Consider the following 72089-nt stretch of genomic DNA (forward strand, 5'->3'; position numbering starts at 1 on the left):
TCTTTTAGAACATCTACCAGTTAGTTGCCCTCTATTCTAACTGATTACATCATTCAGCAATAGAACCAGAAGTACAGTTTAGACAGTAACAACATTGCAAAGAAAACAGCTTTGAAAAACTGAAAAACTCTCACTGATGTAATGACCAAACTAGACTCCTGAGGACTCATGAAGAATCATGTTACTCACCACCTAACAGAGGGGTGATAGAATCAAGGAGCACAATGAGACAAACATTTTTGCACATGGCAAATAAGTAGGGTTTTGTTTTTTTTTTTTTTTTTTTTTTTTTTTGCTTTACTGTGCTTATCTGCTACAAGAATTGCAGGAATTTTTTTTTTCTTTATTTGGGAGGTAGTTACAAAGGAGAGGGGAGCTAGCGATAGTGTTGTCAAAAAAAGGAAAGAAAGAAGATCATTGATGCATTTTTAAAATTCACAGAAAGAAACAGACAAGCAAAATAATTGAAAATAATGTGTTGAATTTGTTATATACTTTTTTTCAAAAGGCCAGCTGTACATAATAGAAATTTGCAGCTCCACATGTCATTCTATTTTTCTGTTCTACTTTGTATAAACATTTTTTTGGTGTTCTTTAAATTCAGAATCTTTTTTTAAGAAAAAATTTTAAAAGAGAGAATAAAAGACTATCTTGTTCCAGGGAACTGATATCTTTTCTCAGGCCAAAAATGTAGTGTTCTCAATGAATGAAAGTCTTTTTTGCTCTTTTGAATCATCAAGCATTTATTAAATACCTACTATGTGAATGAATGAATGAAAAAGAAGGCAAAGGAGTCTGAGAAGGAATGGTCACATAGGTAGGAAGGGAAGCAGGATGGATCTGTCATGGAATCCAAAGGAGGAAAGAGTATCCAGGAGGAGGAATGATTGACAGTATGAACATCTACAGAAAAGTAAAGTATCATGAGTACTTAGAAAACACCATGGGATTGAGCATTTAAGAGACTGTTGGTCATCTGAAATCAGCTTTAGTTGGGAAGGCAGATTACAAAGCAGCTGAGGAGTGGGACATAAAGAAGAAGCAACTAGTATAGATGACTTTTCCCAGGAATCTGGCTGTGAAAAGAAGAGATATAGAATGATAGCTTGAGGGGATGTCAAGTGGGAGATCTTGCCATATTTCTAGGGACACAAAAGAAGCATTATAGTGGGAACAAAAGATTGAAAATAGAGAAACAGAGACACAGAAAGACAGCTAATCACCTAAGGGGCAAGCTCCCGTAGGAGAAGGAAATGTTGGGGACCAAGGGCATCAGAAATGGGGTTATCCTTGGTAAGGAGTCTTCCCAGACAAGAGAGGAAGAGACAGTTAAGGGATGTTATAAGGTAAGAAGCAGGAAAGATGAGGAGGTTTACCATAGATACTTTCTCCAAAAGCAACAGTTGGGGCCAAAGTTGAGGGATATGGAAAGGGGTTGGCAAAAGGAGGTAAGGCAGGGGGCTTGAAGAGAGAGCTGAAGGTGTGGTGAGTGCAGATTGAGATAAAGGAAAGAAAAAAGAAAGAAGGAGAAAGGAAGGAAGGAAGGAAGAAAAGAAATTACCCCTCTTTATTATTATTATTAATTAATGTACCCCTCTTTCATTACTGGAGTTTATACATGTTGGTGGTTAAATTGATCACTGTTTCAGTTAAATCCCAATTCAAGTGAATCACATTAAATACATACAAAAGTCATATAGTCAATCCGAATCACAGGTGGCTAATTCTTGCTTTCTGATACAATAGACAAATAGTACAAGTACACAGAAAATGTTCTTTATTATCACATTCCTTTTATGTCTTTTTTAGGGTCTATTCTTCCTCCTCCTCTCCCGTAATTGTGAGTATTCCTCAAAGTTTTCTCTTCAGTATAATCCCTCATTTGGAGAACTTTATTTGCATCGATGAATTCAGTTACCATCTCAATACAGACAAATGCCATATTTAGATCTCTAGTCCTAATCTCCCACCTGAACTCTAGTCCATTTCCAACTATCTGCTGCTTATCTGTACCCTGGATTACTAGGGTTACCTCAAAGTCAACATGCCCAAGACCAAACTCATCATCGCACCGCATTCAACACTCCCCCTCAACCTCACAAAATTCCCTATTTCTGCTGATGGCCCAAATAGTCTCAGGCAATCTTGCTTAAAGTCTTAGAGCCACCTTTGAGTTTTCCTTCTTCCTCACTCCACATATCCATTAACTCATCAAAACCATTATCACAATCTCCATTAGCCTCAGTTCTTTCATATGTAAAGTGGGGATGGTAATGATAATAACTGGTACTGAAATTCCTTTCACTGATGAAAATCAGCAACTTTTTAATTTAGAGTTCAGGGAGTTTATTAGGCCACACAGAGAGGTTGAGTAATTTATCTAGAATCAACACAGCTAGTATGTATCAGAGGGAGACTTTGAACCAATTCTTTCTGACTCCAAAGCTGATTTTATGTACTATACCATGGAGTGCCTCTCTTATAAGGGTAACTAACATCTTAAAATTTTCAAAGGAAAAAATAAAAACAAAACAAAAAAGCTTTCAAAGCACTCTATATACAGTACATCTAAATACATTACTTCACTTAAGCCTCACAATAACCTTGTGAAGAAAGAACTAAAGGTATTATTATTCCCATTTTACAGATGAGGAAAATGAGAAAAGTTAAGTGTTTGTGTACAAAGTCACACTAGTATCAGAAGTAAGATTTGAACCTGTTTCTCTTGACTCCAAATCCAAAATTCTTTTCATGATACCATTTTGCTTCTCTAATAATGATAATACATATCTTACAGGGTTGTCGTGGGGGCACAAATGAGGTAGGCCCACTCTCTCAGTAATCTTATCAGCTTCCATGGATTTAACTACCATCTCCATGCAACTGACTCCCAGATTTATATTTAGTCCCAAGCTCTACTTTAAGCTTCAGTCTCAAATGAACAATTGCCTATTGGACATTTCAAACTATGTATGTTCATTCCTGTGAGCTCCTTGAGAGCAGGAACTTTTTTTTGGGGGGGGGGGGGAGGTTGCTTTTCTTTGTATGCCCTGGTGTTTAGGTACAGAGTCTGCACATAGTAGATACTTAATAAATGGTTAACTGACTGAATATGTGCAAAATTGAATTCATTACCTTTCTCCTTAAACCTTTACCTCATCCAAACTTCCCTATTTCCGTCAAAAGCACTGCCAGCTTTCCAGGCTCTCAGGCTCATAATCAACATCCTTTCACAAACTTTATGTTTCAGGCAAGCTGGACTACTTTTCATTCCCTTTGTCTTCTGTAAGTTCTTCTAACTCATCTAACTCATTGCAACTCTTCATGCCTGGAAGAGACTCCTCCCATGCTACCTCAACTTCATCTGTGTCAGTTGAAATCCTTCCCTTCCTTTAAGGTTTAGGTCAGGTGTCACCTCCTTCCTGAAGCCTTCTTGGATCCCTCAAGTTACATAAGTCTAGCCTGATAACTCCTTAAGGAAAATGGAGTGGCCAGTCTTATGGCTTTTCTACTGTTCCTCTTAACGCGTTATTCACAGTTTCTTTTGGAGAAAGATGCACCGGATTCCAAAGAGATCTATCTATGCTTCCCTGCAAACTATATTTAGACTACCCTTGTGGCATACATAATCTTCACGGTTATGTAAGCAATTTCTCTCTTCTCAAATCTCAGACTATTTCTGTACCACCACACTACATCTTACTGTTACTTCTGTATTTATTTTGTTCCCTCTACTCTTCTAATAAATGCTTGTTGATTAAAAGGGAAAAAAAATAATGTAAGCCCATTGAGAGTTGGGTTTCTTAGATTCTTTGTATTGATATCTCCAAAGCTTAGCACAGTGTTTGGCATATAATTACTCTGATTTTGGTGAAGACTAGGAGATATCAAAATGACTTCCCAATCAGGAAGATTAATCCAGGGGCTTAATCCATGGTCATGTGGTTTGCATTTTTGTCTGAGATCTTATATGGCAATATAATGTATCTAGGACTATCCCCGAAGAAATAATGTTTATGCGAGACAAAAATAATTGCTTTATTATTACCAGAAGCACACACAAGCTAGAAATTATCCCGAGGATTGGTCCCTGCTTCCAGTACATAAGGATGTGCCATGAAACTAGTTGAGGGGTTCTTTGTGTGTGTGTGTGTGTGTGTGTGTATGTATGTATGTATGTATGTATATGTGTGTGTATACCATTATATTTCAATGTAACTGGTTACTTCTGTAATAAAAATATTACTCTGAGAAGGGGTCCATAGGCTTTACCAGACTAGTAAAGGTTGACATCCAAAAAGGTTAAGAACCCCTGTTCCAGAAGGCGAAAGGAGATAAGCTCAAGAGTTTCGAGAGCCAGAAACACCAATTCTTGATCCGGTTAAATTCTCCACGTGCCCCACTCCTCGCCCCACTCGTCGCCCACAAGGCGCCCGCTTTCGGGGCACCAGCAGCCCAAGCAGGGCAGGAGTCCGCAGGGGGCGGGGCCAGGAGGCAGGTGGGGTGACGTAAGAGTTTGCTGGGTGTCCCCCCATACATTCTAGAAGGAGAAGCCCGAGAGTGTACTACGCTCCCCCCCACCCACCCACCCCGGAGACAAGTGGGGAAACCCACCCCAGGAGAGGGAGCTGTAGCTGAAGACTGCCACCCGTCCCAGCGCCTCCGGCGTGGGAGGGGAGCAGGTGCGTCCTCGCGCCTGGTGGCGGCGGTTGCCAGGGTAACACGCTCCCGGAAGTCCCCTGAGCCTCGGGGAAGGCGAGCCTGACCGGCGGCGGCACCTCTTGCAGTGGCTGCGGTCGCGGCGGAAGATGGCGGAGGGCGGGGCAGCTCGCCCGGGCGAGGACCGGGAAGAGGAGGCTGCGGCGGCCCCGGCCTCGGCCCCGCCGACCCCGGGTGGGCATCGCCAGGAGAAGAGGCCCTCGGGGTCGCGGGCTGGGCCCAGGCCTCCCACCGCCCGCGACTTGCAGGTAGGGAAGGAGAGGAACGCCTGGGGCAGCCTCGGCGGAGCCAGGCCCAGCTGGGGGGCGAGGGGGGGGTGCAGGGGGGGGCTCCGGCCCATCCTCCTCCCCTTCCCCCACGAGCTTCTGCCTTCTCCCCCTTGTGCACGGGGCGGGGGCTCGAGCTCGAGTCTTGCCCTGAAATCCACCCTCGAACCCACTCCCCAACCCCGCGAGCGCCTCCCCGCCCCGGCACTTTGCTCTCTTTACCCTTCTGCTTCCCCCAAGAAGAGGGCAGGGGCTCGGGGCAGTGGTGGGGTTCAAGGAGGGCTGAGCATCGTAGGACCAAGGGAGGGAGGACAGGCCAGGGCTCCCCTAGCTCCCCGAGCCTTCTCCATTGTCACCGCGGAAAGGCACCGTCGCCCTGTTCCTTGGGTCAGGATGCACGAGGGCCAGTGGCACCCTGTGGAAGTGAAAACTTTGGAAATTAGATCCCGGACCTTATTTTCTCATCTCTCCCACCAGATTGCTTTTCCCGTTCCTCCTCCTCCACTGCAGCCTATTTTATCTCCCTATGCAGTTGTTGAAACCGGATTAGCAGCAGTTCTTTTGCAATATTTTGTGGCTCTGATTTCACGGTCTCAGCAGTGTTATACAAATTTTATCCGGAAGAAAACCTTCACGTAAAAGATGTATACATAGAAGCATGGGTACTTTAAAAAATATATATATTGGTTTCTCTACATCCCTGGACTATTTTAAAGAGCTGAAATTTTAATAAATATTTTAGGAGCTTTCCTAGATAGCCTTTTGTTTCTTCCATTTTAATAAGCGATGATTATTGACCGTTTTTCCTTGAGAGGCTGTTGAGTGGTATCCTGGGTCAATCAGTAAACATTTATTAAGTGTCTGTTCAATGGCAGGTAGTGTACTAAGCGCTGGGATTACAAAAAGGCAAAAGGCACTCCTGCCCTCAAGGAACTCACAATGTAATAGGAGAGACAAACAAATATGCACAAACAAGCTATATACAAGAAAAATAGGAAATAATTAGAAGAAGGAAGGCATTAGAATTAAGAAGGTTTGGAAAAGGCTTCCTGTAGATGAGATTTTGGCTGGGGGAAGCCAGTAGGCAGAAAAGTAGTGGATGAAGTAAGTAACTTCAAGAGTAAGTAACTTCTGGTCAGGAATATCTGGGTTCAAAGCCGGCTATTGAAATTAATGAGCTCAGTGACAGTCTTTGAGCCTCTATAGATCCTTTTATCATGCTGATAAATTTAAAGAAATGAAGTGAAAGTGTAAGCATGAGCCTTGCAAACAGTTGAGAGAAACATGGTTGGGCTGGAAAACATCCTTAAAAGAGAGAAACAATTTGATACTATAACAACTTTAGAGTTGTTAAATACAAATGCCCGGCCCAGGAAAGCTCATAGTATAGTAAAATTCAATGCTTTTATCTGCTCTACTAGACAAATTTCAGCAAACACATGGTTATGTTTTCCATCCTTGAAAATCTATCTCAGGAAAGAACATTCAGTCTAGATCAGTAATACATTTTAGAAATAACTGCAGTTCCTAAGCGAAAAAATTCTTCAGTCAATTCATAATATCATTAATATATGTATGTGCATATATATACATATATTCTTTTCAATTCATCCATCCTTTTTCATCCCATGCAATTCTAGTTACATCCTCCCATAAACCTGCTTTAGAATGTCTATCCAACTCACTGAAGACCCACAGTTATTGTTCACTCTATGATTGCCACACTTACTTTGCAAATAATACATTTCATACATTCCCTGGATGATCTCTTTTACACCATTCCTTGTGTAATTCTACATTCTTTTTCTTAATTAAAAATGTTTTATTGATGCATTTAATTTTTTTACACCACAATTACTCCTCAGTAACTCTTACCCCTTCCTCAATCATACCCTTCCTTTTATTAAAAAATTAAGCAAAACTGATTTAGCAACCAGGCCTCATACCATAAAGAGAATGTACCATTCTGGACCTATAGTCCACCAACTCCAAGAGGATATTCCAACATCATTTCTCAGTAAATAATGTTAGTCACTGTATTTGTTCTGAATTATATTGTCTTCATTTACATTATGATCATTCCTTTTACATTATATTCTCCTTACATTATAATCATTTCTTTGCTCCATATCAGTTCTTACAAGTTTTCCCAGGTTTCTCTGAATTCCTTATATTTATCATTCCTCAGAGCTTAGTACTCAATAATACTCAAATACTACAATGTATCCAGGTGTTCTTCCCATTGCCCTTTGGGTCACTCAAAATTTTGATTCTTTGAAACTTATGATGTTCCATTACTTATAGCTGTATAGCATAATATCCAACTAGAGTCCAGATACTAGTTACTTGACTCTAGTCTACTAGAAAATATTCTTGTTAAAAAATTTGTTTTTGTATCGAGAAACAGCTTTTCACTAAAAATACTGTATAATTTCCCAGTGGCATTCTAGTCCTCTTTTATTCTTCCATTATATGGAAGATCGATTAGAGTAGGGAGACACTTGAGTCAGAGAGATATACAGAAGAAGACATTGCAGTGAGGTCCTGAACTAAGGTGGTGGCTGTGTGAATGGCAAGAGAGATAGATGGAAGCTATTTTTTGGGGACAGAAGAGCAAGATTTGTCAGCTGGTTGGATATAGTGGGTGAAAAGGAGAGAGAGAAGTCAAGATTATGAACTTTGGAGATCAGAAGGATGGTAGTACCTTTTCTGAAAATAGAGACATTTGGTAGAAATAGGGGTTGAGGGGTGAGAGAAGATAATAAGTTCTGGTCTTTTTATGGAGTTTGAGACATCTTTGGGACTTCTGGTTTGAAATGTCCAGCAGGCAGTTGGTTATATTGGATATATTGATCTTTGAGTCATCTACATAGGGATGTTAATTGAACTCTTGGGAGCTGATGAGGGTCGCTAATGGAGAGTTTAAAAAAAGAGTGAAAAGAAAAGAAGAGTGGACTAGGGATAATACATGTAAAATGAATCAGTTCGGGGAAGCTAGGTGGTGCAGTGGATAGAGCACCAGCACTGAAGTCAGGAGGACCTGAGTTCAAATCCAGCTTCAAACCAAACACTTGACACTTACTAGCTGCGTGATCCTGGGCAAGTCACTTAACCCCAATTGCCTAAAAATAAAAATTTTAAAAAATTGAATCAGTGAGACACAGATGATAGGCCAACAAAGGATACAGAGAAGGGGCTAGTCGGATTGGTAGGAGAGCCAAGAGAGAGCACTATCATGAAAACCTAGAAAAGAGAGCGTATCCAGGAGAAGGTGGTCATCAATGTCAAACCTTGCAGAGAAATCCGAGAAGGGTGAAGACTGAGAAAAGACCATAGAATGTGAGACTAAAGAGATGGTTGTTAACTTTGGAGAAAATAGTTTTAGTTGAGTGATGAGATCATAAGCCAAATTGCAATAAGTTGAGAAATAAGTTAGAGGAGAGGAAATAGAGACTTATTTAAATAACATATTATTAAATTCTTGTTGCATGATTGTTAAGGTATCAGTTTCATTTTTTTTTTGTAAAGATGTGTAGTAAAGGGAAACCTACCGCTTCCCAAAGCACAACATTCCACTTTTAGGTATCTCTAGTTATTAGAAATCATGCCCTTAATATTGAATCTAAATTTGCCTGCTTGTAATTTCTACCTATTATTCCTACTTTTACCCTCTGGGCCAAAACAAGTTAAGTCTAATCCTTCTTCCTGGGGACAACCATTCATATTGAAGAAGGCTGTCACATCCCTCAAATCTTTTCTTCTTGTAGCTAAATTTCCTCTGTTCCAGTCATCTTATGGTGCAATTCTCTGACTATTTACCAGCCTTTTTACCTCTTAAACATTCTCCAACTGATCCATTTCCTAATTAAAATGTGATTCCCAAGACTGAATATAATACTCCAGATGTGTTCTGACCAGGAAAGAGTGCCAGCAGCATTCATTTGGTAGAGGACATCCTTCACATGGCTACTCAAACAATTTTCCTAATGCTCTAAACTGTAAAACCTTACAATGCAATATGATTCCATTATTCTATAAACATAGTTATGTTGCTCAACTTATTTTTATTTTTGTAACTTGACATTTTGCAATTATATCTCAAATGTATTATGGGAACTTGCTATTTAAAGAATCTTTCTGGTAAATATTTTTCAATGAAAGAAATTTTATTCAATATACTGTTCACTCCCTAATTTATTTTCTGAGTTCCAATTTTGGGGGTATTGTGTTTTGTTAAAGCAGGACACAGCAATGGAATGAAATTTTGCAATTTACCAAGTCTACATCATACTTAATTGCTATAGCCTAGTTAAAAAATTCTCTTTTAAGACTGTGTTTTGCATAAATTATGACTTCATCACTTTTAAATTACCATTATGTTCTTATGACATAAGATGAAAGTGATTTATTCCAGGAATCTGATTCACTGTGGGAAACTACAATAAAGTAACTCTGACTCTGAATTCAAGTGCTTCCTTAAGTGTTTAGTACAGTTTTAGTAATAGTGGACTAGCCTACTAGATTGCCTTCCACCTTCCAACACTGCAGAGGTAAGGGGGTGGGGGCGGGAATTGGGGATCAAGATTTTCTTCCTGATTTAATGTTCTGTTGAATAGATTTTTGGGTTAGAGAGTTGGGATGCTCAGGAAGAGAGGCTTCCATAGCCTTAGAAGCTTTGAACCATGCTGTGATATGCATATATGTATATATAAGTATGTGTTTGTATACATATGTATCATTTGTTGTTGTTATCATTTTACTTGTGTCTGACTGTTTGTGACCCCATTTGGAATTTTCTTGGCCAAGATACTGGAGTGGTTTGCCATTTCCTCTACCAGCTCACTTTACAGATGAGGAAACTGGGGCAAACAGGGTTAAGTGAGTTGTCCAGAATCATACAGCTAGGAAGTGTCTGAGTCCAGATTTGAACTTGGGAAGATGCGTTTTCCTGACTCCAGGCCCAGCACTCTATCCTCTTGCTAAGGACAATCCCTCTACGTATATGTTTAAATCCATCCCCTCCCAAACTCTCCAGCAAGCTACATCCTCAATCGTCGCCACCCCCCTTCCCAAATATTCAACCTATCCTTATCGACTCATTTCTTTCCTATTGCCTTCAAACATTCTCAAGTCTCCCGATCCTTAAAAAACCTTTACTAGATCCCTCCATCTCCTAAAACTATGTCTCTTCCACCTTTTTCAGGTAAACTACTTTAAAAAGTTGCCTGTGTTTGCTACCTCTACTTCCTCTCCTGTCATTCACTCCTCTGCAATCTGGCTTTCAACTGAAATGATTCCCTTCAAATGAGCAGAGATCTCTTACTTATCTAATCTGATAGTCTTTTCTTAGTCCTGATCCTTCTCGACCTACCTGTCAAATTTGGCCATTTTCTCCTGCTTGTTTTTCCTCTCTGGGTTTTCGTGACACTATTCTCTCCTAGTTTGCCTCCCTTTCTAACTGCTCCTTCTTAGTTTCCTTTGTTGCCTTATTGTCCACACCACACCTCCTAATTGTGGATGTTCTTTGAGGTTCTCTCTTGGGCCTTCTCTCTCTGTTCTCAGAAATGGCATAAGATTCTGTGAGTTTAAATATCATCTTTATGCAGATGATTCTCATCCATATACCCAGCCCTAGTCTCTCCTCTTAAGCTTCAGTCCCATATTTTTGTTGTCATTGAGTCGTTTCAGTCATTTGGGGTTTCTCCTTGGCAAAGATTCTTGGAGTTGTTTGACATTTACTTCTCTAACTCATTTTACAAATGAGGAAACAGAGACAAATAGGGTTAAGTGACTTGCCCAGGGTCACACAACTAGCAAATGTCTGAGGCTGAATTTGCATTCAGGTCCTCCTGACTATGTGGTGAACACTCTATCTACTGCACCAGCTAACTGCCAATATTACCATTTCCTGTTGGACATTTAAAATTGGATATGCTAGAGACTCTCAAACTCATTTAAAACTGAGTTCATCCTCTTTCCCCCCAAAACTCTCTTACAAACTTCCTAATTTGTCAAAGGCACTACTATCTTTCCATAAATCAGATTGAATATCTCAGCATTTTCTTCAACTCTTCCCTCTCTCTTACCCATTTGGAATCTTTCTTGCTAACTAACCAGCTGTGTGAATTTGGGCAAGTCACCTCACTGGGCCTCAGTTTCTTCCCCTGTTAAGTAAGGAAGTTTGAGTAGATGATCTCTAAGGCTTCTCCCAGTACCAGAGTTCTATTTTCAATTTCTTTTTTGTATTTGTGTGTAAATATAATATATGTATATATAAATACACTTTAATTTATATATAAATACTTATTGTATGTATGTATATATATACATGTATATACACATATACCGAAACATATAAAACCTTTTTGAATTTCAATTTCAAAAACAAATTTATCTATACTTCCATTTGTAAATATTTGGATCTATTCACTCCACAAATATTTGTTAAGCAGTGACTTTGTGTACATACTCTGCCAGATTCTAGGGCTGCAATGATTAAAAAAAATGACATAGTACCTCCGTGCAAAGAGTTTATTTTATGCTTGGTTGGAATGTACATAGATAAGTATTTCACACGGTGTAGGGAATGGTAGGGGCAAAGGAGAGATAGAGACGAGGTGCTCTAGAAAAATTTGAAGAGGTAAGGAACGCTTTTACCTGGGAGAATAAGGAAAGGCTTATGGAGGTGGTAGCACCAAAGCTCAAGGGAGAAATATTTTGAAAGGTATGAGGGAGTGCATTCATGAGTGCATGAAGTAGGAGATGGTATGTCAGGTTGGCGAACAGTTAGTAGTCTAGTCCAAATAGAACAGAATAGAACACTTTTTTCCTTTACTAGCATAGTAGCCTGTGTGGTCTCTCTGTCTCAAGTCTCTGTCCCCACTTCAGTTCATCTTTCATATAGCACAGGACTGACCATGGCACTTTTTTACTTAATAAACTCAAATGGCCCCCTTAGGATGAAATGTAAACTCCTCAGTTTGGTTTTAAAGCCTTTTGTGACCCAGTCCCAACCCACATTTGTAGTTGTCTTATACATATTACTCCCCTTCCCATCCTGTACTATCCAGCCAAACTGGCCTATTGTTTCACAGGATACTCCATTTCCCACCTCCATGCCTTTGCCCTAGCTATCCTCCATTTTTAGAATTCACTTTATCCTTATCTCTGACTTTTTAAGAGTCCTTACAAGTTTCCTTCCAGGCTCAGCTCAAGCATCCTCAAATTATCTCATATTTATTTTGTATATATTTATAGGTACATATTGGTTCCTCCAGTAGAATGTGAGCTCCTTGAGGACAGGTATAGTTTTATTTTTTGCTCTTTATCCTCAGTGCCTGGCTCATGATAAATGCTTAATAAATGCTAGTTGACTGATTGAGGTAGAATAAGATGAAATAGGACTAGTAAGTTAAGTGATAGCTAGATTGGGGAGGTTTTTAAATGTCTGCTGGGCTAAGAGGTTTCTGTTTTATCCTGTTATCGCAGAGGAGCTTTGGAAGATTTTTTTGAGCATAGCAGTACATTGTCAGATTTATACCATAGGAAGTTTCTTATTTTGGCAGCTTTGTAAAAGAAAGGGGAGAAATTCAAGGAAGAGAGATCAGTTAGGAGGCTGCTGCAGCATTTTAGGCATAAAGTGGTTGTCTGAACTAGGCTGTGCTTTTGTGGTGAGATGGTTTTATGTCATTTATAACTACATGTGTTGTTATTAAATTCTTAATTATTTTCTTAAACTTAAATATGAGTGATATAGTATGATAACTAAATAAAGTATAAGGAATTTGAACAGTTTAGTGTTATCTATACTTCAATAATTTAATAGCTTAGTTAAATAATTTTATGAAATTTAAGAAAAAAATAAAAATCTAGAAAAAAATTTACAAAGGCATTCAAGAGAATAAAAAGTTCTTTAATTAAAAGCAATATCATTCTCACTTTTAGTGTTTGGAAACATTAAACAGAAAAGTGAATATAATAAAATTTTTATAATTTTTCTCTCATAGTGTATTCCTAAATTAACCCATTTGGTAATAATTCTATTTATATATTAAAGAAAAAGGTCCCTCTCCTCCCTTATAAGTAGAGTCAAATGTTCCTGTTCTGATTGAAAAGGAACCTTTACCATTTCCTTAGTAATACATATTTTGTGTGTGTGTGTTTGGCTTTTTACTTGACCAGAAAAGTTTATTTCTAGTGTTACATATTTTTACAAGCCTTTTCTATCTTGTAGTTGGCCTTAGCAGAATTATATGAAGATGAAGTTAAGTGCAGATCATCATTTCAATCTGACAAACCCAAAGCTAAAATATTTAAAAGCCCAAGAACACCACCTCAAAGGTAAGTGTTAAATTCTGTTATATTGTATTATTAATCTTGAGTTTATAATACGTTTAGAGATTTAGACTAGAAAAAATAACTTCAAGTCATTTTTCATGAAATTATGATAAACATGAGTCATCCTAGTACCTTAAATTTTTACGTATATTTTAACATTATTTCCAGTAGGCAACATATTGCTGCATTGTTTTTTTGTCCATTCAGTAATCCCTTTCAGTCAGTCATTCAACATTTATTGAGCATCTTCTGTGTGAAAACCTGACTCCTTTGTCTTCCTTCTTATTCCAGATGCCATTCTTGGTCTGGGATTGTCCTCCCTCATTATTCTGATTTTGTTTTCTTTCACTTGATATCTATAGCTCAAATTAACTTATTCTACTTAAGTTTAATTCAGTAGTTAACCAAAAATATTACCGTTGTTTCTAATTCCCCTGTGGTAATTTAATTGAGAGAACCATTTCTTTACACATTTGCAAAGTGTACCTGTCAATTAAAGTACTTATTACCCAAACTGCATGAACAATCAAGTGCCACAAGGAGATAGATAGTCCCCAAAGGCTCAGGAATAGCAGTTTCCCCAGTCTCCTGTCCCTGCTTCCAGACTGGTCTTTGCAGCGTTAATCAAGGTTGTAATTCTGTGGAGAAGGGACCTATCATCCCCAACAACAACCACCAATGACTGACTACCCCTGACAAGGCAGACAAACCAGGCTAGCAGAAGCAGCAAAGTACCCTAGGGCAGAAACGGGAGGTACCAAGTGCCAGGTGAATCAAACCACCTGGACTCCTACATCCTCTCAGAATGTGATGAAGATAACCTAGGATCCCAAGCCCAAGAGCCTCATAAATATCAATGCTCATCTTGAGACCACCAGCCCTTCTTCCCACTTGACCTTTGCAGATGTGATTAGAGGGAGCCATTCTCTTGGGAAAAGGTCTCAACATCTCTCCTAGCACCAGCATGTTTCTAGTCAACTGCCACAAACAAGTAAGTAAGCCCAAGATCCCTGAAGTCATCTCTACTTCTAGCCTAACCCGTGCATACTGTGAGTTCTCTCAATTTGCAATCTAACCTTTATTGTAAGTATTTTGTGGAAATTTTCTTATCTTATTTCCTGAAATACCTTCTTTTCATTGCAGCATGGTGCTATGGAGTGAATGTTAGTTTTGGAATAAGGAGGGGCCTGGTCTCAAGCCACTTAACCTCTCTGAGCCTTAGGTTCTTAATCTCTACAGTGAGGATAATATCTGGAGTATCTTCCTCTTTCAAAGGGTTATTGTAATGAGAGATCATATGAAAATACATAGGTCCTAGAGGAGAGATCCTGCACTTCTGGTAAGGTGCTGAGGAAAGGCTGTCCCAACTAGACTTGAGTTTGGCTTGGTCCTAGTCCTGGTCTTATGAATTGTAAATAGGTCATCCAGCCTCACAAAGATGCAGACAATAGAACAAGGTGGCTGTGAGCCAGTGAGCACTCACACTGTGCTTGAGACCCACCCTCTTCACCTACACTCCAGAATTTTATCTCTTCATTTTTGTCCTATTTGTGAACAAGAATAAAGTAATTTGGAGCAAGGTATCTTACCTTTCAGAGAAGCTCTGAAAATATTATCCCACCATAATTTCAGAAGCTATATGAGCTGTTCTGTTACCTTTTCAGTGCTGAAGAAGAGGCAGAGCTATAATAACTGTAGAAATAGCTTTTATTTTCAATGCTGCTCCTTCAAGGTCATCAGTTCCTTCATGGAAGTTGTGGCCCCTGAAGCAGAAAAAGACTATTTATATGTTGCTCATGTAACCAATCCAGATCCCTGAGCAAATGAGAAGAGAGGTCTCTCCTTAAATCTCAGAGCAAAATAGTTCCATCTTTTACCTATCTAGGACTGTCTGCTAGAATAGTAAGAGAAGCATGATTGAATTAGGAGTAAAATTAGGCAGCAGTGAGTGAGGAAAAATCTTGTCTTTATTCCCTTTAAATATGGGTTAAATTTAACACTAGGAACTGTGGAAGTAAGTAGAACTCCAAAGCTAGAAGAGAACCTTATTTGGGCATCAGCCTAGATAGCCTTGGTCAACCTTGGTCATAGGGACAGGAATACCCAAGTACTTGACCCCAGATGGGTTTTCCAGGAGAACTTGAGTAAGAATGGTTAGATGGTAGTTATAGTCCCCTGCCCAGGCCACTTACATGGGACTGTCAAGTTTGTCAAGTTCTAAGAATGGAGAATATATAAGAAGAGTTAGAAAAATAAACCCATTAACTCTGTATGAGTTGGAAATAAATGCGTAAATGAAGCCTCTAATCACTGGAGTCCTGTACTCAATTCTCAGTGTCACACCTTTGAACTGTAAGAGGGTAAAGAGAGCCTAGTCTGTCACACTCTGGCTCTAAACTGTGAAAAGGCAGCTCAGGAAACTACCTTTCATTTTTCTGACCCATTAGAATTCCTCTCTGGCTGCCACATAGACACAGAGTTGTTCCTTCTACCTTTAAATTGACTGTGGATCCCTTATTTTAGTTACATGATTCCTTGGTTATAGCATAGATGAGCTCATAGAAGGTCTATGGACGCTTCTTTGACTATCTGTGGCCTTCTTTGCCTTGTCAGTGGTAGTTAGTCATTGGTGGTTGTTGGGGATGATAGGTCCCTTCTCCACAAAGTTACAGCCTTGATTAACACTGCAAGGACCAGTCTGGAAGCAGGGACAAGATACTGGGAAAACTTCTGTTCCTGAGCCTTTGGGGACTATCCATCTCTTTGTGGCATTTAATTGTTCATGTAGTATGGGTAATAAGTGCTTTAATTGACAGGTACACTTTGCAAATGTGGAAAGAAATGGTTCTCTCAATTAAATTATCACAGGGGAATTAAAAACAACAGTAATATTTTCTGGTTAACTACTGAATTAAACTTAAGTAGAATAAGTTAATTTGAACTATACATATCAAGTAAAAGAAAACAAAATCAGAATAATGAGGGAGGACAATCCCACCATGCCAGTGGACAGTCGAATTACAGAGAAGATCATCTCTTGACTGGAGGGATCAGAGAAGACTTCTTGGAGGAAATGACATTTAATCTAAGTTTTAAATAGTGAGAGAATATTCCAAAGAACAGAACAGCATGCGCAAAAGGATGGAAGTCAGAAAGTGTGGGTGTCAGGATGAGTAACCATCCATTTTGGTTGGAGCATAGAATTCATTATACAGAATATGGTTTTGTACAAATGAAAATTATTTCACATAATAGAGCAAATAACAAAATGAACATGTTTGAGAAAAAAGTTGGGACTACTTTGGGAATCCATTGGAAGAGAAGGCTCAGGAGTTATGCAAATTCTTCTGCTCCATGACGAATCTGAAGAAGTTCCGGGGAATTGCTTTTGGTACCCTAAAAGCCGGGCCTAAAATAAGCCTATCCAATGGAAATTATCTTGATTTCTGTAGTCTTCCAATAGGAGAAATATAATAAAGATGCCATTTGAATGTAAGATACAGTAAGTCCTGAATAGTTCAAGTAATTTTTAACTTTTACATTCTCTACTTTTTGAAGAACGACACAAATGACCAAAAAAAGATAGTATCATGGATTCAGTTAAAAATAACAACTTCCAAACTATAGCATAGAGTCAGTATACATTCAGCTTAGTCTGTTATTCCTTTCATGTTGCAATGGGAATTGATTTTTTAGAATATAGTTGCCATGCCCAAGCCTTTGGTTTTATTTAACTCCATCTTTGACCTCTGATGACATTAGGGTTCTGAGGGGCTTCTCATATCATCTCCCTCTATTAGAGTGTAAACACTTTAAAAGAAAAAAAGAAAAAGAAATCGACCCCCAAAGCTTTTATAGTTAGTATGGCTTAAATATTCCAAATAATTATGGTTAGGCCACTGTTTTTATGTATTCACTTGACCGATTCTGTATTTTGACAATTCCTTTTGAATAATGCTTTAGTTTCAAATTTTTAATATTTTGTAATTGTGTCTACATGGAACTAGTGAGTCAAGTGCCTTGGCAATGTGTTCTCTATATGTATGTCTCGCTTTGTGCCCACTATTCCCACAGATACTAAACATGTTTTGGGGAGAATATATCCCACTCTTCCAGGGTTTGGGGGGGCGGAAATGTTTTATCACTACTCCTCTTAGTGTGGTATCTTAGTAAATACTTTGCTAAGAGTATATTGGGTCCACTGGCTGATTGTTAATGGTAATGGCTCATAGACTATAATTTTAGGAGTTTACATTGAACCTGAGGTTAGTAGCACTTCTTTGGGGACCAGTCTAGCAATGTTAGTTTGAGTTGGAAGAGCATACCAGAGAGGATTGCTGTCTCCAGAAAGGCAGATGGTGGAGATAACCTGAGACTTTCCAAGGCAGAGTATGAACAATAGCAGTACATGGGTTGGGGGTGGGGGTTGGGGACTTCAATATTGGAGCACAGTATACATAGGTTAATAGGTCCACTGTAGGATCAAGACTGAAAAAGATAAGTGAGACTACAGCAGCAGTTTTAGACTGGGGGAAACACGGAGGAATGGAAGGACTAGAGATCATTATGAGGACAAAGAATGACTTTAAAAGGAGTCAACCAGAGGGAGAGATGGAAGGGCAGGCAATTATCATCAGAGAGGGACATTTTAGAGTTCAGGATCTTTGAGATAACATAGTAATAGGTGACATTTATGGGTGACAGTTACCCTGAAGACGACACACCAGCTTTGGGTGACTGAGGTGGAATGAAGACCTGTTATGAATGTTCAAAAATCAAAGGGTTGAGACATCAATATTGAAATACCCAAGTGGAAAAGCAGGCAGAACAACGATCTGAACTCTTTGATAAGAGTGAGAGCATGAGTCTGAAAGGATAAGAAGTTGTAAATATTTCATACCTATTCAATAGAATATTGGCCTTTTTTCTTTTTTGACTTAATGTCTTTTTCTAGTTCCTCAGACAAGGTATAATCTTGAGTTAAATTTAATCTTTAAATTTTGCCTTGGTATTAAGCTCTCGGTTTGTTTCTCATAATCTGAATTTTTGCTTTGGCTTACATATTTTTACAAGTCTTCATATGCACAGTGTCACGTACCTAAGCTTTGGCTCCAAACATCTGAATAAAAGAAAAAAGAAACACCTATACTACTAAAGAATTGCATAATTTTTCCTTTTCTGATGGTGTTTTCCATCCCATGTCAGTTTGTGCCCTCTGCCAGCTCTCTACCCATTTAGTAAACTCGGAAAAAGAATTCATTGTTCTTGTTATTTTCCTCACAGGTTTTAATAAACATTGTTGTACATTGCAAGGTTCCAAGAAAATCAATGAAATGACTCTTATTTTACAGAGTGATCAGTTATAGGTTAACATTTGTTAATATAATGGAAAATTAGTTATTTTCATTAAAAAGTAATTTAGTTCTATGTTAATACTTTCTAATCATGGACAATATTTAAAGGTTATACTCAGGTGAACATGAGTACAGTGGGCTACATATATCAGGACCTTCAAAGACAACTGGAAAAATTGTGAATGAACTTTTCAAAGAGGCAAAGGAACATGGAGCAGTACCTCTGAATGAAACCACAAGAGCTTCAGGTGATGGTAACAAATCTAAAGTAAGTGACAAATATCATGTTTTTAATTAGACCTTAACTGAAATCTAGAAGGTTACAAGGTTTGCATTTTTATTACTTGTTCCACTTTTGTAATCTTTGTGCATTATAATGCAGGGTCTTTATACATGTTTATTCTTTTTTTTATAAATGTGTATTTCATTTTTTTATTCTTATAGATATTTAAAATAATTGATTTTGTTCAGATTGTCTACAGTGGTTTCATAATTATTAAGATTGGGACATCATGGGTATTTTGAAGAAGGATACTTATATATCTTTATGCTTGTATAATTTATGTGCTCCAAATGAAGCTTAAGTTTTAGTTTTCAGTTCACTACTAACAATCACATTGGAATACTCTCCTAAGAATTTTAAATAACTTCTTGTCAGTGTTGAAGAATAGCTAATGGAACTTTAGGTGGTCTCAAGAAGAGAATATTTAAAATTAATCAGTAACCATCTTCAAGAATATGAATTATGAATATAATGTAGATGAATTCATTATACATGCCATGTTTTTAACTCGTAAACTAAATTACCTTAAATTAGAAAAGCTCCAGATACAGCTGAGCCGTCACATTCAAATAAAAGTGTTTTTAAAGATGAGTTCAATGCCTGTTCCCCAGTATAACATATAAAACCACATGTAAAATTGGAGCTTTCCTGTGGTATCTCTTTAAAATTTGATTGAGGTATTTATTCATTATAAAACCATTACTTTTAAAGTTTTTTGTGATGAATTTAATTTGATGTACTACACACTTAGTAAATAAATGTAAGTGTTTACCCCATTCCCTTTTCTATGCTTAAGATTGTTTAAACTGAATCATCAGCCTTCAAGTCTCTTGGTTTTTCTCCCACAGAGAAATTAACTTATTGCCTTATCACATTAGTTCATTATACCACAATGCCTCTGGTCTAATATTAAACCTCCTTTTTAATTAGATAAATAAGCCTGATTACAAATGATCTAGTTCTTAAATGGTTGTGTTAATTAACATTGAAACTAAATAAAATTTTAGCTTACATATAAATTTAATTTTTTAGTCATTTTTGGGTGGTGGATATCGATTGGGTGACTCCTCTCGAAAGAAATCAGAATATGTCTATGGAGAAAATCAACTACAAGATGTAAGTGAAATATTTGAAATTTGCAATTTTCAAAAAACAACTTCTTGTTACCAGTATTTTATGGTTTATGGAATATCATGATTTTACTTTAGATCGAAGATTTTTTTGTTTAGTTGGGGGTTTTGGTTTGTTTTATATATTTAAGAATGTTTATAGGATTTTTGAATTTTTCACAGGATTTTAGAATCATAGATTTAGAGCTGGAAGCGATATTAATGGGCCTCTAATCACTAGATCATTTCATTCCCCCATCATTTTACAGATGAGAAAACTTAGGCCAAGGAGGATGTGACTTGCTCAAAGTCACACTGGGAATAAGTGGAAAAGTTAGAATTTGGAACGTAGGCCTTTTACTGCAAACCTAGTACAACTTTACACTACACTGTACTCTTCCTATAAAACGTCATTTTGAATCCTTACCACCAACTCAGTCTTGCTCTTTTTAAAATTGTTCAAAGTAAAATTTATAACTAAAAATAACTTATAAGCTATATACTGTCCAAGTCTGTGTTATTTACGTTGATTGAGTCCATTTGTAAAGATGAAGGCTTCAATAAGCACTTAATAAACTTAGGCTACTTGTTGATATTGAGGTCCTTCAGTTTTTTAAGTCATTCAACAGTCTTTTTTTTTTTTTTTTTGGTGAGGCAACTGGGGTTAAGTATCTTGCCTAGGGTCACACAGGTAGTAAGTGTCAAGTATCTGAGGCTGGATTTGAACTCTGGTCCTCTTGACTCCAGGACCAGTGCTCTGTTCACTGCACCACCTAGCTGCCCATCATTCAGCAGTCTTGGTGCTAGCTATTGTTGGAACTTTAATCTTACCTTGATATGCTTTATCTCTGTAGAAAAATCTGTCAGGATCCTAAATGAAACTCAGAGAACATTTACTGCAAAAATATTTCAAATAGTCCAAAGGAAGGAGAAAAAAACCTAATATTTTTAAGTTTATAAATAAATCAACAAAAATGTTTAGGAAACACCACTTATAAATGGCTTATAATGTTGCAAATGGCAAAATCTCAGCTATTCAAATCAATTACTACCATTTTTTTAAAAAATAATAGCCAGTATTCATATAGCACTTTTAAAGTTTGTAAAGGGGTGTGTGTGTGTGTGTGTGTGTGTGTGTGTGTGTGTGTGTGTGTGTGTGTGTGTGTGTGTGTGTAGTTTGATCCTCACAACAACTCTGTGAAATAAATCCTGGAGTTATGATCTTCATTTAACAGCTGGGGAAATGAATTGAGAAAGAGTAAATGAGTTGCATATAGCTAAGTCAGTCTTAGGACTTGAACTCAGAACTTCCTGATATCAAGACCAGTGCTCTATGAGTTGTGTTCCAAGGTCTTTGAAGTCACTTCGAATGCTGAATCTGTTAATGCTCAAACATATTTTTAAATTACTCAATTTCTTGTTTGTAGCAACAGGCTGGTTGATTACATTTATTAATTATAAGGACTATTATAGCAGATTGTTAAATTGCCTTACGGTTTTTTCAGCAGTTTGCATCTTCCTACAGTGAAGCTAGTAGGAAATAATATATTATGTATTAAAAGCTGTTCATCCCAGTAAGCTGTGAGAAGAGATCCTATTGTCACTCTCTTTTATGCAAATTCCACTGTTTATCAAAATGGTTTTGAAATTTGATGGCAGGAATTGCAAGTCTAACAAAACTCAAATGCCACAGGGAGGATATCTTGTAAAAGAGCACATTAGAGGATCCTTGATTAGTTCTTAAGCTGATGTAGGCTCAGAATTAAGCTGGGCTTGAGATGCTTGGACATAACAGATGATGCTTTTAAGATACAGTGCTTTCCTATTAACAGTAAGTTATCACTGACTAAATGAATTGCAACCCTTTAAGGAATTTTAAGAACCTTTATGATTCCTAAAGAAAACAATCACATTTTAATGTTCCAGTTAGAGAAGAATGTTAAGTGCAATTTAGGAATGATATTAAGTTTAAATTTGTATGTTGTGTAATTTAAAATTACACTTCAACTATTAAGGTAAATAAATGAACTATGGTGCTAGGAAGCAAAAGGAAAAAAATGTAAAAATTAGAATGAAGAGAATCAGGGGAGAGGGGGAGGAACTTGAGTTTACAGTCTTAATGATGTCAATGTCATGCCATTTCATGGGAATGCAGCAGTTCTTAGAGTTGTTTTTAATTGCCTGTAATCACTGGCGTAGGAGGTTTCTCCAACTAGAACTCCTGTACCATTGAAGTCTTGTCCCCCAAAATAATTCCTATTCTATGCCTTATATCCCCAGTAACCCTCAGGGGCTTCATATTAGAGTAGTGGGAACTAAATTCCATAATGTGACTGATTGATGGTTGTAGAAACTACTCTTTGCAGTCCCCTTTCCAATATCATTCAGGGATTTTGAAAGGTGGTAGTGTGAGCAAGATGAAATATAATTTACATAACTAATACTGCAAAAGAAGATATTATTCTTTTACTACCTAGTTCAGAGAATTGTGAGAGAATAATTTATAAATTATTAAAAAATGCATGTATGTATATACATCATCTGCTTCATTATTATAAATTGATAAGCCAGCTCTGAGTAATAAAAAGTTGAATGTTTACTCTTGATTGCTTAATTGCGTTAAGTAATTGACTTGAAACCAGGTCATGAAAAATATTTGAAGGAACTGAGCACATTTAGCCTAGTGAGTCAAGACTTCAGTGTATCCTAATGTCTGCTTCAAATATTATAGTCAGCAAGGTGGTTCATAGAATGCTAGACTTGAAGTAAGAAGACCTGACTGTGAATCCTGCCTTAGGTCATATACAAACTGTGTGACCCTGGGTAAGTCATCTAACCTTTTGTGCCTCAGTTTCTTCATCTGTAAATGAGATAGTAGTAACACCTACCTTTTAGGATTGTTGTGAGGACCAAATGAGATGGCATATGTAAAGCACTTTGTAAAACCTTACAATGCTCTATAAGTGCTAACTATTATTATTAAAAAGGACTACCCAGAAAAAGGATTAAACATTTTATGTAACTGCAGAGGATAAGACTAAGGCTAATAGGTAAAAATCACAAAGAGGCAGAAATAAGAAAGAACTCAGTAATAGTGAAGGCTCTCCAGAAATGGAGTTGGCTTTCACGTGAAGTTATGAACTTCCCATTATTGTGTCCTAGATACAGACCTGGAAAGGACCTCAGAGGCCATCAAGTGTAGTACCTTTACTTTACAAACGATGAGGATGTGGCCTAGGGAGGTTAGTGATTTGTCTAAGGTAACAATAAATTTCACAAATCTTACATGTGCTTACAATTGTAATACTCTCCCCTCCATTACTCCCCCAGTTCCCACTCTGAAGCTGGAACCTAAGAGGATGCCTACTACCCTCAGGTTCTAGGCATAACTTTATAGGGTTTTACTTCTCACCCTCAATCCCTTGGACCCCCACTGGTTTGTTTCCCATTAACAAATAATTAGTAAGCTTAATTAGCTTTTAGGAAAAGTATTTACTAAAATGACATAGTAAGAACACTTGGTACAGAAATTTTCCCCTCAAATCTGGGTCTTACTCTTCCCCAAATATGCACTACATCCATGGAAAGAGTGGATTCAGACTTAGAGTACAGTGGTGGTAAGGCACACAAGTAGGAAATACACGTGACAGATGAGTAAATCACAACTCCTGGTACTGTCGGTAGACCTTTCTTCTTTCATAGAATCCTCACACAACTCTCCTTGAGTGTAGATCTCTGACTGGCAGACTACTCATCTGGGCCCCAAGGAAGAATTTCTTTCTTGGGTCCATATCCAGTAATTTTCTCTGCTGTGAGGGGTAATGTTCCCTTGTGACAGTTGCATTCCTTAGGTAACTTCTTTCTGCACCCATCTGACTTCATTATGTCCCGCTACACCCAATTCAGACATTTCCCTTGTCATCAGCTACTGCCAATGCTGCAATATCACAACTGTCACACCAAATCCTACCAGGACATTCAGACCTTTTCAGAACTTTTAAGGTTGCCTGGACACGTCTAACTTGAGATGTTTGTTCACCAAAATTCAAAAAAGAATGAATACTAAGAGAGGTAGTAACATGCTTGTGGTTGCCATGGTCAAATAAAGGAATGAGGCTAACTATCCCTCCCCTTACCTAATTCTTGGAAAGTAGCTCACTTATAGCCATGAAGGAAAAAATGCTACAGAGAAGCGAGTTGCTTCTGTTGCATATCTGTCGAGTTCTGGCTCAGCAATTAGGGAATTCTTTGACATCTCCCATTGCAAATTCCTGAATCATCTGCTCTTCCAGCTCAGCAGCCAATTATGGGACTCTTCATCGTCTCACAGTTTAAATCTTTCAGTCACAAATGACCAAAATCATGCCCCCAAAGTTTCATGTGGTAACCTGGACCGAAGCGGAGAATTTCTATACGTGCTGTGTGGGCCAGGCTATCCATATTAAATGTTTCATCTTTCTGGTATATCTGCTAGAGGGCCCTCTTCTAAAAGTAGAATGATTATTTGCCTTAATGATTATTTCATCCTTCAAAAAGCTGAAGAACAAACATCAATCTCTCTTGGATCTCTTTCACCACCAGGGAAGAGCTGGTTGCTCAGATAGAAATTATAAGACCCTTGAGGGGAAACTGACCACTTCATCTTATAGTTTGTGATAGAAAAGGAAAGGAAACCTGGAAATGGCCTGATAGGCACCCTTTATTTTGGAGAGCATATTTTAAAGATTCCAAAGAAAGGATAGGTACAATTCTATGATCTAATGTGCTACAAGGGAATTCAGCCTAGGAGGGATAGGGAACTCTGAAGAATGAAATCCTCTAGACTGAAAAAGAAACAATTCTAATGAGGAAGAAATGGAGGAATTGTCCAAAGAGACCAGTGTGGTTGCATAGGGAATGCCCTATTCAAACTAGATCTTAAATAATTCAAATCTCTGATGATACTCACTTGGAAGTCCCCTCCAATGAAGCAGATTGTTGCCCACATATGCCTTTCTATCTTGTGCAAGTCTTGTCTTGTTCTCATATATATTTGTCATTGCCCACCAGTATTCAAGCAACCTTCCTTACAGTCTGCTGATGGTATGAGGATAGCAGTAAAGCACTCCTGCTGACCATCTACCATCCCTTGCTCTTGTTTATATAACCAGACCATCTTCTCTTCCTCTCAGTTCTTTGACGATGTCTTTTACTCCTGCTTGCCTCGGGTTCTTCATTGGTTATATGTGGTGGCCTCTTCATATCCACCATGAGCCTCTCCATTGCCCTTGGTGTAGTATTAATTTTCTAATTCCTTGGAGAACATCATATTCTATGTCTTGCTCCTATATAGCAGCACTGAGTAGAATGTAGATGTTAAAAAGATGGGCCTTTGCTTACATGGGAACTTTGGGGTCAATAAAAGAACTTTGTAAATTTTCTGATTGCCATCCAAGGTGCTCTCCTCCTGTTTAACTCTGAACCAAACTCATTGTGCATCTGTATTGTCTGTTCCAGATACAAGCTCTACAGGTTGTTTGTCCAAATATGTTTTATAACCTGGGTAATAGACATTCTTCATCAGCTTGGTTTTACCTATGTGCATAGTCAAGACGAATTCTCTTGAGTGATTATAGATCTCTTCCAGGAGGCTCTGCAATGTTTTGGGGCTTGATGCAATCAGCACAGTGTCAGTCTGCAGACAGGAGCATATGGAGGATCTCACCATCCCTAAGGAATCCCTCTTTCATCCGGACTCTGCACTAAATCTCTTCCTTCACAGTAGTGAATACTTTTGGTGAGCATACATCTCCCTGTTTTATGCCTCGCCTGATGTTTATTGTCAAATGGCCATTGAAGAGGGTTATTTCTTTTGTTTTATCTTCCAGAGAGTCTTGAATGATTTTGATGAATGGAGGGGAAACAATATGTTATTTAAAAAAAACCTGTAAGGAAGCATTTTATTCTGCTGATTCACATGTTTTGAATCAGCATAATCAATATTGAGTAAGCACAGGGATCTAAGTGTGGTCTGTTATTGAATATCACTTCCATAAGCCTGCTTGTTCCCTATTAATACCCTCATCAAGGATACCCTCAATTGTATATAGATGACTCTCATAAGGATTTTCTTTAGATAGGAAAGTAGGGATATACTTGAATAGTTATTGATATTCTCTTAGTTGCCTTTTTTAGTATGGATAAATTCTAAGATTTTTTCCATCCTTTTAATTTTTCTCCTCTTTCAGATGCCCAGTATATAGGACCTTCATTGCCCTCGCAATTACATCACCTTCAGCATGGATCTCCTCTCTATACATTTGATATATTCCAGTGACTTGCCCCATCTCTATAGTGCTATTTCTATTTCCTTTGAAAGTATATCTGGGACTGCAGTATTGAAGTCCAAATGTGGTAGTTTCATTATCCTTGATGATGAAAACTATTAAATGATTTCTAAAAACCTTTTCCATTTTTCTTCTGTTCATAGTTTTCCTTCTGTTTTCATTCCTTTAATGCACCTGAGATAATTTTGATTAATCGGATATCTTGCCAAGCCTTCTTTAAACTGGTTTTTACCTTACACTGCATCTCTTTGCTTTATGAGATGATTCTTCTGATAATTGTCCATAATCCTCTGTGAGATTTTACAAATTAATTTTTATTCTTACTTAGTGTTGCCTTAGAGATGATTGACAGCCATCTTTATTTGGCAAATAAAACAGGTGTTGCTGACTAATGTGCTTTCTGGCCTCTTTTTGGTCTCTTTTTTGTGGTAATTTCTTTGCAGAACTAATTGCATTTCATCCTTAGCAACTGATGTGTTAGGTAAGCTGCAGTTATTTTCATGGTGGTCTTTTTGCCAGTCTTTATCATTTGTGTTACAATACATGAATGACAAAACTTCTCATGTGGTAATGTTTCTTGTTACCTTGGGGCATATGGTAAAATCCACTCCATCAACTACTTTCTTTGCATCTTCAGAAAGTATAGCAATGAGCCATCTTTCCATTTTGCCACACCTTCCTCTTTTTTTCTATTCTCATTTATAACAAGAATGTCTAGATTCTTTTGATTGGATTTTTTCAGTAATGTGTTCTCATTAATCATTGGACAAGCATCTCACATTTAGAATACCAAAAGGCAAATTAAAATTTGTTGACATACTGAAAACTGATTTTTAGTACCCTCTAACACCTTTCACCTCTCTGCCACCATTACTGAAGATGTAGAAGCAGGGTTATAGAAAACTAAAAGACACTTTTTTCTTTGTTTCATTAGTTGCTAGGCCAAACAGATTCATTACTAGTTGGCCAGCCTACTGCTATTGTGTCTTTCCTTAGTTAGCTGGGCTGATACTTGGAAAACAGATTCATCCTGTTGCCAGACTTATATGCTAAGCCATTCCAGCATAATAGAGTTCACCAGAGTTTATGCTCTGCTTGCCTAGCCCTAGAGAACTCATAATTGCCTCCATATCAGTGTAAAACTTTGTGTAGGTAGATTTTTAAATGTTCATGTACAAAAGCTAGAATGAAAAAAACAACAAACAGGTTCATTTGACAAAAAATAAATCTATACTATGTGCCAGGCCCTATCTCAGACACTTGGGATATAAATGCCAAAAATAAAATAATCGCTGTACTCAAGGAATATACATTCTAATGGGAGAGAACAAGTACATATGTAGGTATATATAGAATAAATATAAGCAGAATAAATATAAATAAATGTGGTAGTTAAGAAGTGAGGGCACTAGTAGTTGGGGGAATCAGGAAGGGCTTTATGTAGAAGATGGTACATGAGCATAAGTGCATGGCATAATACTGTAATAATAGTGTCAGGAATGCTAAAGGTCAGAATGAGCTGGGACTGGTGGAGAAAACGAAGAGCAACAGAAAAAGGTTGTTGGTGTTATATTCTCTTTGAGGGGCTGAAGTGTGTTTTGGTTTGGGCATGGTTTTTTAAAATAATTTTTGGAGAAAAGAAAATCAAAGGGCTAGGAACACTCAAGTTGAATGGAATGATTATAACTAGGGATTTTGAAGCAGAGGCTAAATGACTCAGTCCTATTGTATTGTATACGGAATTCTTTTTCAGGTTTGTATTTTACTAGGTAGACATTGAGGTCCCTTCCAACTTTGATATACTGGAAAATTATGAATTGGAAAGTATGTGTATATTTCAGCACAGATTAGAATAAAGCATAGTACCAAAAAAAAGTATCACTCATTTGACACAGTGCACTTTTATAAAACCCACCCTTATTAGATATCTCATCCAAGTTATTGATTGTAAGACTAAAGTTGATTTTAATATTTTAAGTAAGTTATATAGTTTATTAGTTTATTATATAGTTTTACCTCTAAAGACATTGTCAGGACTCCATGACCCACGAGTAATTTTGGCAAGTTATATCCATTCTGTTATTCAGATATATAATCTGCCAAGCAAAAGAACGGTTTCTGATATGTTTTGTCTTTTGGCTCTGATATAAATAATAGTGTGTCCTGTCTTAGATTAAATAAATGACTCAGTGTGTTGTTAGATAAGTTAATATTTGAAATATGGATAGTTATTTGTCCAAAAGATATCATTTTTACATGTTTAATTATTTGTTTTTGCTCAATAGGTTCAAATTTTGCTCAAACTTTGGAGCAATGGCTTCAGTTTAGATGATGGAGAATTAAGATCTTATACTGATCCAACAAACGCCCAGTTTCTAGAATCTGTTAAAAGAGGGTAAGATATATATTGGTGGTAATCTATCTTTTATGCAGTATTGAAAAATGGGGACTTTTTTTTTTAATTAGACCATTATGATTCAGTATGAAAACTTAAGAGTTTTCACGGAGTGGCTACTAAAATGTCAAGCATTTGATATACTAGGAAAAGTCATTATGTGTTTCTCCCTAATTAAGTGGTTACTTCCTGAACACGTAGCTTATTTTACTCTTTAATTTATCCACTATAAAGCTGTCAATGTTTCAAATACTTATGTACTATAGGAGCTCTGTCAGAGTTACTGGAAATACATTTGGGAAGTAAGAGGGAGAATCATTGCCATTTCCTGAAAATTCACAACGAATTGTTTCATAAGAAGTGGTTTGTTTCTAAGGGAGAGACTTTTATTTCTTTTATGCCAAATCTGTTTGATATTGATGATTTAATACTATTCACTAAATGGATTAGAATGTAGCTTCCCACCCACTAAGCCACTCTCCTGCTTACTGTTGACAGGGTGACTCTCAGTGCATGTATGCCTGAAATTCAGCAACTTATGTTAGAAATCTATTAAGTGGCATTTACTACTGGCAGAAGATTTCAAAAGGTTAGTGCAAGAAGAGGATAAACTCTAGATATTTTCAGTTTTTTTTAAAAATATAAACAATCAAATTATACTCAGATACTCTGTAGTTAGGAACTTCATAAGGGGGTTATTTTGAAGCCCTGATCAAATATTAATTGATAACAATATAATTTGTGTTGTACCCTTTTTTTTCATTGAATTTTATTTTATTTTTGGTTTCAAATTCTCTTCCTCTTCCCCACAACCTCTTCCATCCATTGAGAAGGCAAGAAATATAAAACCCATTGCAAATACAAAGCTGTGCAAAACAAATTTCCACATTAGCCATTCCCCTCTCCCCCCAAAAAAGAGAGAGGGGAAATTATGCTTCAGTTTGTAGTGCATCATTTGTCAGTATGGAAATGAATAGCATTTTTCAGTGAGTCCTTTGGAATTGTGGTGGGTCATTGTGTTAATAAGAATTAGTAAGTCTTTCACAGTTAATTATATTTATGAAATTGCTGTTACTGTGTAGATTTGGTTCTGCTCACTCTACTCTGTATCAGTTCATTAAAGTCTTCACATATTTTTCTGAACCTATGACCTTCATCATTTTTACAGCACAATTGCATTCTATCACATTATATACCATAGCTTGGTCAACCATTCCCCAATTGATGGGCATCCCCTCAGTTTCCAGTTTTTTGCCACCACAAAAAGAACTGCTATGATTATTTTTGTACAAATGGATCCTTTTGTTCATTTTTTCATCCCCTGGGGTAGCAGTATTGCTGGTTTTTCATTGAACAATTTCATAGCTTTTTGGGCATGATTCTAAATTGCTTTCTGAATAGTTGGATTGGTTCACAGCTCCACCCACAAAGCATTAATGTACCTATTTTCCTATATGCCCTCCAGCATTTGTAATTTTCCTTTTCTGTCATTTTTGCCATCTGAGGGGTGTGAGGTGGTACCTCAAAGTTGTTTTAATTTGCATTTCCCTAATTTTTAGTGATTTAGAGTAGTTTTTCGTGACTATTGATAGATTTTATTTCTCCTTCTGAAAACCACCTATTCATATCCTTTGACGACCACTTACCAGTTGGAGAATGGCTCTTATTCTTATAAATTTGACTCAGTTTCCCTGTGAAATGAAACCTTTATCAGAGTAACTTGTGAAAGATTTTTCCCAGTTTCCAGCTTTTCTTCTAATGTAGGTACATTTTTTTTTATTTTATGTAATGAAAATTACCCATTTTACCTTCTTTGAAACTCTTTTGGTTATGTTGCACCCTATTAAACACTTCATATGTGTGAGCCGTATTTGCTGTGCCTTTTACAAAGCTATGGAAGTATAAAATTGTATTTATCTCTAGGAAAAGTATCATCAGAACTAGACACTTTTCTAAAGGCTAAAATGGTTTAAAATATTCTCCTGAAGCAGGAAAGAATTTCTGTTATCATGTCCCTAGGATGCCACTAGAATATCAAAGGGGATGAATCTTTGTTATCAAAGAGGATAAGAGCCTAGAAGAGAATTTTAACCAAATTTTTTTTACCTTGAAGAGCGAGAATAGTGAGAGACTAAAGAAATCCGTGACAGAGTTTAGGTAATGCCAGGTCAAAAAAACTTAACCCCTTTTCTACAGTATAGTATAGTCACCTGCCTTCAGTTGTGGGATGAAGATGGAAATTTCCCATGGTTTTCAGTGCAACATTTTAAGCCCCTGAGAAATGACAGAAATTCCTTCAGCTATATTTCCAAAGGAACTTGCCAGGTTTCATAGTATGAGTGATTGAGCTAGAATACTTTCTTTCCTTTCTTCATTACAGAAGAAGCCTCAAGACTTCCATCTAAAAAGTTATACGCCTCAATTGTTGACTAGTTAGTAATTGTCAGGTTTTTCACTTTCTGTCACCCTCCATATTAATTTCGTTCACAAGTCTTGTTGATTGTATTCCTCACAATCTTTTTCATTCATTACCTTTTCTGCACACATCAAACACATCCTGGTCTAGGCTGTCATCACTTCTTCCCCAAACTATTGCAATATTCTCCTAATTTACCTCTGTGCTCTCCACTCTGCAATCCATCCTCCAAACAGTTGACAAATTGATACTCTTAAATTGCATGTTTAATCATGCCACTTCCCTGCTCAAGAGTTTCAGTGGTTTCCCGAGTTTTTAGACTAAAATACATTCTTCTTTTTGGCATTAAATGGCCTTTACAAATTGGCTCCAGCCATTCTTCCCTTTCTTTTTTAAAAAAAACATTTCTTTTTAATTACTTGTAAATTAACATTCGTTTTTTATAGTTTTGAGTTCCAAATTTTCTCTTTTCCTGCCTCCTCTCACCCCTCATCGAAAAGGCAAGCAATTTGATATAGGTTATACATGTGCAGTCATACAACATGTATTTCCATATTAGTCATCTTGTGAAAGAAAGCAAAGACCAAAAAAACTTCAAGAAAAATAAAGTTTAAAAAAAAGTATGCTTCAATCTGCATTCAAACTCCATCAATTCTTTCTCTGGAGGTAGATAACATTCTTCTTCATAAGACCTTCAGAAGTGTTTTAGAGAATAGCTGTCATTCATAGTTGATCATCATACAAATTTCACTTTTACTGTGTGCACTGTTCTCTTGGTTCTGCTCACTTCATTTTGCATCAGTTCATGTAAAGTCTTTCCAGGTTTTTGTGAAAGCTTCCTGCTCGTCATTTCTTATGGCAAAATAAAATTCCATCACAATCATATACAGCTTGTTCAGCCATTCCCCAGGTGATGGGCATCCTCTCAATTTTCAATTCTTTGCCACCACAGAAAGTGCTGCTATAAATATTTTTGTACAAATAGGTGCTTTTCCTTTTTTAAAAAAAAAAAACTCTTTGGGAAAAAGACCTAGTAGTGGTATTGCTGAGTCAAAGGGTATGCAAAATTTTATAGCACTTTGGGTATAGTTACCATTTATCAATTGGGGAATGACTTGTTTTCTTAAAAATTTGACTCTCTTCTCTATATATCTGAGAACTGAAACTTCTATCAGAAGAACTTGCTATAACATTTTTTACAGTTATGATTATTCACTCTGTATTTCTTTCTATTCTGTTTTCATCCTGTTTATTCTCTCTCCTTTCACCCAGTCCCTCCGCAGAAGTGCTTTGATTCTGACCACTGCCTCCCACAATCTACCTTCCCTTCTGTCACCCCTTCCCTTCCCTTCCTTCTGCCTTTTAGGGTAACATAGGTAACATAGATTTCTATACCAAACTGAGTGTGTATGTTAGTGCATTTGAGCCAGTTCTGGTAAGATTAAGATCCAAGCATTGTCCACCACACCTCCGCCATCTTCGCCTCCACTGTAAAAGCTCTTTTGTGACTCTTTGATGTGAGATAATTCACACCATTTTACCTCTGCCTTCTCCCTTCTCCCAGTGCTTCCCTCTTTTTCACCCCTTCATTTTATTTTTTTAAACATCATCCCATCATAGTCAACTAATACCCATGCTCTCTGTCTATGTATACCCCCTCTAACTGCCCTAATAGTGATAAAATTCTTAGGAGTTACAAGTATTTTCCCATGTAGGAATGTAAACAGTTTAATCTTATCAAATGCCTTTTGATTTTTCTTTCCTTTTTTTTATGTTTCTCTTGAGTCTTACATTTAAAAGTCAGATTTTCTATTCAGGTCTTTTCTGGTCTTTTCATCAGGAATACTTGAAATTTTTCTGTTTCATTAAATATCCATTTTTCTCTGAAGGATTATACTCAATTTTGCTGGGTAGGTGATTCTTGGCTATCTGGAATATCAAATTCTAAGCCTTGTCTCATCCGTTAATGTAGAAGCTGCTAAATTTTGTGTTATCCTGACTATGGCTCCATGATATTTGAATGGTTTCTTTCTGGCTGCTGCAATATTTTCTCCTTGACCTAGGAACCCTGGAATTTGATTATAATATTCCTAAGAGTTTTCATTTTGGGATTTCTTTCTGGTGGTGATTAGTGAATTATTTCGGTTTCTATTTTACCCTCTGGTTCTAGAATATCAGGGCAGTTTTCCTTGATAATTTTTTGAAAAAAATGTCTGGGCTCTTTTTTTTTAATCATGGCTTTCAAGTAGTCCAGTAATTTAAAAATTTCTCTCCTCAGTCTATTTACCTGGTCAGTTGTTTTTCCATTGTGATATTTCACATTTTCTTCTATTTTTTTTCTTTTCTTTTCTTTTTTTTTTTTTTTGGCTAGGCAATAGGGTTAAATGACTTGCCCAGGGTCACACAGCTTGTAAGTGTCAAGTGTCTGAAGTCAGATTTGATCTCAGGTCCTCCTGACTCCAGGGCTGGTGCTCTATCTGCTGCGCCACCTAGCTGCCCCATGTTTTATTGTTTCTTGATATCTTGTGCTATGTTCCACTTACCTAATTTTAATTTTTAAGGAATTCTTTTCTTCTGTGAACTTTTTTATATCTTTTTCCATTTGGCTACTTCTGCTTTTTAATGAGTTCTTCTCTTCAGTTGATTTTTGTGCTTCTTCCTATTTGGCCTATTCTGTTTCTTACAGTGTTATTTTCATCAGTATTTTTTGTTCCTCCTTTACCAAGCTGTTGATTCTTTTTTCATGATTTTTCACATCATTCTCATTTTTTTTCTCCCTTTCTTATTTGATTTTTTAAAATCCTTTTTGAGCTCTTCCAGGAATTCTTTTTGGGCCAGAGACCACTTCACATTTTTCATTGAGGCTTTGAACGTAGCAGTTTTGGCTTTGTTGTCTTCAGAGTTTGTGTTTTGAACTTTCCTGTCACCACAGTAACTTTCTGTGGTCAGGTTCTTTTTTTGTTTGCTTGCTCATTTTTTCAGCCTATTTCTTGACTTTTAACTTTATGTTAAAGTTGGGCTCTGCTCCCAGGGTACACTCAGGTTTTTTGTGCTGCTGTTTTCAGAGCTAGTTCTTGGGGTCTGTAAATTTTCAGTTCTTTCAAGGTGGTATGATCTAAGGAGAGGTGTGGTCATTGCTCTCCTGGCCTGTGCTGTGTGACCTGTGAATGGTCTGTGAATGACCACAAGCATTCTTTTCTGCCCTGGAACTGTGACCAGGGTCCCCACTCTCCTGCAGCCACAAGCTCTAGAGTTCTAGTGCTCCTCCTCACTCTGAGACTGTGACCTGGAACCAAGTATGGGCAATGCAACAGAGTCCTGTACCAAGTGCCAACAGAGGGTCCACTGTAATCTACTTCTGACCAGTTGTCCAGCCCTCTTACCATCTGTGGGCTGAGAACTCTGGAAGCCTCTGCTGCTGATTTAATCATCCCCAGGGCCTGCTGCTTGCCTTGAACCCAGGAAGGAGAGACCTTGCTAGAATCCTACCACAACAGCTTTACAATATAAACATAATCTTAAACAAATATTAATAAACTGTTTCCATTAACAGTAAAGGGTTTCTTTTTGGTAGTTTCTCAAATTCAGTTTTGCTTATTTATATATTATAGGAGCTTTAATTAAAATTTTGTTCTAACATAGTAATAATTGGGTAACATGGAAAAAATTAGAAAATAACTCCTATGAATCAGCAGTAAATTTATATTCAGTAAGCTGAATTAGGCAGAAATATATGTTTGATTGAAAAATTAACTTTACTAATAAATACATATCTTTTATATCTATAAAATATAGATAGGGAAATTCTTTTTATTTTTATATTTGATTTATTTATATTTATTATTTTTTATATTATTTGTTTAGATTTATTTAGATTTGCAGAAAACCCTTTGTGTTAAAACTTACAGAATCATTGATTAAAAATATTCCTGGAAATTCTTCCCTTGTTCCTTGGAGAATAGATAATTTTTAGTGTTTGTGTTAGTATATCTTATGCAAGAGTGTCAAAGTCAAAACCTTTGTGACCAGGGGCAGGTCATTTAGCTTCTGTGAACCTCAGTTACCTCATCTTAAAATAAGTGGGCTAGACTTTCTGGCCTCTCAGGTTTCTTCTGGACTTCAACACCATGTCTCAACTGCCTTCTCACTTTGGAATTTCCCCCTACATTAAGCCAGTTGTTCTCTTATCCCTAGAATATCCTTGTGGTCCCCTTTTCCTATTGATAAGTTCTCCCTGGAACATTCATTTTAGGGAGGGGCCCAGTGCCGCTATGCCTCATTCTCCTCTGCTATGTCCCTGACTCTCTGGGCTTCCCCCACCATGCACCCCTGCTTTACTGCTTTCTTTTTTGTGTTGTCTTCCCCTGTGAGAATCTAAGTTCTTTGAGATCAGGAACTATCATTATTTTTACTCTTATTTGTATCCCTAACACTTAGCACGTAGTAAATGCTTAGCAATGCTTGTAGCTTGCCTGCCTGACCTGATTTTTTGCATCTTGTGTGGTTTCACAGCTGCTGCATATCACTCCTTGTGCCTAATCAATCTCAGAATCACCATGCTTAAGGTCCACTACTGAAACAAAAGAACTAAAGGGGAATTAATTATATCAACAGTGAAGTTTGGCACTTTCTAATATCAATCACCTTACAAAACTTGAGTTGTCTAACCAGGGAAGAGTGAGGTTTTATCCCCTTCTTCTTCTTGGCGGAAGCTCAACTACAAAGAGATAAGAGTTGAGTTGGCAGTAAAGGAGTAGAATATAAATTACCATTTTTGAGAACTTTGGTTAAGAAAGGAGAAAGAAGGTAGTACCTTAGAGAGGTAACTGGGGCAAAGGAAGGGTTTTGTTGTTTTGTTTTAACTTGGAGTATGTGCATGTTTACAGGCAAAGGCTAAGGAACCAACATTTAAAATAATAGATACTGAGTTGGAAAGGACCTTACAGACCATTTAGTACAATACCCTTTAAGGCTCTTAAAGTGCAGGCCTGACTTTGTCACCCTACCCCTCCACCCTTTACATAGTAAACACAGCAGTGGCTCCCTATTACCTCCAGAGTCAAATTTAAAATCTTCTCTTTGATTTTTAAAGCCAAGCCTGACTGTGTTTCTAACTTTCCAGCCTTCTTATATTTTACTCTTCATTTATTCTTGTGATCAAGTAACACTGGCCTTCTTGGTCTTCATCACAAACTCCATCTCCCAACTCTATGCTTTTCACTGGTTTTTCTTCATCCTTGTGATGTTCTCCCTCCTTATTTCTGTCTCCTGACTTCCCAGGTTCCTTTAACATTCAGCTCCAGTCCCACCTTCTGCAGGAGACCTTTTCCAATCCCTCCCTTTCACCATCCCTGACTAATGCCTTGCCTCTGAGATTACTTTCCATTCTTTATCTGATGTGTACAGTTTTTTCGCACATTGCCTCCTGCATTAGAATTTCAGTTCCCTGTTAGAATGTGGGCTCTCTCGTTAGAAAAAAATGCATAATATGCTTGTGCTTTTATTTGTATCCCTAGTGCTTAGCTCAGTGCCTGGCACATAGTGAGCACTTAATAATCCTTCTTGACGGACTGTATCGCTGACTGGGAGGGTCACTGGCTTTGGCCAGTGTCATGTATAAGATTTAAACTTAAGTTCGTGGAATCCAGAACCAGCATTCTAACCACTGTACCATGCTGCTTCCAATAGAGAGAACAATTGAAAATATGTGAAATATAGGCCTAATTAATGAAGCAATTATGTAAAGAGAAGATGGGATCAAGAGTGAAAGTAAAGAGGTGGAATCAAGATGGCAAAGTAATAGGAAGAAGTATAGTTGAGCTCCCCCAACTTTCTTCCCCTCAAAAAATCCCCCCAAAACCTTGAAACATCTAGGAAAGTACCAAATTGAATCCTGATAGTAAAATCCAAGAAAAAATCATAGTGAGTCATTTTTCCAGCAAGATCAACATAAGGAGACATAGGTCTTTGGATATTGGAGGTAGGGTATGGTCAAAGAGCAAGCCCCATGCAGAGCCCTTGAGCACAGGGTGAGGATGTGTCCAAGGGCAGGATGTGATCCCAGACCCATGTGGAGCTCAGTGACTTCATGCAAACTGCAAAAATGGGTGCTAACTGGCAGTTTTGTCGCACATTACCCTGTTGTGGGTCACAGATTCAGGATGGACTGAAGAGGGGTTGGAACCTGTGCCCGAGGGTCGCAGTCCAGGTGAGGATTGGCCACAGGTCCTGGGCCACATACTGAGAGGAGGGAGTTTAGAAGCATTCAGTAGCAATTTGGCATGGGGTTGCAGTTCCAGTCTCCGGTTCTCTTGGATGTCTGCAGCAAAATAACAGCAAAATAGGAATCTCAGGCCAATGGAAATCTTTCCGTTTCGTCACTGTGATCCAGCAGAGCATTTCGGCTGATTAATAATGGTTGAGTCCAGCCATTGGACCCAGGTAGTTGTTCAGACCCAGGTCAGGAGCTTGCAGAGTTTAGACCAGGAGAGCAGCAATAAAACTTTGCCCTGGATCAGACCACTTGGGAACACCGAAAGCTTGCAGGTCCCTGGACTGAGCTATCTCTGAGATCCTAAGAGTAACCCAAAATTCAGTACCCCCAAGAAAGCAGCCAGCCTTGACCTTTCCTTCAGAAGTGTGCAGACCCCAGTCCTAACATCCTATTCAAAGTCATGAAGTACACTAGCTGAATGAGCAAATAGTAAAAGAATCCTACCACAAAATGGTATTATGGTGACAGTGGTGCTGAAGACACAAACCTGGAAGAAGAGGATGATTCCGAAATGTCTGCAAGTAAAGCTTCAAAGATAAACACAGCTTGGTCACAAGTTTGACTAGAATTCCTGGAAGAGATGAAGCAAAAGTTCTTTAAAAAAAAATTATCAATTAAGTGAGAGTGCTGGAAGAAAAAAAATGGAAAAGGAACAAGAACTGTGGAACAAAGAATTGGAAAAGAGAATTCACAATTTGACATGAGTTACAAAGTCCTTCTTACCAACAAACCCCCTGAAAATTAGAATAGACCAAATAGAAGCCAGTGACTATGTAAGACAAGAAGAAATATGACAAAGTCAAAATAATAGGGGAAAATATAGACCAAAATGTAAGATTATCTCATAACAGAAACAACTGACCTGGAAAACAGAACAAGGAGAAAAAAAATTTAAGGATCATTGAACTACCTGAAAGCCATGACCAAAAAAAAAGTTTTTTTAAGAAATCTTAAAAGAAAACTGCCAAGATCTCTTAGAACCGTAGGCAAAGTAGAAATAGAAAGTATCCCACTGGTGACCTCTTAGAAGAAACCCCAAAATGAAAATTCCTAGAAACATCGTAACCAAAATCTAGATCTTCCAGGTCAAATTAAAAAATATTATAAACAGCTAGGAAGAAAGATCATATGTGATTTAGCAGCTACCCTGAAAAGGAATGAAGAGCATACAATATGATGTTCCAGAAGGCAAAGGACATAGTCTTATAACCAAGAATAACTTATCCATCAAAACCAAGTATAATCCCAGAGGGGGGAAATGGATCTTTAATAAAATAGAGAATTTCCAAGTATTCCTGATGAAAAGACCAGAGATGCATAGGAACTCTGAAGTTCAAACACAAAAATCAAGAGAAACATGAAAGTTAAACATGAATGAACAATCACAAGGGACTAAACAATGATAAACTACTTAAATTCAATTATGAGGAGATGATACATGTGTTCTTTCTGATCCCTGTCATCATCAATGGTCATAGAGGCAGTCTAATTAAATAAGGGCTGGGAATTCTGTCATGTCTTCATGATCTTAAAAGAAGTATAGAAAGAGAGGGGAAGAAGAATATACTGAGTGGGGCAGGGAGGGAAAGGCTAGGGGAAATGTAATGAGGGTACACAAGTAGACATCTACAAACAAAGAGGAGGGGTAGGGGGGAGCACTTGACATCTAAATTGGTCAAAGGAGGGAAGAATACACACACATATGCACACTCACAGTACAAAAATACATTTTAGTCATCAGGGAAATGGGAGGGAGAAGGAAGGAGTGGTAATTCTAAAAGGGAGATTAGATTGAGGGAAACAGCTGTAAGTAAAACAAATTTTACATAAGGATACACAAAAATATCTTTAGCTCCTTCTGAGGTGGCAAAGAATGGGAATCTGAAAGGGTATCCATCAGTTGGAGAGTGACCAGACAAATTATTGTATATAAATGTGATGGAATATTATTGTATTATAAGAAATTATGAAGAAGATGGTTTCAGAGAAACCCAGGAAGACTTACATGAACTGATGCAGAGCTAATAAACTAGGCCAGGAAAAATAATGAAAATACAATGACAACAATATGGCAAAGATAAAACAACTTTGAAAGAATTAGGGATCCAGCATAATGACCAACCACAGCTTCAGAAGATTAATGATGAAATGTTCACTTCCTAATAGAGGTGTGTTGGGGTGGGGTATTTTGTTTGTTTAGTTGTTTCAGTCGCACTTGATTCTTCATGACCCCATATGTGGTTTTTTTTGGCAAAGATAATGGAGTGGTTTGCCATTCTCCAGCTCAGTTTTACAGATGAGGACAATAGGGTTAAGTGACTTGCCCAGAATCACACAACTAATAAGCATCCGAGGCCACTTTTGAACTCAGGATGTCTCTTCATCCTGACTCCAGGCCCAGCACTCTATCCACTGCACCACCTAGCTGCTCGTATTGGAGGGAGGGTACACACATCTCTACATACAGGCATGTGTGTATATGTATATGTGTGTATGTGTATATACATACATATGTATATATATATATATATATATACACATAAATTTTTTTAAGAGTACAAATTAGAGGAGTTGGCCTGCGGAAAGATGGAACAGACAGTTCTTCCCAGAGACAGGAGGGAAGGAGATGAATATTGTGAAGAAGATAATGGTGAAATTTTGAAATAGAGGTAGTATATACTTTTCTAAAAAAAATTAACTTTCATTAATGTTTTGATGTTCTTTTTAAAAACATCTGTCACTTTCTAGTGATGTGCCCCTCCATCTTCCCTTTTATATGTACAGTTAGGCAGAATAAAATCAAGACATAACTCATCTGACAGACATCTCATTCCATGCCTACAAGACTCATCTCTTTCTTGAAGAGTCGTGACTTGTTACTCCTTTTGAGGTCAAGATTGGAAGCTGCATTGATCAGAATTATGATGACTTTCAGTGTTGTTTTTTTTCTTTTTTCCTGTCATTGGCCTCCATGGCCTATGTGCCAGTGATATGGATAAGTCAAATGGTATGTACAGTTTAGTGGCGTCTAGTATACTTCCCATTTTTTTCAGAATGGTTGAACCAGTCTTTACTGTACCAACAGTAAATTAGAGCACCTGCTTCCACAGCCCCTCCAACACTTAACATTTTTAATCCTTTGTCGTCTTTGATAATCCGATGGGCATAAAGTAAAACCTCAGATTTGTTTTAGTTTTCATTTCACAATTCTTAGTGATTTGGAGATTCTTCCACATGGTTGTTGGTAGTTTATCTCTTTATATGCTTTAGCCACTTTATGTTGTGGGGAATGGTTCATATTCTTATATATCTGTTTCAGCTCCCTATGTGTCTTAGATGTCTGGTCTTTATCAAGGATATTTGTTTTGAATACTTACCCCAATCTATCCCAGTCAGCAGTTTCTCTTATTCTATTTGAATTGCTTTTGTTTGTGTAAAGTTTTTTAATTTGAGTAGCCAGAATTATTTGTTTTACTTCTTATAATCACCTCTACGTATGCCTTGTTTGGTTAAGAATTTTCTTCCTAACTGTCATCATTCAAGTATCTCCTTTCATTCCCTTTTTTAAGAAATTTGGGGGATAATTTCAATGTTAGCGAAATGTTTTTGGTAATACTTACATTTCAAGTCCGTTTGGAGCTTATCATGCTTCATGGTGTAAAAGACATTGATCTAAACCTAATTTCTGCTAAATGACTTTCCAGTTTTCCTGATAGTAGTTGTTGAATAGGGAAGCCTTATCCAAATAGTTTGTTTTTGGATCTATCAATCATTAGGATATTATGTGAGGAAGAATATGCTCAGAAGATCCCAAGAATACATGGAGGTAGGGATTGGGAGGCCTAAGGAGAGTGTGAAAGCTTTGTAGCAGCTGATGTTGGGAACATGAAACAGTTAATCAAAGATAAATAAAAGCTACCAAGCTTCATTGAGGCTTCTCAGCTGAGGATAGATAGCATGAATTTGCAGTAGACTAAATCACTGACTCAGAGCCAGAGAGATGCAAGTTGAGACTGTATAGGGTTGGGAATTAGCAAGGAAGATGTGGCAGAAAAATCTGAGGGCAAGTGATAGTGAGTTTTTAAAGTAGCTAAATATAAATTTTACCCTGGATAGAAAGGTAAGTAAAGCTAGAATAAAGATGGAGTAGAGGAATTGAATAGTAGACAGAGAGACTGGAGAGAAGTCAAGGGACTAGAGTGCTCAGTGAAGGTAAATAATGGATTCAGATAGGTGTGAGAGAGTAATAAGTAAAAAAGGTTTGATTTTTTTTCAACACTGTTTAAGTACCTATGACATTTACTATGTCAGGCCATAAAAATTCAAAGTAACAGATTCTGCCTTCATGAAGTTTATAGTTTATTGATTATAACCAGGGAGAATTTCAGAATTTGGTCAGTCAACAAACATTAAGTGAGTGTTGTGTGCCAGGCACTGTGCTGAATGCTGGGGATATAAAGAAAGGCAGAAATATGGTCCCTCCTCAAAGAGTTCACATTCTAACGAGTTAAATATCTGACAGTAATGTGTTTGAGTGATGGTGCCATTTAAGGTACTATTGTGCTTGTAGGTGTCTAAAATAAAATGGAGATAAAAGTTAATAAAGTTCAAGATGGAGAAATCTTGAGACGAGGGTATTAGGATTGTGAACATAGACACTGAATATCACAGAATATGATAATGAAATCAGTTGGAGAGGAAAATTGTGACCCCCCCCCAATCTAAAGTAATTGAGAAAGTGTTGAAGATAATGAGGAAAACTAGCAGATAACAACTCTTGTTGTCTTTTGATTTATTCATTCATTTGATGATATTAAAATGGCTCATAGAGTATCTTAAGGGTCACAAAGTATTTTGCATATGTTATCTAGTATCTTCATAACCCTGAGAGGAAAGTGCTATAGGCCTTATTATGAGGTACAAAAAAGGTTAGATGACTTTCCAATGGTCATGTAATATGGAATCATTAGAGTAGGAATGTGAATATAGGTCCCTCCTGACTCTATGCTAACCACTCTTTCCATTACACCATGACACCTCTCAATAATTATTAAGCCCCTGATATAGACAGAGCACTGTGGTAGATGTTAAAGAGAAAAGAAAGTTTAAATAAAACATATACCTGCCATCACAGACATCCAGACAATAGGTTGTTAACTGATATCAACAGTGGAGATTAAGAAGTTTGTAACTTGCCTCCTTTTACTCACTCCCTTTACAGTTAGGTAAGAATGATGGGAAAGTCTGAAAAAGCATCAGTGAATCTTTTACTATGTCAGTTGGTTCCAAAATCACTTGGTTATTTTTATAGCACTTTCCACTTAGAAGCAGTATATATTACTGAAAACTTGATATTTTAAAATTATTTTTGAGACTGAGTGCTTAGTCAAGTTTAAAATTTTATTAGTCAAGTTTGTTTTATTTGTATTGAAGTCTTACCATTATGTTTTTTTAATTTGTCAGTAGATCTCAAACAGTAGAAATATTCCTTTTCCATAAATTATCAGGAACTTTGTGATCTGCATTTGTACTATAATCAGCCCTGAATGTATCTACAAATTACACTGTTCTTATCTTTAAAATCTTATTAATTTTTGTTTGATGTTTTATAAATATGAATATACAAGTAATCTTTGTTAATACTGTCAATGAAACATAAGGTAAGTTTGTCTTATGAGTCTTAGAAGGTTTAAAAAGCTTTTGAACTGAGGTGAATGGAGTGCTGTATTACTCCATGTTTAAATTCACCTTTAAACTTTTTAAATCTTTCTCCACGTAAAAATGCTTATTTACAAGTTACAAGAGGTCCTTACTTTTCTAAGTCCTAACCCCTCCTGCCATTATCAAGTAGTGATAATCGGCAAATCACTCAGATGCTACCAGGGATCAAGGCTGAGGATTTGTTCTTTAGCCTTAGTGGCCTGGGGCAGAGCCAGGGATTGGAGGCAGGTCAGTGCCTGTTTTCAGCAAGTGAATAGCAAAAGCAGTGCCTTTCCCACTGCAGCAAAAATTGGTACTGGGGAGAGGAATGGTGAGAGAAAGGGAAAACGTAAGTCTGCATAGTATCATGTAAATTTAAGTGAGCCCACATGTGAAATGAGTTATTTTTATTTCACAAAATAATTTTTTTAAAAAATCAATCAGAATTTCATCATAATTTTCTTTCATCAACAAAAATTCAGATGTGATTTGTTCAAGATTCTGCTACCAAAAAAATTAAAGGTAACCCCTGGAATGATATAATGAATTTATAAAACTTTAGGAAATAAAACCTATTAACCTGTAATTTCCTTATGGAAAACTTCTACTTAAGGCTATTGTACTAGTACATTTTTGACCTCTTCACCCCAATGGTTATAATAACAATCAATTAAATTTTCCCCTCTCTCAAAGTGAAATTCCTCTGGAGCTTCAGCGACTGGTCCATGGTGGACAGGTGAATTTGGACATGGAGGATCACCAGGAGCAAGAATATATAAAACCAAGATTGCGATTCAAGGCTTTTAGCGGAGAAGGGCAAAAACTTGGAAGGTAAAACATGAGAGAAGAAAATATTTTTTACATATTTAGCATAGGGTTGGGAGGGAAAGGAATAGAAAGAGGAAAAAACAAATATCAACGGTGAGAAATTGTTCTTGAATTATGAAAGCCATTACATTAAAAACCTGAAGACTGAGACAGACAGACAGGCAGCACTAAAGTACCATTGACTCTACAGATAGGAAGGCCTGACTTTGATCAAGATTAAAACTAGTTGGATTGAGTTCTACTAGGATTTACTCCCTTGGAGTTTTCCCACGCTTTTACTCATTTTTAACTATGTCTGCCCCTTAGTCCTACTTATGCAAGCCTAATAGAATTAATTAGTTCTAAAACTAATGGATAAGTTGAATAAAGCAACCAGTTTCTACAGGCTTAAGGTGTTGAATCTCTAAAGTCAAGAGTATACAATTAAAAATAATAGCTGAGTTCTCCGTGTGCAGACTGTTGTGCTATAGTTATACCTCAATTAATGGATCTTCTAGAAATGAAAGTCTTCGTAAAAGAAATTCAGTCACGTTTTTTAAAAATTTTATTTGACAAATCATGTGGAAAAAATACTGCTGTTTTTTCTATGCTCAATGAATGTTCCTAATATGTAATACATATGCATCACTGTACCTTCATACTGAGAGTGTATTCATCTGTATATAGTTGAAAGTGAAGCAGACACAATTATGAAGACAAAATTTATTTTCTCGTCTCCAATTTTCCAGCTCCATATCCTATGATTGTTAGAATTGAGTTCCATGTAATTAAATACCAGCCAATGCATTTGTTCACCTTTTTGAGAAGTTCTGAACTGTACTAAGTAGCTAAAACCTATTATTATTCAAATTTTTATAGAAAGAATAATCAGCATAAATGTGCTTTAGTTCCTACTGTAGTGTGTCAGCCAGTTTCACTGGGCAAAGATTACATTAAGAAATCAATAATTTAATAATTGAAGAGGGTCTTAGGAACTTTTAAATTACTAACACTTTCGTCCCTTTCTCTGCCATTCTTCCATTAATTCCATGAAAGCAGAGCCATCTAGACTACATATTTTTGTTCTGTGGGTTGCCATGGCAAGAAAAAAAATCATCCCTTTGTGTTCAGGCCTCTAATGATGAACCTTTTCAGACCAGGCTTGACAGCTCCTCTGGACAGTCTGCTATGAGACCATAACCAAGATTTTCCCCATTGGCAAAATGTACTAGGAATTGTGCTTATTAGCTTGAGGATTCAAGGTCATGTACGTAATATAATGAGGCATTAGAATGAGTTAATAGATACCTACTTTAAATGTTATTAGAACATTTATACAAATAACAGAATAAGGCAAAGGTGCTTATAGCTCCCAAACTTTATCATGTAGTTGATCGTTTTTCTCTCTCTCTACTCAGACAATATTCTGATTAACAGGTTAGAAAAAGAAAGGTTTTGGCAACCATAATTAACATAAAATTCATGTTTGAAACCCTAGGATGAGAGTGAAAAGCATAGCAAACTCAAAAGTTGGAGTGTTCCTGACGGCTTCCACTGGGGGGAATAATTGAAAATCATCAGTTACTATTGTAGATGGGAGAAAAGTTGAATCATCTCTATTGCTGTGTTAGTGTTTTATTTAACTATATTTTTGCTAAAACACTGGGTTGTTTTTTTTGTTTTTTGGGGTTTTTTTTTGCAAATTCTGGTTTGGAATTCTTTTTATTTTCTGCCTTCTCCTAGTCTTACACCTGAAATAGTCAGTACACCTTCTTCCCCTGAAGAGGAGGAAAAGTCAATAGTAAATGCAGTTGTTCTTGTTGATGATTCAGTGCCAACAACAAAAATTCAAATCAGGTTAGCAGATGGAAGCCGGTTGATACAAAGATTCAACCACACACATAGGTAAGCTAATACTGTACTTTCAAATTATCAGTTACAATAAGCATATATTATGCCATCTGGTTTAAAATTATACAAAATAATAAGTGACTTTAATAGTATAGAAACATAAATGGTTTGGATATGTACTTTTATTTTTCATTTTTCACTGAATATTTTCAAAAGTGTCCTTAAATGTGAGAAGGTTTCACATGACAAGTATTTTTCTGCATCTGAATATTCATACAAAAATAAATCAAAGCAGAAAGCACAGTGTCCCACTGATTCTAAAACACAAGAGCTGGAATATATAGCAGCGTTATTGATGAGTGAATGTATAGAAATTATAAATATCTGAATTTTTCTGAAAACCATTATTTGATAATGTAACCCTTATTCATTTTGAACTTCACTATTTGGGAATTTGTGATCAACCTAAAAGAGACTGGTTTGAACATTGCTTTTTTTTTTTTTTTAAGAAAACAAATCTGCATAGTGAAAATTAGAAACAGGATTATTGGGGAATGTTTATAATTCTGTTTTCAAGTATCCTCAACCTCTTTAGAATAAACAGATCTTTTTCAACCATAACTTACTATGATGTCCTTTCTTCAGGATCGTGGATGTCCGAGAATTTATTGTACAGTCCCGCCCTGAATTTGCAACTCTTGGCTTTGTTCTTGTTACATCGTTTCCAAACAAAGAGCTAACTGATGAAAGCCTGACACTTCAAGAAGCAGATATACTTAACACTGTGATTCTTCAACAACTAAAGTAATCTTGCTCCTATCTCTGCAGTAGCATGTGGGATAAATAATGTGCCAAATTTTAAAAAGGAAAAAAAAGTACTTCAGAAAAAATAGGAATCACCACAACTATTTTTTTCCTAGATCAATCTTGGTTTTATTGTTCTGTCTTCCAGCTCCAGTGTACCTAAATCCATTTTATGAATGGACTTTTTCTATTCTGTGTTGGTCCAAATATAGGCCACACTCTCCCTCCAAATATGGCTTGTATAAAAACCTGAGTGTAGTTGGTAATTTTTCCCCTAACATTCAGCTATAGATCTCTTTGAAAGGAAAAAAAGGAGGGATACAGCTTGTATCCAGGAGTAGCCAATATTTGGTCCAATACAGTAATTGTTCATTTGGATTTTTAGACTTTTTTATAACTGAACCTCCTTATGTTTATAAATTCCATAATTCTCTACTAAAAATGAATTACTTCCACAGTGACATGACAGTTTTTTTTAAAATATGCTTAACCCTTACAAAATAAAACCACCTTTTTGAATATATACCTTATATTTGGTAAGATTTACACTAAAGTATTTTGATGTTATGTTGACAAACTGCCATTCAAAAGTTTCTTGATCAGCTTAACTGAAATTTTTCTTTCACTATAATTTATATTGAAAATATAACTATATTCTGATTTAGAAGCAGATTGATTATGCAAAAAGTCATTTTTCAACACACTAAGTTTTTACATATGCATTGCCATCAATTGCATTGAGTATTTTTGTGATACCAAATAATCTAGTTTGACCTTCAAGCATATATAATTTTTCTCCATTCTAATCATACTACTGTGTCTGACACCAAACAAAAACACATAAATGCCAGCAGTACTAGAGGTAATGATGTAAGCAGACGCTGTCAACTGGTAAAACTCTGTGCTGTTTGCTAGTCATCTACAGTCTTGTTCAACCTGGGGCACACTACCTCCTGTCCCTTCCTACTCCCTGGCAGAATTGCCAGAGCAAGAGATAACTCCTGTAGCCTCTTTGAAATGTACTATTATAATGGTCCTTTTTAGGCATTTCTAGCCTGAAAAACTATCCACATAGATATTTGAAATAGTTACTAGAACCATGATACAGGAGAGATAAGGGATGATATGAATGGCAGCATTTGAAGTGTTGGGATAATGCTTTTTTATTTCTTTCAAAGTCACCATTTTTGCTTACATAGCTTTCCCCAGCACGTTCTATAACAAGGGCACTTAAGAATGTCTGTCTGTGCTTTGTCACTGCCATTTTACTAAATTTATAGCACTGGGGTAAGTGAACTTTACAAAGCTATTATGAAAACAGTTCACTTTTTTTCTCCCCTTGGACATAGACGGAGCCTATGCAAGCTCTGCAAGCAGTTATAATAATGAGGCTGCTAACCTTTCCCTTTGAGAGAATTTTCCCCCCAAACCCCAAGTTATACTCAGAATAGAGGAGATACTTGCCTCTTGCCAGTAGTTTGAAACAGCCTTGTGGTGATAAGCAAATTAAAATTGTGAAGAAATTTAACCCAAACCTTATTGTATTCTTTGAAATTTCGTTTTTGTGGGTTTCCTTCTACATTTGATGAGAGTGGCCATAGCTGCATGTATAAAATTGGCTGTCATGTTTATGCATAACTTTCTTCCAAAATACTTGGACCCATGTAAGAAAATTAAACCCTCAGAAGAGATAACATTAGTTTAACAAATACTTCATAATATTTTACTTTGTTGAATGCTGTTTTCCTGAAAGACCTTTTACTTATTAAGTTAATATAATTTATTTTAAATTTTGACCTCAAAAAGTAGTTTTGCATGATTGTGTAAACAATGTTTTTCAATTTATGCTAATCATTAAAGAAATTTGTACTTGATAAATTCACTGGTTTCTGTTATTCAAAATTTCTTTGATCTGTATTTTTATTAGAGTGGAGTCAGAGCAAGTCATTATATGTGTATATGCAGGTATATGTCTTTAATCAGCTTTTAAAAATATGTGATGACCATCTTCAACAAAAACCCTACTTTGATGCCTCATTAGGATAGATCTAGGGTGGGCAAAACACAGTTAGAGTCTATCAAACTGGAAAGAATTTGAGCATGGTCCCAGCCTCAGACTCAGCCTATTGTCCAGTACTAAAGTCCTAGCCAAAAATCACATAGGCTGATTACCTGAATTATTTAGCTGCAGCAGCTGATTAAACCAACAAAAAAACATAGATAATGTCCTTCTGTCCTTTGTAGTCCTATTCTGTTTCTGTAGTGCTGGTAGCAAAGTGGTGGGAAAGGGTGTGTCCTAAGAATAAAACAATCTATATCTATCAGCAATATAGAAACATTAGTTTAGCTGTTGATGTTCCAAATGTGAAATCTTCATTAAGTTTACAAGCTTTAGAATAGCTTCGTGAAATTGTACACTATTGGAGGGGGTGAGGGTGTCCTGATTGGTGAGACTTCACTATATCAGGCAGGCCCAGATCCAGCCATACTTTTTTACTCCAGCCATTTTCCAGCCTTCTACCCTGTATCTATACATAGCTTTCCCTTGCTTTCCCTTGCTCTAGGAACTGTAATTGAATGAACACTACCATTGATTCTGGAAAGTCATTATCAGATGCCTTTTTGTGCCACAGACCAATCCAGTGACCTTACAGGCCAGTACTCTTTCCTGTCCACCACTTCATTGTGTGTGTGTTGTTTTCCCCATTAGAATGTAGGTTCCTTGAGGGCAGGGACTGTCTTGCTCTTGTATCTGTCTCTCCAGTAATCAGCACAATGCCTAGCAGATATTTGTAAATATTTAATATTTGCCTTAAATATTTAGTAAATGCTTTTTAAATTCATTCATTCATCACTTTAATAAGATGACATTTTTTAAAATTGCGACTGAATGGAAGGGGAGCCTCACAAGTTTCCTTAGGAGAGAAAAGTAAAAGTCAGACAAGTTCATTTCATTGAACATCTAAATGAAACAGCATTTCATGGGCCCTTTGGTCATATTGCCTTTGCAGTCAGTGCTCGTGATGAGCATGCATAAAAAAAAGACCACAATGAAGATGATTCAAGCCAACGTATTACCATTTGTTGCAGAAGATGAAGTAAAAAAAAAACTGAAAGGCATTGTGGTATGTAGAAATTTAGCGGTCCTGAGTTTGAACTCTGGCTCCATCGCTTCACAACTGTGAAGTCACTTCACTCCTTTAGACTTCAGTTCCTCATCTGTAAAATGAGGAAGCTGGAATTGATAGACTCCAAGGTTCCCTCGAAGGCCCAAAAGCTCGGTCCTCCAGACAGAGTCAGATATAGGTCCTGCTCCCTTGCTGAGTTCAGTTTGGAACTAGGAAAGGGAATGGATAGATAAATGCATCTATACACTTATGTATGTATACATGTATGTATATTATACATATATATATATGTGAGTGTGTATTTGACAGTATGATTGTAGTTTGAGATACTTGTAAAAGGCCAGAGGCTTTGAGATTGCTCAGAAGCCTGATGGCTGCTCTCACCCAGACTGTTGCTATAGTGTTCTAATAGGTCTCTACTCTCTCCATCCTCCACTCAACTACCAAAGTGTTATTCTTAAAATGTAGGTCTGTGTTAACCCATTAATAAATTCCAGCTGTTCTCTGATAACTCCAGAATCAAATATAAAATCCTATGTCATTTTTTAAAATTCTATTTTATTTTCAGTTCCAAATTCCTCTTCTTTTCCATATTCCATTGAAAAGGCAAGAAAAACAAAACCCTATACAAATATGACATACAAATCACATTTCAACATTAGTCATGCATAAAAACAAACCAAAAAAATGCAAGAAAACTACTAATTTGCTGATAAGGGTATCCAGGCTAGTTCTCAACCCACCCAAGTACCAGTCTGAGTATTCACCAGGGTCTTACAATGCCCAATTGTTTTCACCTTATTTTTTATTTAATTTTAGTTTTCAACATTCACTTTTACAAGGTGTTGAATTCCAAATTTTCCCCACTTTCCCTTCCCCAAGGCAGCATGTAATCTAATATAGGCTATGCATGTACAGTCATATTAAACACGTTTCCACAATAGTTATGTTACAATGCCTAATTTGATCCCATATTGGTCATCCTTCCATTCGTGGTAGACTGTTAGAAATCTCACTTCTGACACCAAAATTGTTTGTTGAGAGCAAACCCCAAACCTAAAAAACTTTTTAGAAAGAATTTTATTAAATTGGTTGAGCACAGGAAAGAGCCAGAAAAAAAAAAAAAAAAAAAAAAAAGGTGTGACTCCCTCTGGAGTCTCTACAAGTTTCACATATAATTCAAACAAGGGCATTAAGGACACATAGCTAGTTGGCTCATGTGTAGGAAGTTAGATATTTTCCAGAAAAGGACAGTTTCCAGGTAAGGTTGCTTGAAATGTGTATCAAAAGGTAAATCTAAACATTCAGTAAAATTTGGGCAAAGTAAAAATACAAGCTTTTTGGTTGGACCCAAGACCTGGGTAGGCTAACTGAAAACAAGTGTTTTGGGTTGATCCAAAAAACAGCACCCTCCTTTGCTGAAACATCTTTGAGGTCAGCATGTCCAGACTAGACGATTTTTAGCCACATAAAGCTAGTTTCATGGGCTGCTAGATGGTACAGTGAATAGAATGCCAGCCCTGGAGTCAGGGGAACCTCAGTTCAAATGTGGCCTCAGACACTTACTAGCTGTGTGACCCTGAGCAAGTCACTTAATTCTGTTTGCCTCAGTTCATCTTTTGGACAATGAGCTGGAGAAGGAAATGGCAAACCTCTCTAGTATCTGCCAAGAAAACCTTTCTAAATTGGGTCATGAAGAGTCAGACACAACTGAAACTACTGAACAACAAAGCTAAGTTCAAACAATAAATAATAAGGTATTTTCCTTACACATGGTACTGAATAAATTAATTTAAGTAGTATTGTCATTTTATTACATTGGCTCGGCTTATTCATGAGCAATTAATATTTCTCCAATTATTTAGTTGTGTGGAATGTTTTGTAATTGTGTTCATATAATTCATCTGTGTATATATTGACAGGCAGACTCTCAAATACTTTATACTGTCTAATTATTTTAAATGGAATTTCTACTTCTTCCTACTGGGTTTTGTTGGTAATATTGTTTATTGGTGTATTTATTTTATATTCTGTAACTTTGCAGAAATTATTGTTTCAATTAGTTTTTTAATGAACTCTCTAGGGTTCTCCCAGTAAAGCACCGTATTATCTGTAAAAAGTGATAGTTTTTTCCCCTCATTGTCTATGTTTATTCTTTTAATTTCATTTTCATGTCTTATAACTATAGCTAGCATTTCTAATACAATATTGAATAGTTGTGGTGATAATAGACATCCTTGCTTCATCTCTAATCTTACAGGAAAGGCTTCTAGTTTATCCATATTATAGATAATGCTTACAGTTGGTTTTTAGATAGATACAACTTAGCATTTTTAGGAAATCTTCATTTATTCCCATGCTTTCTAAAAGATTACTTTATAGAGAACTCACACAAAGAAGGCGCTCACATGGTGATCAGAAGAAGTGATAACAAGGGCACTTTTCAAAGTCTCTCTGAAAAATTGATTGTGTGACATTGGGAGACACTGGCAAAGGACCACCCAGTATGCCAAGTCCACATGAAAGAAGGGGCTGTGATCTATGAGCAAAGTAGAACTGCAGCAGCTCAAAAGAAGCATGAGATGTACAAATTTAGAGAAACCAGTCCAAATGTTCACATGAGCTATTTGTGCCTGACCTGTGGTAGAGCATTCCAAGTTCATATTGGTCAGACACACTGTAACTTGACTCTAATATAGTGATGTCATTTTGGCCCTCTTTGAGAGCAAAGAACAACAACCAACCAACCAACCAGTAAGAATGAGTGTTATATTTTGTCAAAAATATATTTCTATATCTATTACATTTCTATATTAAAATAATCATATGACTTGGGTTTTTTTTTGGGGGGGGGTTGTCAGTATTGTCAATTAAAGTTTCCTAATATTGAACCAGCTATGCATTCCTAGTGCAAATCCAACCTGGTCATGATGTTAGATCTTTGTTATTTTTCTCTATAATCCCCTTTATAGTATTTTATTTAAAAGTTTTGCAGTGATATTCATTAGAGAAATTGGTCTATAGCTTTCTTTTTCTGTTTTGATTATCCCCGGATTAGGTATCGGGACCGTATCTGCGTCAAGGAAGGAATTTGATAGAACTTCTTTACCAATTTTTTTTTAAATGGTTTATATGTTATTGGAATTAATTCTTTAAATGTTTGGTAGAATTTGCTTGTATATCCAACTGGTACTGAGGTTGGTTTTTTTTAGGGAGTTCATTTATGGATCGTTCAATTTCTTTTTTTCTGAAGTAGGGTTATTTAAGTATTTTATTTCTACTTTTGTTAATATGGGCAATTTATATTTTTGTAAATATTTATCCATTTCATTAAAATTGACAATTTCTTGGCTTATAGTTAGGCAAAATTGTGCCTAACAATTGCTTTTGTTTCTTATTCATTGGTGTTAATTCACCTTTTTCATTTTTGGATACTGATAATTTGGTTTTCTTTTTTCCTTTTTTAAAATCAAATTAGCCAATCAAAAACCAGCTTCTGGTTATTAGTTCATTAGTTTTTTACTTTCAGTTTTGTTAATCTCCCCCTTTGATTTTCAGGATTTATATTTTGGTGTTTAATTAGGGTTTTTAAATTTGTTTTTCTGGGGTTTTTTTGGTTGTATACCCAATTCTTTTATCTGCTTTCTATCTTTTAATGACATAAGTACTTAGAAATACAAATTTTCTTGTAAATTCTGCTTTGACTACATCCCACAAATTATGGTATATTGTCTCATTGCTTTCATTTATCTTTAATGAAATTACTGTTTCTGTGATTTGGTTTTTGGCCCACTTTTTTAAGTTATTTACTTCCCAATTATTTTGTAATCTATGCTTCAAAGACACTTTATTGAATGTAATTTTTATTGCATTATGGTCAGAAAAATTGCATTCATTTAATATTTCTGATTTCTACATTTGTGAGATTTTTATGCCATAATACATTTTTTGTGAAGGTGCCACACCACTGAGAAATACATGTATTCCTTTCTTTTCCCATTCAGTATTCTCCAGATGTCTATCATATCTATTCAGATCATATTCCATTCATCCCTATACTACTTTTCATTTATTTTATGGTTAGTTACCAAGGTCTGAGAGGGATTAATTGAGGTTCTCTGCATTATAGTATCACTATTTCTCTCTAACTCATTTAACTTTTTTTCTAATAATTTAGATGCTATGTTATTTGATGTTTATGTGTTCAGTATTGATATCAACTCATTGCCTATGGTACCTTTCAGCAAAGTGTAGTTTCCCTATTTATCTCCTTTAACTAAGTTAATTTTTGCCTTTACTTTGTTTTAGATCATAACTACTACCCCTGCCTTTTTTGCTTTGGAAGCATAAAAGATTCTGCACCCATCTCTTTTAATTCTGAATGTACTGTATTTCACCACATAATCATCACAGATTTTATGCCAAACTTTTTGTAAAAAAGTGGGGAGCAAGGGGCAGTGGATAGAGCACCAGCCCTGAAGTCAGGAAGACCTGAGTTCAAATCCAGCCTCAGACCAGACACTTGACACGTATTAGCTGTGTGACCTTGGGCAAGTCACTTAACCCCGATTGCCTCATCAAAAAAAAAAACAAAAACAAAAAAGTGGGGTGCAACCATTATGTGAAGCTTTTTTTAAAAAAAAATAGTGCTGGTATTACTTAAAAATCATTTATTACTAAACTATCTTTGGTGCAATATTAGGATGCAGGGTATACTCATGAATATATGGTAATATACTTATATCTTGTGACTTACTCATGGCAGCTTCGCCTGCATGCCCACTCCCCTTGCGCCTATGGCTTTTAATTGGGTGGAGTGACAATACCATTAATACGATAGCACTCTTAAAAAAACCACACAAGTTGGCTTTTGGAAATATATTGACAGTGCACTTGCACTGAGAATTCTAGCCTCGCGCCTCACAATGTGCAAGAGATAAAAGCGTATCGGTATGCACTGGTGAAGACATTGCTGCTGTTTGCCTTTTAAGCAGTGTGACAAACAGAATTATACCATGCAATGATTACACAATGAAAGGTTATAAACCAATTTTTGGACTCAAAACAAAACAGGGTGTAACAATTATATGGTGTAATACGGTATATTTCTGTTTCAAGTACATGTCTTATAAACAATACATTGTTGTATTCTGGTTTCTTATCCATTCTGTTAGCTTCCATCTTCATCCCATTCACAGTTGCAATTGCTATTTCCTTTCAACACTTTTTTTGCATTGTCCCCCTTTTAAGAGTCTGTTGTTTCTGATCATTGCCTCCCTTAATCTATCTTTCCTCTTATTCCTCCCTCTTTTTCATAATCCCTTTCTCTTCTACTTCCATCTTGGATAATATGAATTTCTGTACCCAACTGTGCATGTATGTGTATTCTTCCCCTCTTTGAACTAGTTCAGATGAGAGTGAGGTTCAAATGTTGCTTGTTCCCTACCACCCCTGCCTCCTCCATTGTATAAACTCTTCCTTGAATGTCCAACTTATGGGAAATACTTTTCCCCGTTCTTCCTCTCCCTTCCCCCTTCTCCCAGTGAATTTCTCTTCCCCACCATTCATCTTTTGAGATCATCCAAACATAATGGAATCACATCCAGGCCCTCTGTCAAATTAAACTCCTTGTAAAACTCCTGGTGATGATAAAGTTCTGAGGGGTTACATTATCATCTCCCCATATAAGAATATAAAGTTTAACTTTCTTTAATCCATAATGGTTTCTCACTCATGTTTACTTTTTATGCTTTTCTTGAGTTCTGTGTTGAATGGCAAAGTTTCTTTTCATCTCTGGTCTTTTCATCAGAAATGCTTGAAAGTCCTCCATTTTATTAAATATCTATTTTTTTACCCTGTAGGATTACACTCAGTTTTGCTGGGTGGGTTATTCTTGATTGTAATCCTCATTCCTTTGTCTTCTGGAACATCATGTTTTAAGTCCCTTATTCCTTCAGTCGTGGCTGCCAAATCTTGTGTAATTCTGACTGTGGTAATATAATGCTAATCCAATTATTCTTAAATTGAAATATTTCATAGTTTATTTTTTCAGTCTTTTGACTTTTTTTTCATTATTTCTTCATGCCTCATAGGGTCATTAACTTCTATTTGACCCAATTCTAATATGTAAGAAGTTATTTTAGTAATATTTTGTACTTCTTTTACCAAGCTATTAATTCTCTTCATAATTTTCTTACATAGCCCTTATTCCTTTTCCCATTTTTTCTTCAACCACTCTTATTTTGTTTTCAAAATCTTTTTTTGATCTTTTAAAAAAAATTCTTTAACATTTTTTGGAATTCTTGTTAAGCATGTGTCCACTCTGTATTTTTCTTTACTTGTAGATGTTTTCAAGTCTTCTTTGTTTCTGTCTTGAGCTTTTTATGGTTGAGTTCTTTTTTGTTTGGTCATTCTTCAAGCCTACTTTTTGACTTTGAACCTTATGCAACTTAACCAAGTTGCTGCTCTGCTCCTGGACTCGGCCACATAGCTACATTTCCAAAACTTGTTCTCAATACCCAGCTAGTCCCCACACTCACTGAAGACCATTTCTCTCTGTCTTGAATCTGTGACCCCAAACTGAGTCATGAGCAGCAGAGCTGTCAGATGGCACCTGTTTCTGCTCCCAGGATGGTTCAAGAGTCCTCTGAAATCTCTTTCTTCCCTAGTGCCCTGGTGCTCTGTCTTAGATCACTTTCAGTCACTGAATATTGTAATGCTTCCCAATCCCCACCCCTTACCCCCACTCCCTATCCAGTGTCTCTATCTTCCTAAACAGCCCTGAGGTGAAAAAATGACTCACTGTGATTTTTTCTTCGCTTTCCTGCTCAAAAATTTGGTCTGGTATATTTTCTAGGTTATTGTGAAAGTGTATTGAATGAGCTAGGCAGAATTGCTTCCTCTTGCTCCACCATCTTGAATCCACCTCCTTTTGTATGGCATTTAAAATCCTTCCCAACCTGGACCCTTCCTACCTTTCTAATCTTCTTACATTACTTCTTTCAATATACACTGGATCATAATCCAAGTACACTGATCTACTTACTATTCCTCACCCAGGACACTGCATCTCCCAGCTCCATGCTTTTTCACTAGCTGTTCCCCATGCCTGGAATGTTCTTTACTCTCATCTTTACTCTCATCTCTTGGCTATCCATGCAAGATTCAGTTCAAACATTACCTTCAAAAAGAAGCTTTTCTTGGTTCCCCCCAACCCCCTACCCTGAGGACCTCCCCTATACTTGTGCTTCCCCTCTGTTTACCTTCCATTTATATTGTATATTTCTTCTGTGTACATAGTTATTTCTATCCCCCGTAGAATGTGAACTGTAATGGAGGTCACCATGTTTTTGTTCTTCACACCAGCAGTTAGCTCAGAATCTGGCCCATAGAAATTGCTTAATAGATGCTTGTTGTCTGACAAACTGAACCTTATACCTCTGGCCCATAAGCTAAAGAATGTGATAGAGCCTATTCTTCCTCTTATGGGAAACAGCACCTCAATCGAAGACTCCCACCAAAGCTAAAAGTAAAAGAAATTTCACAAATATATACCCAGTGGATTCCCCCAATTATAAGACTAACAGAGCACTAACCATCAAAAACCATTAGACCATTGAAGCATTGTCAAGAAGGGATTGTATACCATCCAAGCCCAGCAGAAATTGGGAGAAGCACAATGTCATCCCCAGAATGCATCAGCAATCTTTAGGTGTTAGAAACATTGTTTAATCCTCCACATGTCTACCTTGGCTACTCATGCTCATTATGTTGGTGCCCCCTCCATGTATGCACCATGACCTCAAGTGCTCCTTACAAGTTTGCCCTGCATAATTTCCTTAAGTGTATCCATTCTTCTTACTAATAGTATGAATACGTGTGGGGGAATGTGCTCTAGGTTTATGGAGAAATATTCTGTTGTTACATTAAAACAAAAAGTGCTATTTCATTAAATGCATTTAATTTGAACTGTATTCTCTGGCTAACTGGTAAGAGTAAGCACTTGTAGGAGCATTTGTAGGAGCAAATCAATTTTACGTGAATGTGAGCCCAAAGAATCCCTTAAACTTGAGATAACTTTTCTGGGGATCCCATGTGACAGGGAGGGATTGTCCCAGCTGCTCTACTGGTAATACTTATAATTTCCTCTTTCAAATGTTATACCATATGAAATCACTGATGCTTTATTAGTACTTTAAGATTTACAAAGTATTTTCTGAGATCTCAAATCAATATGAGGTTAATAAAGTTTAATGCTAATAAACTATGCTAAAGTACAGACAATAACTTAAAAATAAACAAAGTGTTGTAGAAAATCAAATGACACCGCAGCTGCAATCATGTGTGACTCACAACCTAGAAGACCAGCCAGCTTGAAGTGAATGTTGGCTTTGTCAACAGGTCCCTTTGGCTGATACCGTGAAGAGCTTGCCACTTGTCATGATTTGTTTGTCATTCTCTTTTTAAATTGACTTCATTGCTTCATCTTCCACGCAAGCCGTAAAGATAGAGATAACCTGGAATTAAAAATTTCCAAAGAGCATTAATTAATGGACAAGAGCAATGCATGTTAGTTTCATGTTTTTACCTGAAAAAAATTATGGAGCTGCATGAATATTGGTATTCCTACCTAATTATTATTGTCGATCATATAAGTTAAATAAATATTTTCATTGTTTTTTCAAAATACTATGTCTTAAAATGTGACATTTTGTCATTTAAAAACAATTTCAAGATCAAGAGGTAGGCAAGGACTCAAAGATTTGTGCTAGTCAAGAATTGTTTCAAATCGTATTCAGAACACGTAGTTTCTTTCAGGAAAACCTGGTATTAAGAAATAACTATCTCTGAATTTGGAAGCTTGCCACAAAATTCAGTGGGTTTGACTTATTTCAAAGCTTTTTTCTCATAAAAATTTCATGAAAGCTTCCCACCAAGAGTACCCACACAGGAATTTACAAGAAGAAATAAAATTCCTTAATGAAATTTTCCTAAATGAAGCAGCATATTGTATGGGGAAGCTAGGTGGCACAGTGGATAGAGCTGCAGGCCTGGAGTCAGGAAAACCTTAGTTCAAATCCTGCCTCAGACTTACTAGCTGTGTAACCCTGGACAAGTCACTTAACCCTGTTTGCCTCAGTTTCCTTATCTGTAAAATGAACTGGAGTAGGAAATGGCAAACCACTCCTTTATCTTTGCCAAGAAAACCCTAAATGGGGTCACAAAGAGCTGGACACTACTGAAATGACTGAACAACAATTGTATGAAGTGTATAAATTTTGATTGCTGGTACTTATATGTTCTGTATTTCCCAAAGAATCAGGTATTAATCAGCCATATCAGATCCTAGAAATTCTGATCAGTGAGCTTGGCCCAACAGCTAAAGACCTATTCTACATGAAAAATGATGTTAACCGTAAATGATGTCACTGATGCGAATGGAATTTGTAAAACCATGTTCTGTCCAGTACACCTCCATCCAATCCTTTGGGTTATTTAATTAATGGAATAAAATCAGATGGAAATTATTGGACACTCCTGGATTGTATTATTATATCTCTCCTGAACCAGAATTTTCTTATATTAGTTTTGAAACTACTCTAAGTCAGACCTCTCACAATAACCTGATCAGGAAAGTAGTGGAAGTTTTTAAGCTTGGAAAATTTGTGACTACAGTCTTTATTAAATCAGAGTTCTGAATGTCATATATTATTTTCATTAGCTTAAAAGACTAAAGGGTTTAAATGTCTTGATAGCCAGATTACTCAGTTCAATGATTACAATTTCATCCTTACCAGTTTTACTAAGAATCAATAAATAGCAACAGCAGAGTTGATTAAGGAAAATGCAAAAAATAGGGGTAGCTAGGTGGCGCAGTGGATAGAGCACTGGCCCTGGAGTCAGAAGGACCTAAGTTCAAATCCTGCCTCAAACACATGATACTCACTAGCTGTGTGACCCTAGGCAAGTCACTTAACCTCAATTGCCTCACTACAAGAAAAAAAAAAGAAAAATGCAAAAAGCAAACACAAATAGAAGGCCACTTTCTAGTCACAGGGGGCCATGCTTTCCATACCCACCACCCTGTAGTTGGGGAAAGCCCCAGGTATAATCATAATAGACTTATTTTGAATTGTATGCAAACAAATACAAAACAAGCTACATACAAGATGAATAGGAAATAATTGAAGGAAGGCCTTGGAATTAAGAGGGGGTAGGGGAGGCTTTCTGTAGAAGATGGGATTTTAGTTGGGATTTAAAAGAAGCCAGTAAAGTTGGAGTGTAGAAGGGAGGGCATTCCAGAAAATGCCTGGAGCCCAGAGGTGGAGCGTCTTGTTTGTAGAGCAGCCAGGAATTCCTACTTAAAAATTCCTTTTCACTTGAGGAGTTACAAATTTTATCTTCTTAAGAAAATTAATGATAACTACATCTGATGGTTTTGCTTATTACAGATTTTAAGTATTGGAACATTACTTTTGCTCCCTTTAGTTCTTTAAGCTCAAAGATTCCCCCTCCCCCTTTATAAAATGAGCAATATACTGTTATAGGGAGTTGACACTAGCTTTTCACCTTTGAGAGGAAAAACCCTTAGTTCAGATCTTAATTAGTGTCATGATGGGTTTAATGGTCTCTTTTTTGTGTGTGATTTGCAAGGTTGGTGGTAGGCAGGGTGGAGTTGGAGGCACCAATGTTTACTCCAATATATTTTGCTTAATAGTAGAGTGCATTGGCAGAGTTATTTGAAGGTTCTAACAATGTCATTTCCATACTCCACAGTTAGAAGCACACTAAAAGTATAGCCACAGATTTCAAATTCTTACTAAAGTGGATTTTTATGAACAAAATTTTTAGGGAGATTTAATGTAAAGAATATGGAACTTCTCAGACTAGATAAGCTGGTCAGCTTGGATTATTTATCATAACTTTTTCCTTAGCAGTCCTAATTGTGATTAATAGACTAGTAACATAATTGTATTGTTCCAAGCAGAAACAATACCTTTTTCTCTTATGACTAAAAATCTTGTAATATTGTGATACATGTAATTATTATGCTGTATCATCTTCTATTCCTCTTAATTAATATGGTAATTCCTTTAACCATGATTTGATGGCATCAAGTGAATGTTTGCACAAAGTGAGAACTATCTAAGTTATTAAGACAGACAGTGAAGTAAAATGCTATTCGCAAAACAAGACATAGTCATAAAAGATCATTTAATGGATGACTAGAAGATGCAGGCTTTCAAGAGTCAACATTTTCAGGGATTTAGGCAGCTGTGGGATCCAGCAAAATTAACTTAAATTTTATATTTCCTTCTGGTCTTTAAAATATTGTTTTGACTCTTTCTGGATTGATGTAGTGGCATTTTATTTCTTGCATATTTATAAATGAACCTCTGTTTTTTAATGTTTATAAACTTAAAAATCTGCTGAGTTGGTAATGGAGTAGTTGGAACACAGTTTTACCCTTTATTTTAGGCATATTGTTGACTGAAGGTTTTGTTAAAGAAGCATTCCACCAACATGGTCAATTTGATTCTGAAATCCACAAGTAATGTGGCATCTGATACTTTTTGGTGCTTTATATTTTTGAGAACCAAAGATTTTAATCTTAAGCAACATCTGAAGAGATTTAATGATGACATTTGTTGGCTCAAGGTCTGATTTTTAAAAGTATACTAAAGATCACTTTCTAACTAGCTGAAAAATGCAAAAATTTATATAAATCTGATAACAAAGTCCACTGGCAGAAAAGTAAATGCTATTGAACTGATATTAATCTAGAATTTATCTTGATATTATTGATATAGAGTTTATTTATAATCTAGATATTAATCTAGAATTAATTTAGAATTGAGTATAATAAGAAGAGGGGAAGTTTTCGTGTCATAATTTCTCTCTTCATGTTGAACTTTAATGAGGTAAAATGTATTTTAAAAATTTGTACAATAAAACTTGATGCTTCAATAAAAATTTTCTAATTAATTAAAAAAATAACTCAATAGTGCAAGGTCAGATATAGATATCTGAGGCATTCCAGTGGAGACCTGCCATGTTGACATAGAAATGTTAAAAAACTACTCTTTGAGTCTTACCCTAACAAGCAGTTTCTCATTATTAGTGAAAATCAGATACATAGTAGAATTTCCTCTAGTTAGTTTTTCTGCATTTTGAAGGATGAAATTATCATTAAAGCAAGAACCTATTAACTTCTCTCCTTTTAGCAAAGAAAGAGCTCCAGTCCATGTCTGAATAATTGAAATTTCTCATTTCTTCTATCTGATGTCTCTATTCTAGGCTCATGATGTCTTTCCCAATCTTCTAATCTATTATCTCTTTCTGTCCTCATGCTCTGTAATATACTGTGATTACAAAATTACATGTTTCTTTCACATTGATCTTCACCATGCTTCCCTCCCTCTGGTTCCTGGATTTAATACTTAATAGCTGGGATTTATAAAATTCTTTAAGGTTTGCAAAGTGCTTTATGATTATTATCTCATTTTACCTTCACAACAACCTTGGGAGGTAAAGTTATTCTTATTCACATTTTATATGAAGAAACTGAGGCAGACAGGTTAAATGACTTGCCAGGATCAAACAGCTCAGAGGTACGTAAGGCTGGATTTAACTTAGGTCATCCTGATACCAAGTTCAGCACTCTACCCACTGAACCACCTAGCTGCCTAGATTTTCTCACATGAGTATATGTTCCTAAAATACAATACTACTTTTACCTACTCTGTTATACTTATCCAGAACCACTTCTTGAATCTGGACTGTGCTAGGTGTTGGAGATCCAAAGACAAAAAATAAGTCTCTGCCCTCAAGAAATTTACATTCTAGTGAGAAAGACAATATGGATACAGATAAGTAAATAGAAGGTAATTTGAGGAAGAAGAAAGTATTAATGATTATAGTAAAAAGGGAAAGATTTATAGAGGAGGTAGCACCTGAAATAAGACTTAAAAAAAAGAAAAGAATTCTCAGAACCAGCCAGAAGGGAGCTTGTTCCAGGCTTGGGCCAGCTCATGCAAATGCCCAGAAGTGAGAGAGATGGAATGTCAAGTTCAGGAAATAGCTAGTAGTCCAGCTTGGCTGAAACAGAGAGTATACAGGGGAGTCATGTAAAATAAGCCTGCAAGGGTGGCCATAACCAGATTGTTCAAGACCTTGAATGGACAGGTTAAAGAGTTTGTACCTTGAGGTTAAGAGGAAATCACTGAAGGTTGTTGAGCAAAAGTGAATGGTCACCCCTGCCTGGACCTTAGGGAAATATTTTGAAAGCTATGTGGTAAATGGGTTGGAGAGGAGAGAGACCATTCATTTAGAAGGCTATTACAGAGCTCAGTCTCCTCTTTCCTTAGGCAGCTCTGCTTGGTTTCAATTCCAGATACTTGATAGTTTCTTCCCCAACTCCTTTCCAGCTTGCTTTTGTATAATGTCTTCCCTCATTAGACTGAAGCTTCCTGAGGGCAGGGACTGTCTTTCTTTTTCTTATTTGCATCCCTAGTGCTTAGCACATTGCCTAGCATATTAAAAGTTTATTGAATTTAATTTTTTTAAAAGGCTATCACAAATGATCCAACCATTTTGGAGAGCAACTTGGAACTATGCCCAAAGGGCTATAAAAATGTGCATACCCTTTGACCCAGCAATAGCATTTCTAGAGCTATATCCCAAAGAGATCATACAAATGGGAAAAGGACCCACATGTACAAAAATATTCATAACAGCTCTTTTTGTGGTGGCAAAGAATTGGAAATTGAAAGGATGCCCATCAAATGGGGAATGGCTGAGCAAGTTGTGGTATATGAATGTGATGGAATACTATTGTGCTATAAGAAATGATGAACAGGCTGACTTCAGAAAAAACCTGGAAAGACTTCTATGGTCTGATGTTGAGTGAAGTGAGCAGAACCAAGAGAACGTTGTACACAATAACAGCCACGCTGTGTGATGACTAATATTGATAAACTTAGAAGGCTATAAGACATCTCCAGAGGTCTTGTGATGGAAAATGCTATCCACATCCAAAGAAAGAACTATGGAAATTGAATTGCTATTTTTTTTCTTCTCTTCTGTTGAGTTTTGTTTCCTCTTTCTGATGGTTCCTCCTATTGGTTTTAATTTTTACTTACAACCTCACTAATGTGAAAATATGTTTAATAGGAATGTAAATGTATAGCCTAGATCAGATTGTGCACCGTCTTGGGGAGGGTGCTGGGGAGGAAGGGGGAGAAAAATTTTAAGCTCAAAAGCATATGGAAGTGATTATTGATAAATCAAAAGAAATTAATAAAAAAAAGAAAAAAAAGAAAACACACCCACACACAATCATTGATATACTCTGCTGTAAATAGGAGAAAAATAAAGGCAGTGAATAAAGTTCTAAAATAAAAAATAAAATGAAATAAGAGGCTATCACAATAGTCCAGTTGAAAGGGGATGAGGTAAAAACTGTTTCAAGAATAGTGATGAGATGATAGAGCAACAGCCCTAGAGTCAGGAGGACCTAAGTTTAAATCCAGCTTCAGACACCAGCCATGTGACCCCGGGCAAGTCACTTAACCTTGATTGCCTCCAAAAAAGAAAAAGAATAGGGATGAGATGCCATTGTGCCTCCCAAGCTGAAAAGCAGTTTACAAGAACGGCTATACCCGAATTTAAAAAAAACACCAAACATATTGAAAAACCAAACGGCAAACTTCTTGAGGAGATTGAATTTCTGGAAAGAGCTGAAAGAGAGTATCATCATTCTCACACTCCACAACAAAAGTTCAAAATACATGTGGCATTATTAAGCTTTTTTTCTTTCCAGTTCAATTCAACAAGCATTTCTTGAACACCTACTGTGTACGAGGTACCATACTAAGTCCCAAGGATACAAAGACTAAAACAAAAATACTTTCTGCCCTCAAGGAGCTTACATTCAGCTGGGTGATTTAGAGAGGAAGACATTATGTATGAAATATTTAACTAAAAGATATATGTGGGACAGGGAGAGACAGAAAGAGTGCTAGAGAAAGAAGATAGAGGGACAGAGAAAGGCAAGAGACCCAAAGAGAGGAGAGAAAGAGAAAAGAGAGAAGACAAATAATATGAAGTAATTTGGGGGGTACCAACAACTGAGGGGAAACAGGAAAAGTCTCTTATGGGAGGTGTTATGAGAGACAGTGTCTACAAAGGCACAAAGTCAGGATATGGAATGTTGTGTAAAGGGAATGCAAGTGGGCCAGTTTCACTGGATTAGAGTGAATGTTAGGAGAAGTACCATGCAATCAATTTGGAAAGATAGGTTAGGAGCCATAATGTGAAAAGCAGGAGTGTGTATTTTTTCCTAGAGGCAATAGGAAGCCACTAGAAGTTCCTGAACCTGGGAGTGCTATGGTCAGATTTGTGCTTTAGGAATTCACTTTGAAAGCTATGTACTTACAAGATAGATTGGAATGGTGTGGGGAAAGGAGGCAGGTAGACCAATGAGAAGGCTATAGCAACAGTTCAGGTGAGAGGTGATTAAGCCCATAAACTAGGGTGGTAGAAGAGTGAGTGGAAAGAAGGGGACACACTGGAGAGATAATATGAAGGTAGAAAAAGCAACTCATTTGATATAGAGGACCACAGAAACTGAGGAATTGAGATTGCAACCATGGGTGCAGTGATGATCGAGGTTGCAACTCTGAGTTACAGAAGAATGACTATACCCTTGACAGAAACATGGAAGATAAAAAGGGGTGGGCTTAGGGCAAAAGGTAATGCTTTCTGTTGTAGACATGTTGAGTTTGAGATGCTTATGGGGCGTCTGGACGGTAATGTCCAGCAGGCAGTGGTTGAAGCAGTACCGGAGCGCAGAAGAGACATGAGACCTAGATATGTAGATTGGTGGGTCATTTGCATAGAGATAATAATTTAACATGAAACTCAATGAGGCCACCAAGAGTGTAGACAGAAAAATGCCACAAAGGTTGGACATGGGTGATAATCCAGCTCATTCCACCCTAGAAGCATAGATTTAGAGGTCATCTAGGACAACCTCTTCATGTTACAGATGAGGAAATGGAGTCATAGAGCAGTGAAGTGACTTTCCTAAGGTCACACAGTTAGTAAGCAGTAGAACCAGAATTTAAACTAAATCCTGGCTTCTTTCCATTGTATACCTTGTCTTTTGGGCAGCTGAGGAGAGGGCAGACAGGTAGAAAGAGAATCAGGGGTAATACAGTGACAGAAACCTGAGAGGAAAGTGTCCAGCGGGAGTGGTCAGAAGTGTTAAAAGCTGCAGAGAGGTCAAGAAGATTGAAGGGTAAGAAAACATTTTGTGACGTGTGAAGAGTGCTGGATTTGGAGTCAAAGAACCTGGGTTCAGACCTCAGCTCAGTGACATGAAACCTAGGTTTGGACCTCAGTGTCTTCATTTGTAAAATGGCGGTATGGACGCACATGACCTCTCCAAGCTACAAATCTATGATCTTAAGATCTTATAAAGACCTGAATTGGATGATGGCTAAATAAATGGAGAGGATGGGGCAGATACAAGAAATGTTATGGAGAGACAATTAAGAAAGCCTCAGAATTAGTTAGATTTGGGGTAAAGGAAAGGGAAAAATCAAGGATGACTCCAGTTATAAACCTGAGTGACTAGGGAACCTGTGGCCTTCTAGGTCCTTGATGTGGCTTTTTGGCTGAATCCAAGTTTTACAGAACAAATACTTTTATTAAGGGGGTTTGTTCTGTGAAGTTTGGATTCAGTCAAAGGGCCACACTTGAGGACCTAGAGGGCCACATGTGGTCTCGAGGCCACAGGTTTCCCCATCTCTGGACTAGAAGGATAGTAGTGACCTCAGTGAGAGTAGGGAAGTTTAAGAGAGCCAGGTTTAGGGGGATATGAGCTCATTTTGATCCTGTTGAATTTTAGGATACTGATGGGACATTCAAGTGAAGCTGTCCAGCAAGCAATTGGTCATGTGGGATTGGAGTTTAAGAGAGAGATTAGGGCAGAAGATACACATTTGGGAGATGGTTATTAAGCCCACAGGAAATGATGAGGGCACCAAGAGAAAACATTAAAATGAAAGAGGAGAGGGACCAGGACAGAACTTTGAGAGGCACCTGAACAGAGCAGTAGTCAGACATGTAGTAGGCGAGACAGGAGACAGCAGAGTCATGGAAACCAAGGAAGGAGAAAGAGATCAACAGCCCCAAAAGGGAAGAGATGTCAAGGACAGTCTCAGTATTGACTATATGAATATTCTCAATACTTAGCATATAGTGGGTTTAGCACATAGTGAGCATTTAATAAATGCTTTTAATTCATTCAACATAATCATAAAATAGAATTTCAGATTTTGAGATCATGGAGATGACACAAGTATGCATGACAATGACATTCAGAATATTCAGAAACACTCCTGGGTGCCTGAAATGGAGGGAAAGTAGATGTTATTGGTAAAATAGGAGACCTGAGTTTTCAAGACCAGGATGTGTGAGACATCAGTTTTTATATTGATGTTGCTAAACATAGTGGTTGGAGTGAAGGAGACTGACTGAGGAACTGAATTCCTTGAGGAAGGAGTGAGAGTGCCCTCAAAGGACAGTAAATTATAGCTGTGACAATATAATTGATTTAATGGGAAACCAGAGTGTTCAAGGAACATTAACACTGTCCTTGTTTTCTTTATCTGGTACTGGAGGGTTTCAATTCAATTCAATAAAAATACATATTAAGTGCAAGGCTCTTTCTTTCATTGTAAATTCATAAAAATATAAATAGAGAGCTAAAAATCTTCAGGCCTTTATTTCCTGGCAACTTAGTGACTTGTTAATTTTTATAGCTAGGTTTCATCCAAATACTAAGTGCACCTTCACACACAACCCCTTAACTGTCTGTTTTTATCTTAACAGAATTAAATCAGACTTTGCTATTAGAGTTTTTCAACCTGGGGTCCATGTCCAAGTATATATGGCTTCTCCTCCTCCACTATCATGAACCCTAAGATGGAGCTGTCCCATGCCACCAACATTCCTCACTTTTACTATAGCAACCCAATGGTCCTTGGAGGTCTGAAGCAATTCGAGAACAGCAGTTCCCTTATTGCTTCATCATCTTTTTAAAGGATGAAGTTAACATTAAGGCAAATCACACATTTATCAAGTGCCTTGCAAATACATACATATTTACACACACACACACACACACACACACACACACACACACACACACCCCTCCAGCACTTGCCTATGTAGTTGAAGTTCCTCATGACTTTTAGTGCCAGGTTCATGACTAGTTTCCTTCTTGTTCATTCACTGATCCTCACTCACATGTTCTCTATCACATTTAAAGAGTCAATATTGCTTTGTGGAAAGAGGATCTGGAGTCTGGAGAACCTGGTTTCAAATCCCACCTCTGACAATTAGTAACAATAAATCCATGTGCAAATCATTTCATCTCTCTATGCCACAGTTTCTTGGTCTGTAAAAAAATATCCATTGTTAACTTCACTGGGTTGTTGTGAGGATCAAATGGGTTAATGTTTGTAAAGTACTTAACACAGGGCCTGGCATATAGTAGGTACTATACAAATGCTAACCATCATCATTATTATTATTATGTAAATTTCTCTGTTTTGTCTTTTGTAATTGCCTTTATGCCTTGTTTGGTTAAGAACATATTTCCAATCTGTGGCTGGGAGAGGTATAGGATCTGCTTGTCTTCTAATCGATTTTTATAGCATGATCTTTAATAGTGAGGTCATGTATCTATCTAGACAGTATTATAGATTATAGAATAAGGTATTGGGCTAAGCCTAATTTCCTTCAGACTGTTTTCTAGCTTTCCCAAGAGGTTTTTTTTTTTATTCAAATAGTGAAGTTTTTCCTAAATAATTTATGCTTTCTGGTTTATCAAGCACTGGGTTATTGAGTTCAGTTGTTTCTGGTTCTTTTTTGTCTAGTCTGTTCCTCTGTGTCTCTATTTTTAAATCAATACCAGATGATTTTGATGACTGTCGATATATAATATAGTCTGAGGTCTGTAAATTCTATTCCCCATTTCCTACCTCTTTTCATCATTTCCTTTGATATTTTAAATCTTTTACTTTTCCAAATGAATCTTGTTTTTATTTTGAGTTCTGTAAAGTATCCCTTTGGTAATTTGATTGGTATAGCATTAAAACTGTAAATTAACTTTGATGTTAGTTTCATTTTTATTATGTTGGCATGGCCCAACCATGATCACTGGATATTCTTCCAGCTTTTTAAGTTGTTCTACATTTTTTAATAAGCATTTTTAATTGAATTTATACAAGCATTTTGTATGCTTTGGTAGACTGATTCCCATTTATTTTATGCATTTTGCAGTTATTTAAAATGGGATTCCCCTTTCTATTTTGTCCTCTTGGATGTTGTTAATAGAGAGTAATGCAGTTGATTTTTGAGGGTTTGTTTTGTAGTCTGCAACTTTGCTGAAACTATTAATTGTCTAGATTACTCTTTGCTGATTCCCTAGAAATATTGTAAGCAAACCATCATATCATCAGCAAATAGGAATGATGTTATTTCCTCTTGCCTTTAATTTCTTTCTTGTCTTATTGCTGTTGCTATCATTTCCAGCAGCTAGGTGGTGCAATGGATAGAACACTGGGCTTGGAATAGGTAAGACTCATCTTCTTGAGTTCAAATCTGGCCTCAGACACTTACTAGCTATGTGACCCTGGGCAAGTCACTTAAACATGTTTGCCTCAGTTCTTCATTTGTAAAATGAGATGGAGGAAGACATGGTAAAGCACACCAGTATCTTTACCAAGGAGCCCCTCTCCCCAGAAAATGGGGTCATAAAGAGTTAGACATAAGTGAAACAACTGAACATGTCATTTCTAGAATCATATCAAATAATAATGAGGAGAATGGGCATCCTTACTTTATTCTAATATTTATTAGAAAATTTTCTAGTATATCCCTATTGCATATAGTGCTTGCTTTTATTTTTAGATAGATACTTTTATGATGTGAAAGTAAAAGGCCAATACTTTGTAAGAATTTTATTATTGTAAATGAATGTTAAATTCTGTCAAAAGCTTTTCCCATAGTCTAGTAAGATAATCATGTGGGTTTTGGATGTTTTTGTTTTTAATATAACTAATTATATTGATTATATTCCTAATGTTGAACCATCCTTGGTATAAATGGTATAAATTCGCATTAGTCTTAATGAATAATTTTTTGGATGAATGGATATAATCTGTTTGACATGATTTTATTTAAACTTTTTGAATCAATATTCATTAATGGATTTGTCCTATAGTTCTCCTTCTGTGCCTTATCCTCTGAATTAAATATTAGGATGACATTTGTCTCATAAAAGGAATCTGATAGGGTGCTTTCTGAATTTTTGAGAATAATTTGTCTAGTATTAGTACTAATTGTCCTTTAAAAGGTTGAAGAATTCTCTTGCAAATCCATTAGGACTAGGAGTTTTTTTTTTCATTGATAATTCTTTACAGGCAGTTCTATTTCCTTCTCTCAGTTTGGATTACTTACAGTCTCTATTTGATATTCTCTTAGGATGGATACTTTACATTTTTGAAAGTATTCCTCTATTTCTTTTATGTCTCAGTTTTGTTAGCATATAACTGTGCATAGGAGGTTCTGACAGTTCTTTTTATTTCTTCTGATTCTGTTTAATATTGGGTTGATCTGATTTTCTGCCTTCTTTTTAGTCAGTTTGGCTAAAGGTTTATCAATTTTATTAGTCTTTTCAAAGATTGTTTTTGTTTATTTTTCACTTAAATTTTTTGTTTCCAAGTTATTTCTCTTATATGTTTTAATGTACTCTCATTTGCGTTTATTTTAGCTTTATTTATTGGCTTTCTAATTTTTGTTAATGTATGCTTGTAGAGATATGATTTTTCCCCAGAGGACTGCTTTAACTGCATCATAGAACTTTGGTATGTTGTTTTATCATTATCATTTTCTTTCATATAATGACTAAATGTTTTTCTGATTTGTTCTTTGACCCACTTATTTTTTTTAGGATTTCATCATCAAATCTCCATTTAGGAGGCACAGTGGCTAGACTGCTAGGCCTAGAGTCAGAAAGATCTGAGTTCAAATCCTGCCTCAGATACATAGTAGCTATGTGGCCTGGGGCAAGTCATTTAACCTCTTTGTCTCAGTTTCCTCATCTATAAAATGGGAATAATAATAGCACCTACCTCCCAGAGTTGTTGAAAGGATAAAATAAGATTTTTTTGCAAAGCACTTAGGATAGTACTTGGCACATATATCACAGTTTTACATAAATGTTAGCTATTATAGCTATTATTATTGTTTATGCTCCCTGAACTGATCATTATTTTAAATTTCATTATGGTCCTTAAGCGATATGTTTGCTATTTCTGCCTTTTTACAATTGTCTGCAATATTCCTGTGCCCTAATACATGGTCAAATTTTTGTAAGTTCCTTGCTATATAAACTCCATCCCTGGCTAACAACTCTTCATTTCTATATTGTAAGCAGTGTCCCAGAAATACAAATTGTATTTTAGACATTATCTTATTTCATTATCTACTTTGCAATTACCTTTTCTTTTATGCATCCTTTACAATCAATTCAAAATAGAGATAAATATATTGCCTATGGACTCCCCAAGGTACTAATTTTTTTTGTCCAAGATGTCATAGTTCTCTCTGCAAATCACAACAAAATTCTCCTTGCCTTTTTTACTTGCTTGAAGCAAGTTCCACAGTCCTTTGACATCTTTTTGCTAAGTCTCTTGGTCCACTTCTGTTTCAAACTGCCTATTTGCAGTACATGAGACTCAAGAGGCAAATACAGAGAGATTGGCTTATTTCACCTTGCCAGCGATTTACAGATATTTCCCTCTGCTTTCCTGAACTCTTAGTGCTGGACTGGAGGGATGAGGCTTAATTTGTTTAGCCAAGTGGCACTCACGATTCAATGATATAAAACAAAATCAAATTATCTGATATTATCTACATGCCTTCTTTAACCTTACTATTACTTCTCGACAATTTCCCTGTGCTTGGCTCTTTAGATTATCTACCCCAACCCCCTTATTTTACAGATAAAGAAACTCAGGCCCAGAGAGAGGATATGACTCACCTATCATCAGTCAGTACATGGACTAAAATATCAAGTCGGATTTCTAATTTTAAATTCATTATTCTTTTCACTATATTATACTTTCTCCTTTCCTATAAACAAACTATGAGTGAGCATGTATCATAAATGTTCTATCTATTTCAGGCCCATGTTCCCCATATCACAAAAAAAAAAAAGAAAAAGTTAACATCATAGCCTTAGGT

General features: G+C 36.6%; 1 protein-coding gene and 1 pseudogene across 1 annotated transcript; both read left to right on the top strand.

The window, feature by feature from the left end:
- The first annotated feature begins 4808 nt into the window (after window positions 1-4808).
- Window positions 4809-48417, top strand: LOC114054106 (UBX domain-containing protein 2B-like). Its single transcript, XM_027877220.1, has 8 exons — window positions 4809-4967; window positions 13219-13325; window positions 18785-18944; window positions 19992-20075; window positions 28680-28789; window positions 43873-44010; window positions 45730-45891; window positions 46483-48417. The coding sequence occupies exons 1-8, from the start codon at window positions 4809-4811 to the stop codon at window positions 46643-46645; spliced, it is 1083 nt and encodes a 360-aa protein (XP_027733021.1). The 3' UTR covers window positions 46646-48417.
- A 6127-nt stretch (window positions 48418-54544) lies between these two features.
- Window positions 54545-59585, top strand: LOC114053816 (annotated as a pseudogene).
- The last annotated feature ends 12504 nt before the right edge of the window (window positions 59586-72089 follow it).

This window comes from Vombatus ursinus, unplaced genomic scaffold (assembly GCF_900497805.2).
Source record: "Vombatus ursinus unplaced genomic scaffold, bare-nosed wombat genome assembly UNPS02014812.1, whole genome shotgun sequence".
NCBI classification, from domain to species: Eukaryota; Metazoa; Chordata; class Mammalia; order Diprotodontia; family Vombatidae; genus Vombatus; species Vombatus ursinus.

Coding starts and splice junctions, on each gene's coding strand:
- LOC114054106 (XM_027877220.1), top strand. CDS start 4,809: ATGGCGGAGGGCGGGGCAGCTCGCCCGGGCGAGGACCGGGAAGAGGAG. Junction 4,968..13,218: donor CCACCGCCCGCGACTTGCAG/GTAGGGAAGGAG, acceptor TCTATCTTGTAG/TTGGCCTTAGCAGAATTATA. Junction 13,326..18,784: donor CCAAGAACACCACCTCAAAG/GTAAGTGTTAAA, acceptor CAATATTTAAAG/GTTATACTCAGGTGAACATG.